This window comes from Balaenoptera ricei, chromosome 18 (genome assembly GCF_028023285.1).
Source record: "Balaenoptera ricei isolate mBalRic1 chromosome 18, mBalRic1.hap2, whole genome shotgun sequence".
NCBI lineage: Eukaryota > Metazoa > Chordata > Mammalia > Artiodactyla > Balaenopteridae > Balaenoptera > Balaenoptera ricei.
Window position 1 is genome coordinate 68,560,748 of NC_082656.1, and position 72,089 is coordinate 68,632,836.

A 72,089-nucleotide genomic window follows, 5' to 3' on the forward strand; every position below is an offset into this window, starting at 1 on the left:
TGCACCAAATTCCTTCCAGCTTCAGAGTCTTTGCCCACACTCTTCTGATTGGATGGAAGGTCCTTTCTCCTTTGCCCCATCGTCACTCCCTCCCCCAATCTGGTTATTTCTTGGCCCTAGTAGCTGCTTATTCAATTTGGATAGAAGGAAAAAACTAGAAAGTCAGGGATATGAAAAATGAGCCCAGCCTGGTTTTGCACCTAAGGAGGTCGCATCTGGACACTTGTTCAATTTCATCTAACCTAATCTCATTTCAAAGAGGAGAAATTCTTTTATATCAAGAAGCATATTGAGACACACGGCTAAGAAATTTAAGATGGAAAGAGTCCTTTGACTCATGGCCACAGTAATCTGTTGTGTGCGTTCTGCCCAGCTCAAGGGAACATAGTCAGGAGGTGGGTAGGAGCTAAAATCCAGCCACACTTGACTTTCCAAGCTACATGTCTGTGGGGACTGCATCAGCTGAAGATATGCCCTTCCTAATTTGCACAAAGTAGGGTAGGGGTTGGGGGCTTCCTTGATTCACATGCCAAAGATGTGGGTTTTCGGTGATGTTGGTGGTATCCAAACAAATGGAATAGCCTGAAAGCCAACCAGGGAGTAAAGGAACCAAGAAAACGCCAATGCTTGTGGCAGATCCATTAATCAACCATGGAGCAACTCAAACAGTTAACTGTGAGAGACAACAGAAGAGATCTAAATTCCTATTGAGTTCTGAGACGGCAATTAAGGACATCTAATAGAATCTGTAAGTGGTTCCTATCTGACTTTAAGATGTCTCTCAGAAGTCAAGAAGGATCAAACGGAGCCTCCAAACACAAATCCTGCTGTTTAACATTCCCAATAATCTCAGCGTTCACCCCTCAACAGCTTTCAGATACCACACCACTCGCTGCAAATTAAAATTAGAATCAATACAATGAATACTCAGTTTGTAAAACAATTCAAGGCTCTATTTCAGCCTGAAGTTTCATTTAAACTGTCGGAATAAAAAGAAAAGACAACCCTTTGTTCTCTCCATTTCACAATCCTGCAAAAGGCCTCAGCCAAAATAGCTCCTCTAATCTTTAAGTTTTAATTAGCTACCCACAATTCATAAAATATCAGGAATTGAAATGCTGATACCTCATTCTCCTGAGAAATGGCACACAATTAACCTCTTTTTTTCTGGTCAAAGGCAGAAATTGAGAAAGGGTAATGACAAAATTAATCTATTCTAGTGGCAAGGACTGCCACAGTGCTGGGAAACAGCCTCCGACCCTGCGTCAAAGGGGAAAGTCATCTGGAGCGTGTGGGGAATGGCAGACGCCTCGCCGATAGCCTTCCGGGCTCACGACAGGGTAGATCACAAAACCATATTGGGCCCCCAAGTCTTACCAAAATGTTAAACGATTCCCCAGTTAGTTGACCTAACCCCCCCCCTTTTTTTCCTCTGAAAACAGATACATACACAGGCTTTTAATAATATCTGAAGCTCTGGCTTTCTAGGAAGGTGGAAGAAAAGGCTGAGAAACAAATACACACCTTCCTGGCATGATCTCAAGATCAAATATATGCCCGGCAGTAAAGTCAGATGGAGTCACTGGTACTGAGTTTATGCCTTTCTAGAATAACTATTCCCCGAAAGAGTTAGACTCTGCTGTTTTTTCCTCCCAGATGGCAAATTACATGGTAAATATTTAAATAGGACTAGCCAAAACCATCTAAGTTTAGTGGAAAGTTCACGGAGACAAAATAGAGTGCCAAACCTCTCAACATATGCTCTCAATGAAGATATGAGGAGGTGAGGGGCAGGATGGAGGCTGTGGAGTCCATCTGCCTGCTTTCAAACCCCAGCATGGCGACTCACTTAGCTGTGTGATCTAGGGCAAGTTGCTTCACCTCTCTGAGCTTTTGTTATATATCTCTAAACTGGGGACCAAAACTTGTGTTGTGAGGATGAAACAGAGAGCCTGGCACTTCACAGTGCTTATCGAGGTTAGCTGCTACTATTGTTGATAGAGGAACCCAGATACCTTTAATGAGTACATAAAGAGAAAGATACTGTTTCATGTTCGGAACCCTTGGGTGATTCCAACTGCTGCTGTTTGGTTTTCAGGTAACAGCTTTATTGAGACATAATTCACATGGCATTCAATGAACCCACTGAAAGTGTCCATTTCCATGGTTTTTAGCACATTCACAGAGCTGTGCAACCATCACCACAATCAACTTTAGGACATTTTCTTTACTACACAAACCCCCATAGCCATTGGCTATCACTCCCCAATCCATCCTTTCCTCCTAGCCCTAAGAAAACACTAATCTACTTTCTGTCTCTATAGACTTGCCTATTTTGAATATGTCATATGAATTGAATCATATACAGTAAGTCCCCTACGTACGAACGAGTTCCATTCCGAGATCGAGTTCGTAAGTCCAACCTGTCCGTAAGTCCAACAAAGTTAGCCTAGGTACCCAACTAACACAATCGGCTATATAGTACTGTACTGCAATAGGTTTATAATACTTTTCACACAAATACTACATAAAAAATAAACACAAAAAATAAAGAAAACATTTTTAATCTTACAGTACAGTACCTTGAAAAGTACAGTAGTACAGTACAACAGCTGGCATACAGGAGCTGGCATTGAGTGAACAGGCAAGAAGAGTTACTGACTGGATGGGGGAGAGGAGGTGGGAGACGGTAGAACCGAAGGATCGTGAGCAATGGGAGATGGAGGGCAAGCTGCAATGTCACTCATGCCTGACTTTGATGGCATGGGTTCTGGTTCCTTGCTGGATTCAATTCTATCTACGACGCTCTTGAAAAAAGGATCCAGTGATGTCTGGGTAGTGGCTCTTTTTTTCTCATCACAGATGACACGGTAGCACTGGATTGCATTCTGAATGGCTGCTGCAACCTTCATGTACCGTTTTACGTTCGGGTCCTGTGCCTCAAAAACTAACAGTGACTCCTCAAATAAAGAAAATCCCTTTGCCATTTCCTGCATCGTGAATCTCTTCAGTTCTTCAGTTAATTCTTCTTCTTCTTCTTGTTTCTCTTCGTCCTTTCTCTAGGCCTCCAATTCCATCAGGTTTTCATTAGTAAGCTCCACGTTTGTATCTTTGAAAGTTCGCAACTCGAAGGTTCGTATATAGGGGACTTACTTTAATATGTAGTCTTTCTGTGAATGACTGCTTTCACTTGGCATGTTATCAAGGTTCATTCATGCGTATATCAGGATTTCATTTCTTTTTATGGCTGAATAATATTCTCTTGCATGGATATACTACATTCCGCTTACCCATTGCTATTATTCCTTGATAGAATAATTGTAAATTCAGTGCTAAATAATAAAAGCATAATAACACATAGTACCAACAATCACCCATAGAGAGGAGCTTTCTGTCTGGCAGGGTGTGTTGACACACATGATTTCATTTGAACAGGAGCGATTTTATCTGCAGCTCACAACAATCCTGGGTGGCAGGCATTGTTTTACATTTTATAGATGAGTCCAAAGAAATCAGACATCTTAGCAAAGATTATGTCCCCACGCAGTTACCAGCAGAGCTGGGACTCAGACCCAGACCTTCTGAACAGAGTCCCTGTTTTTCCTCACACAGCTAAGCTGCAGTGAGCGTCAACCTGTCCCACGGTGAGGGGTGTGTGAATGGTCCACAGCCCAGGATACACTTTTTGTGCCTTGGAGGGAGCAGAGAGGAGATGAAAGTTCTTCTCCATGAATTCTATTTGCCCCCCAAGTGCAGTCACCAGCGACCACATGGCCAGGGGTGGAGGATCTTAGCTTTCCAACTTCAAACTGAATGTATCACAGCTTCTACAGGGGTTGACCCATTCCTTGAGGAAGCAAAACAATGGTGCCTTTGTTAAGTGTTCCATCGTCATATCCGCCTGGCCAGGCCCGTATCTGAGGTTTTACAACTAGGCCATTTCTAAGCAGCCCCATCGTGAGCAGACACGTATTTGCCCTGACCTCATGGGGGAGGGATCAGTTCCTTCTTCTGTATTTACACCCCCAGTTGAACCCCCTAAGCTTTGCTGCAAACACGTACGATAGCCTACTCCTTCTTCTTTTGTAAATCTTCTCACCCATTTGCCTAGGCAGAAATGACCTCAAGTTATTTTAGTTTTCAGAAAATGTTCTAAAAACTTCACTTTTTAAAATCATCTTTCCTTTCCCCCAAACCCAAATCAAAGTCACTCGTTAACACTCACCGTTCATGGACCCAGCTCTAGTGCGTATGGATAGTGTGTACACAAAAGCTGGAAACCACTTTGGGAGAAGCAGAGAGCGAGGGAAAAAAGGGGGTTGGAATCCATCTGTGGATTTAAATTCAGCAAAATGAGCTGACCCCTCCCCCTTTATACCAGGACAAGATGATTTCCTTCCAGACTGTTCTATCCAGGAAAGACCCTCCGCTGCGAAACTCAAAACCAACTGTGACTGGGGCATAGAAGATTGCAACCTGTAACCAAGAACTACTGGTTGCTCACTTCTCTCGGAAGCCGTGGTGAGCCCAGCAAAGCTCCTCATAGGCGCTGCAAGTTCAGGGGGCTGTAACACCTTCAGGTGACTCAGTGATTAAAAGCATCACTGCACAAGGCGTGGAGGGCTGCCAGGGAACCGCTGCGTGTGTGGCCTTCTGTCTGCTCAAGATGAGAAGGGTGTGGGGCTGCAGGGAATCCTGGACCAGGGCCAGCTCTCAGCCGTCCTGGCTCAGCTCAGACCCTCGCTGGTGCCATTTGCCAGTGGCCTTGGGACGCTTCAGACATGTGGGCTCCGAGTCATGTGCATTGAGGTGGGATGGGGCAAGCTGAGCCAGCATCACTGTGCTGCCTGCTTTGTCGTCTCACCTTCGATGAAAAGAGAAAGATTTTGTTCCATTTTAAGCTCCTGTGCAGAGCTGGTTGTTTTCTCACCTCAAGAAATAATAGAGTCTTGGGACTTCCCTGGTGGCGCAGTGGTTAAGAATCCGCCTGCCAATGCAGGGGACGCGGATTCGAGCCCTGGTCCAGGAAGATCGCACATGCCGCGGAGCAACGAAGCCTGTGCGCCACAACTACTGAGCCTGCGCTCTAGAGACCACGAGCCACAACTACTGAGCCCGCGTGCCACAACTACTGAAGCCCACGTGCCTAGAGCCCGTGCTCCGCAACAAGAGAAGCCCACACACCGCAATGAAGAGTAGCCCCACTCACCACAACTAGAGAAAAAAGGCTGTGTGCAGCAACGAAGACCCAACGCAGCCAAAAAAAAAAAGGAAATAATAGAGTCTTTTCTTGGTTCATTCTCAGTGGTTGTTTCTGGAGAACCCCAGCAGGGCTTCATTATGGGTTGAACTGTATTCCCCCCACATGCATATGTTGAAGTCCTAACCCCAAGTATCTCAGAATGTGATCCTGTTGGAAATAGGGTTGTTGCAGATGTAGTAATGAGCTAAGTTAAAATGAGGTCATCAGAGTGGTCCCAATATGACTGGTGTCCTTATAAAAAGGAGAAATTTGGACACAGACACACACAAAGGGAGAACACTGTGTGAAGATGAAGGCAGAGATCAAGGTACTGCTTCTACACACAAAGGTGCCAGCAAAACACCAAAGCTAAACGAGAAGCACTGAACAGATTCTTTCTCAGAGCCCTTAGAAAGAGCCAACCCTGCCAACACCTTGACCTTGCACTTCTAGCCTCCAGAACCGTAAGACAATAGCCACCAAGTTTGTGGGCCATTGTTACGGCAGCCCCAGCAAACTAATACAGGCTTCTTTCCTCGGTTTTTGCAATTATTTCCCATCTCATCTTATATCCTCCCCTCATGTCACAGGGAGACCTACCTCTTTCATTCCAGCCTCACTCCCAGGGGAGGGAGTGCTCCCTTTGCCTTTGCAGGAGTTTGTGCCAAGGTGGCATGAGTTATGTTAAATGCTACTCTAGAGGCCTCCAAATGGTGGGAACGTGAAAAAGACGTTTCCTTTTAATAAACTCATCCCATTCATTTCTTTGTACTAAATTTTCAAGAAGGTGAGAATATTTTTATATGACACATACTTGACATGGTCATATAAAAAACACCTTCTTAGAGCTTAGTATGTACCAGGCTTTGTTTTGGTTACATATATTAGCAATTTAACGATCACAACAATCCTATCAGGGAGATACTATTATTTTTATCATCCCCATTTTATAGGTGAGGAAACTGAGGCAAGGAGAGATTAAATGATTTCCACAAGGTCAGTGGCAAAGCCAGAGTTCAAAGCCAGGCTGCAGTCTGGCACCGGAATCTATGCTCTGAACCACTGGGTCAGACTGCATCTCGCAAGCGGAATTTAATAGCATCAGTGCGGGGTTTTGAATATTGCCCGTCACTCTGGGTGTCAGCAATCCCTGCCATGGAGGGGTCCAGCCCAGTCCTGAGTGTGAGGTGACGGCACACTTCCATGCCACTTCCGGGGGGTTATTTCATTGCACAGAACTAGCAGAACTCGGAGCCACCAGCGGCTCTCCCACGCAGAACACAGCAACACTCAGCACCCTGAGGGCACAAATGTGTCCATGTCAGGGCCCCGCAGAACTATGGCAGGGCCCGTGAGGCCAAGCAGAAGACGAGAGGGGGCTTCCCTGGTGGCGCAGTGGTTGAGAATCTGCCTGCCAATGCAGGGGACACGGGTTCGAGCCCTGGTCTGGGAGGATCCCACATGTCACGGAGCAACAGGGCCCGTGAGCCACAATTACTGAGCCTGTGCATCTGGAGCCTGTGCTCCGCAACAAGAGAGGCCACGAAAGTGAGAGGCCCGCGCACCGCGATGAAGAGTGGCCCCCGCTTGCCACAACTAGAGAAAGCCCTCGCACAGAAACGAAAACCCAACACAGCCATAAATAAATAAAAATAAATAAATTAAAATAATAAAATTTAGAAGATGAGAAAAGCCTGGTAGACCAGAGTTCCAATGGTGGTGCCCAGCAATCTGAGATTTTTTGTGTGAAAATATGTGAAACACCCCCAAACAGGTAGGCAAGCTTCTTTCCAATTGCTGAGGTCTTCAACAAATAGTTGGGGCAAAAGTCTTTGAGTTGGGATAAAACTCTGAGTTATTACCAATATCGTGACCCTATTTGTACCCTCAGGTTGGTTTGGCATGGTGAATTGCAAATGAGCGCTAATAATCTACCAGTACTTTTAACTGGCACAGGTTAGCTTAGGTTGCCCTCTTCGATGGAAGATACCTCCTGTCACCCCACAGAGGCTCTATGGAAAACTGAAGTCAATCCAGCTCCTCATCAGGCATCCCAGAGAGGTGTTAGCTAGAAATATATAACCCTCAACTCCCGGGAAAAGTTGGGCTGTGCTTCCAAAATGGTGTCAAGAACCAGCTCAGAGCTAGTAAGTGACACAAAATCCTTCTACAGCGAGAGGAAGTGAGCCCTCTATTTAAGGCCCAGTGGACCAAAGTATGTGCACAGAAATGTGGCAGCTACCAAGGGCCAGCAGCAGATACAGTCTAGGATCCAAGGTTGACAGGTCTAACCCTCAACATAGCCAAGAACCAAAAGGCCTGGACCAGATGATTTCACATTGACATCGGACAGAATCACGTTCTGGTTGCTGCTAGGGCCTTGATGTCCATCAGCTGCTCTTGAAAGGGGACCTCCCAAGCACACCTACCGAAGGCCAACACCTGCACAGCCTCATAACTCACAAGAATGAATGAGCTCATAACTGGTGGATTAAGTAAAACGTTTCCATTACTGAGACATGTTTCTATTTGTGTTGGACTGTTTGTTTTCTTTATATCTCTCAGAACACAAAACCTTTATTTAGCTCTTAATCTCTGTTACATCTGGAAGGTTTTCTAAAACGTGTTTATCTAGAAAGTTATGTAAATCTTCCACTTAAGAATAGCAGTCAGAACATCTTAAGGAACTTGAAAGATGAGAGAATGTTATTGTTGTTGTTAAGACATTTATTGAATGTCAACCATGTAATGTGTGACTGTGATCCCACCTCATGGGTTTATGACCTGCATTAATGCGGGTTAGTGCCCTGGCGGATCCTGGTCCCAAAATGCTTCAACTTGTCTCTGTTAGGCTAAGACAACCCCATTCTCTTTCTGGAGCACTAACTCAGAGGTCCAGCTTCCTGCTCTCCTATGTTGAAGGAGGTTTAGAGCCCCTTTTTTTGTCCTTTTTTTAATAATGCAAGCGGAAAAAAAATTTTAATACATGAACAAAAAAGAAAACACTAAAAATCATCCAGAATTTTAAATTAACTACAAACCCTTTTTAGTCCTTCTGCAAGAGTTGCTTATTGACAAATCAATAGATGTCAAGAAGCATTTCTTGAGAACCCAAAACGTTTCTGGCACAGGGCTGGATGACATAAGGCATAGAAAAGGAACAGGAATCTCAGTCCAGACCCTCAAAATAGTTCATTCTCTTGTTAGTGAACATAATAAAAACAAGTATAGTCAGAGGCTATGACAGTGGAGATGAGCCACCACTGGGAGGATGAAAAGGGAGGTGTATTATCATTCATTGGATAAACATGCATTGAGCACCTACTGTGTGCTCTCTGCTTTGCACATGGATAGTTTTTCTCCGAGCAATTTACCAACTTGACCTAAGAAAACGCTTACAAGGGAGATGTTTCTATGCTGTGCGTACCTGTATTTCGTTCTTGCCTACTCAACAGCTGAAACTACTCAACAAATCAGGCCTTCATTTTGTAAAAGGAACAAAACCAAATTTTTCTGTTAATATTTGTTCCTAGCATAAGAGATCAGACCATTCAAATCCAGATACAGTTTATGGATTTAATATTAAAATCCCTTAGAGTTCGATTCAATTAGGGAATGTAAACATCATAGCTATGGGGTGAGATTATCAGGAATACTTTATAGGTTATTAAATATGGTTTAAAAGTTCAGCTCAGGTTTACAGTTGTTAGAGGAAAAAAGAAAAAGAAGAAAGGAAAGTGTGGTGTTATGTGAAAAGGAGAAGTAATGTGCATCTTTAGAAAACAGCTTTACAATTGTGTGCATAATGATACTGTTTGTGTAAAATGAGATGCAGACATACGTGCTTGTATATACAAAAATTATTTACTTAAGGATACACTAGAAGCTACTAATAGTGGTCTCTGCAGAGGGAACTAGGCACAGAGCTAAACCCGAGATGTACTTTCATTGTGTACCTCCTTTTTTGTTTCAATTCCTCACCACTGACTTCAGCAATCAATTCTTTAAAAAAACTAAATTTTTAAAAACATTTTCTCAAATTCCCAACTTTTAAATATGAGAATAGACTCTCTGAGTTGGGAGAGAGATTGAAAAAGAAGATAAGATGGGAAAGAAGAAAGGAAGAAGTTGTAGAATAGACGCTGTGCTCCGGAAGAGAAGGGAAGCAGAAAGAGAACAAACTTTTGTTCACCTTGTCCGCGTGTCTGAAGGACATTTTCCTTGGGACTGGGCGCCCCAGTTAGGAGACCACTAGAAAAGTGGAGTCAGCGATATATAGACTTTATGAAGATGAGAGAGACTATGGGAGGATGGATTTTGAAGAGAGCCACACGAATGTAAAGAGAATGGGGCTCTGCCCTGTCTTCACACTGGAAGGTATGCCAGAGGCAGATCTCTGGATTTTAGAAAATCACCAACCTCATCATTTGCCTTCACACAAGTAAATGTATATAACTATATGAAGATTCATCTCCTAGATAACTAACATCATGGACTACTGCTTACCTATCAAATTTCCTTCCAGGCAGTCATGAAACTTACTTGAAACAGACTGGCAGGATACAGGCCCCCCTCCCCCCTTTAACAGGGCACCTCATTAAAAAGGTCATTTAAGCACGTGCTTTACTATGTAAGCACTTGAAACAATAAGTCAGGTCTTCACAATGACCAAGAATTCTTGGGCACTCCAGCTTTACATTGTCCTGTTCCCTTTATTCAAAGCCATCAAGAATGGGATGGCAATTTTCTTTTCTGAACTCTCACCTCTTACACTTTCGTGCTTCTTGCATTCACCTCCCCATGTTTCAATTTGCCTGAAACGCTATTGAGTGTTTTTTTTTTTTCTTTTCTAACATTGCTCTGAGAAAAGCATTTAGAGGAAAAGAAAATTAGTTTACTTGCTAAGAAGTTAAATAAGGAAATCCAAGGTTTTAAAAGACTAGCTTAAAAAGAAAACAGAAACAAACAAGAAACTCTGAAATAAACCCAGAAAACATCAAAACACACCCATATCTATGTGCAAGATAAGCAGTGTTACCAAGTTTATAGTTAGTCTGTTCATAGTGGGAAAACAGTGATTTTGTCAGAGTATTTTATCTACAAAGGTCACCACATACCTTCAGACATCAATACTGAGATTGTCATGGATAAAATTATCTTTGATGCAGAGTCAATAACTTTCAGGAAAGGCTCATGGTTTCATTTATTATGAAGACTCTAAACAGCCGGTAATCCTCTGGGGGGCTGTCTTGGTCTACCTCAGGATGCAAAGTGCTTTTTAAAATTTTGAGGCAGGGACAGGTATTTCTTCTAGACACTTAGGGTTAAGAGATAAGAGCCATCCCAATGAGGCTACCACACTTTTTATGGTCTCTGCCAGCAATGTCCACACCTCATTCCACTCCACCCTCTTCCTTCCTGAACTCAGCAGCAACAATAACAACAAAGAAACCACATCTCAGTAGATTTCTTTTTTTAGTAGATTTTTTTTGAAATGCCTGAAGGGTAGCAGAATATGCCACCCAAAATATGCCACTTTGGTAAAAGGATTATTTTGAGCTAAAGGCAATCGAGAAGAAGCAGATACAAGAAAAGTTCTCTGCCCTCCCCCTATTTGCCTAAAAGCAGGACATAAATTTGTAAAGATGTCCCTCCTTCCCCCTCTACCAGGAAGGACAGAAGTTAATCCCCGGAGACAACTGTACACCCTGATCAGCCCACAACTGGCACCCAAAGAACCTATGTAATAAACTTTACTAACTAGTTTTATTTACCATTAGTTTCCCCGTATATTTACCTTCCTGCAGTTTGCCACCCTGGAAACTTAGCCTTCTTCTTTCATCTTTTACTTCTCTACAAATTCATTGTTCTTTTGTAAGAATGCCATATACGCCCAAGTTCTAGACACTCTTTTGAGTTACTCATCACTGGGTACTTCCATATGTATGCGCAATACACATGTTAATAATCTGTTTGTTTTTCTCTTGTTAATCTTTTTTCAATCTTATATACAGGTCCCCAGCCCAGAACCTAGGAGGGTAGTGGGGAAAAGTTTTTTCCTCCCCTACGTCCCAAGAGTTGGCTAGTAGTCCTCTTGAACACTGACAAATCTATTCAACAGCAATTCTCTAGGTTAACCAATCTCGGTCAGACAATTTTCTATCACAAAACTAGATCAAATATCTTATCACAATTCCTTTTTATCTAACAGAAATCTCTCCCACCTTCATCTAAACCCATTTCTTCTTCTGGCATCTCCCAGAAATTATATATCCCGGAAGAACAATAATTTGAAGACAGTAATCAAGTTACCCTCAGCTTTTCTATCTTGGCAAATCGAATTCATATCCTTTTATTGTTGTTTTTGAAAGAAATCTCCTCTTCCTTAATCATGTTTTTGTTCTTTGTTAACCCTTTCCTCTTAAACTGAGTTAATCAAAACTGAACAAAATGCTCTAACACAGATCTCAGTAACACAATGTATAAACGAACTACTTTATTATTATGGCTCATGTTCCATTTCAATACATCTCAGAATTATGCTGCCTTTTCAAACCGCACTACTATGTAACTTCTAAAAAGAAATTCATATTCAACTATGCCTCCCACCCGGAAGAGTTATTGACAAGTTTGGTGGGATTATGTACAAAGTGTGCTCATCAGAATGCCTGGCACATAGAGAGCACTCCAGAAATGGCAACTCTGGTCATTCTTTATACACTGGACTAGAGCGTCAGTGAAGTATGTAGGAGCAGGTGTTGCCCCAAATGTACTGTAGAATATATTTAGGTAGTGAATAGTCAAATATTTGCACACCCTGCTTTAAGACAACTCATTATATGAAATTTTCAACTTACGGAACTCATATGAGACCTGGATGTCTGTTATGAAGCGCCTTGCCCCTCAGCAAACTGTCCTGCTTCATTTCCCAGGCTGCGTGCTGGCCCTCTCCCAAACATTACACTCCAAAAGCTAGGGACTGCAAACAACCCTCCAAGATTTCCAGTTAGATAAGTGAGCTACGCTTAAACAAAGTAATCCTTTCTGACATCACCTATTAAGGATGACTGTGCAGGATTCATATATTCCTGGAATTGGAGGTAAATCCAACAGGAGTTATATTTCTGGCCAACATCAGATAAGTCTGAGATGTGACAAATAATATAGCATGAAACTAAACAACTATAAACCACTATATATGTAAATAAGTAGAAATATGACCTAAGACTAATAAAATGGGCATTAATGAACATACACATTGATTATACAAAAGGCCTCAATAAATTATTAAATGCTCATCTAGTATAATATTGTATATAACAATTGTAACAGCTTCATTATGTCCTAGTTCTGACCTAAAATGAATACAGTATCCGGAATAATTAAGAGATAAACAGTCATTTAGCAATATGCTTGCATGTCACCCTAGAAATTTGTCAGATGAGCCAGAGGTCCCAGGTTTCTTTCCAAAAGCTCACCAAGGAGACTTGAGCAGATGCCTTCCCCCTGCCACTCAGGATAAATGGCTTGAAGTAAGAGGAGGTATTCACAGCCTTTCTGCTGACAGTAGAGAGCTGGGTTGAGCATTAACTCTTATAAATGTTTAATGTTGATAGTGCTCTTTCCACTGAAAGCATTTCCTTTCTAAAGTAAAGGCTGACTCCACACTTTACTCTTCACCCTTTATACCCCTCTTGGTTATAAAGAGCTAGACATCCCCATCTTAATTATAAAGAGCTGTCCTGGAGCTGCCTGGCGTCAGAGGGCTCCTAGGAGACAATGCATGTTCCGTCTTTCTCAGCCTTCACTCCCGGAAACTGACAGCGTTTGACATCTATCAGAGCATGTCACAAGTCAGTGATAGGCAATAAACATGATCAGATTACATCTTTAGACTTTACATCTTAAGGTTAAAAAATTACATATATATGTATATGTGTAATTATTTTTTAAATAAAATATATGTATACATGTAATTTTTTAAAATAAAATATATATTTAATTTTTTAAAATGCTGCCTACCTTCTTCCTAATCATTCCTCCCACCCACAAAGTCAGCAAAACCCTTTACGAACACGGGTCCAGTGGAGGTCTGCCCAAACTATCCTCTTCCTCTTCCCCTTGCTACAAAAGAGATACCAGGGCCAAAATGGAGTCACTTGTGCTAGGCCCACCATCACCTAACTGAGACTTAATACCTAACCTAATTGCAGCTTCAGCCTCTCCTAGGAACATAATCTTCCAATCAGTCTGGCATTACCTGGTCAACAATAGTGAGGTGTTGGGGCCCAGGGCAGGCCACCCCAAAATATGTCTCAATGGCATATTGATTATTTTGAAGTTACTTAAGAAATGGCTGATGCTAGAGGGACTCTGACCCTCCTAACTCTCCCTGAAGCAGGAAAAAAATATCTCTCCTGTAAAAGGTGCCCTCCCTGCATCTGGAAGTAGAAGGACACCCTTATCACCAGAGAGAGGGAATTTGACCAAGAAGCCTATATGAACAAACCTTGTTACTTCTTTAATTTACTACCCCAAGCCCAAACTCCACTTAGGTTCTTCTCTAATCAAGTGCCCAAAGCCTAAGTTTCTTTGTCCTATCAATTCCTACAAATTTATTGTTTCTTTGTCTAAAAAATATAAAAGTCACCTGCTTTGGCCACTTCTTAGGTCCTGTTTCTATGGGACCTCCATGAGCATGTATTAAAACTTGTTTCTTTTTCTCCTATTAATGTGTCTTGTGCCGATCTTATTATTAGTCCAGCCACAAGAACTCAAGGGGGGTAGGGGGAAATTCCCACCCCCCCCAACAGAGGTAATCCGCCTGATAGACCCCTCTTGCGCCCCCAAAGGAAGGCGGTCTTGCCTGAAACAATCAGCTCTCTGCTAGAATCAGGGGTCCCCAACCCCCAGGCTGCAGACTGTTACTGGTCCACAACCAGTTAGGGACAGGGCTGACAGCAGGAGGTGAGCGGCGGGCCAGCAAGAGAAGCTTCCTCTGCCGCTCCCCATCGCTCACATTACCGCCTGAACCATCCCCCGCTCCCCTCCCTGTCCGTGGAAAAATTGTCTTCCACGAAACTGGTCCCTGGTGCCAAAAAGGTTGGGGACCACTGGCTGGAATAACTTCCTTGTCTTGCCTCCTTCTGCCTCTAAAAGTCTTTTGCACAGCTCCTCAGAGCCCCTTTATATTTCCTAGATGGGATGCCACTTGATTCCTGAACCTTTGAAAAAAGCCAATACGATCTTTAACATTTACTCAGTTAAAATTTGTTTTTTAACACCTCTTCAGACTTCTAACCAGGTGTGTGCCTCTAGCCTCCCCCCATACAAATGTCCCTATTCCTATAGCAAATACATGGTCTTGTTGTGTCTGCCCACGGGGTAGTCAGGCCTCAGGCTGCCTGAAATGAACAGTCACTCTCACTGCCGGCACCCACACCATTCCCCTCCCATTTAAACACATGGATGGGGCTTCCCTGGGGGTGCAGTGGTTAAGAATCCGCCTGCCGATACAGGGGACACGGGTTCGAGCCCTGGTCGGGGAAGATCCCACATGCCACGGAGCAACTACTGAGCCCGCACGCCACAACTACTGAGCCTGTGCTCTAGAGCCCGTGAGGCACAACTACCGAGCCCACGTGCTGCAACTACTAAAGCCCGCGCACCTAGAGCCCTGCTCCGCAACAAGAGAAGCCACCACAATAAGAAGCCTGCACACAGCAACAAAGAGTAGACCTCACTCGCCGCAACTAGAGAAAACCTGCGTGCAGCAACGAAAACCCAACGCAGCCAAAAATTAGTTAATTAATTAATTTTTTTAAAAAAACACGTGGATGGCTGGTTGCACTCCAGTTTGGTTTTTCCCTTGCCAAGAAATCTTCCTCAGAGGGCCCAATCAAGACCTTCTTGCCCATAGAGCCTTTTCTGATTCACCAGCAAAAGCTTTTATTTCCTCCTAAAACTACTCTCATTTTTATGCAAACATCCCAATAACTATTCACTTTTCATAACATTTAGGACGTGGCAGAAGTTAGATGCCTGACATATGTTTAATACTTGCGTTCCTACAAGGACTATTATGTGTAAAATGAAGATTCTAATAATAGGTAACTTCATAGGGTAGTTACAAAGATCACATAATGCCTGGCACATAGCGGGAGGCACAAAACTGAGGTCCAATTGACGAGTGAATTAATACCCTGAGGGCACACAAGGCTTCATAAATGTGAGCGGCCTTCCCTTTCAAACCAACAGAAACAGAATATATGCAAGATTTAATGCATAAATCCCACAAGTGACTGTCTCTCATCTGCTGACCAGCAACTCATCACCTCACTAAACTAAATCTTCCCTTTTCTAGTGACTCCAAAATAGACTGAAATTTCTTCCTTCTTTAATTCAATTCAATTAAATTTAAATTTAACTAAATTTAATTTAATCCTTCAATTTCTACCTCTGGGTGCTGGCTCAGCTCCCAGGAGCCAACACAATATATAATCAGGCCCCTGGGCTCCATTTTCTTTATTCCACAGCGCCTAGGTTAGCCTTGGGGTGGGTCCTACAGATAGCTACCAGAGTCGATGCCCCAACACATCCCACCACCAACACACACACTCACCATGAAAGCAAAAATTTTCAGAAAAATTAATTCCAAGCACGTGTCAAGGTTTTATTTCAGACTTGCAGGACAAAAGACTGCACAAGGTGAAAGCTTGTTCACAAAAACAGTCTTAGGAAAGGGCTCTTTTAAACACTGAAAGGCATGCCTAGATAAGTGGAACTCAAACTTTGCTTCATAATCCCCTGAAGACTTGTTAAAACACCTAAGGCTGGGCCCACCCCAGAGTTTCCCATTCAGTAGGTGTGAAGCACGGGCGAGAATGTGCATTTCCAAGTAGTTCCCAGGTGAAGCCGTGACTGCTGGTGGTCCTGGGACCACACTTTGCGAACCACTGATCTAGACTCTAATTAAAGTTGTTGCGATGCAAGACTAATTTTACAGACCTGTAAAGCTGCCATGCCTTTACCCACTCGATAAGTAACCCTGGCTATGCCACCCCCGGGGCCGCGCTTCGTGCGTTTCTAACCAAAAATACCTAGCTTCCCGGTTCCCTCCTCGGGCAAGGCCAGAGGGGGGACCATTTGATTAAACAGCAGGGTTTTGCTTTTCAAATTGGGATGCTTTGGGAATGAGATTTGGGATGAAGTTTTGTTTCTCGCCCTCCGACACAGACCTATTCCTTTCGCACCGCGACCAGCACGCTGCGCCCTCTCACCACCGGGCGTCCGCCCGGGATCCCGCACTTCCGGGTCTCGAGCAGGGCGTCTCTGCCCCCCACACCCCCCACCACGCTTCCCACTGCGCACGCGCAGCTGCGCCTCCGACTGAGGCGCCCCGGAAGTAGCCGAGAGGAGCGGCCACACTCCCAGGGGTGACTGAGAAGGACTGTGTCCACTTCTCGCTCGTCCTTCAAATCCCAGTTTTTACCTGGGGTGGAATTAATGAGCCAGGTTACTCTAAATAGGGGCTCCTACGAGAAATTCCAGTCGAAAAAGGAAGGTCCTGCCGAAACCCGGGATCGAACCAGGGACCTTTAGATCTTCAGTCTAACGCTCTCCCAACTGAGCTATTTCGGCGCCTGCTTTGTTGTGTTTAGAATAAACTATCACTGAACTCTTCGCGTCCGCCTCTTCCGTCTCTTCCTAGTAATCACAGCGTTTCTTCCTTGTCGTATTAAATGGTTATATGTTAAAAAAAAAAATTTTAAATGGTTATACGTATCAACATTCTTCTGCCTGCTTTTTACAAGCCGTGACTAAGTGCACTGTACGTTACTTACTTTTTTCAGTATAATCCAAACCTTTGGTTTAATCATCGACAGCAGGCGTCGTGAACGACCCGGTGTCCCCGCTGCGGGGCTCGGGGGGCGTTGGGCTGGCGCGCAGCTCGGCGGAGCGGGGTCAAAAGCAGCGATGGCGGCAGCGCGTCGGGGCGACGCCTGCGCGCCCCCAGCTCACCACTCCCCGCCCCCAGGGCTCCGCGGCCCCTGGGGGCGCGGGTTCGTCTTCCCCCAGCTGGTCCCCGCTAGCCCGGTGCAGGGTGGTCCCTCTGGCTTGCCCTCTGCCCAAGGAGTCGGCCCTTCCCGCTCTGATCTCTCACTTTTCACGATTAAGGTGGAGAAGAAGTGGACCAGGGCACGGAGGCAAGACTGCAGTCTCCTTGTGATCCTGGGTCCTCGAAACGCTCCCTTTCCCTCCACCACTTTGCACCGAGCCAGATAGGCACACCGTGAAAGCTTGGCGAGCTCACTGAGGACGACCATGCAATGTCAATACTACTTCCTACACCAGTTGGCGAATGTTTCTGAAGCACCAACTACCTGCCAAGCACAGACATTCTGCAACGTCCGAACATCCTATTGTCTGTTGTTGTTGCTGTTTTTCCCTCTCCAATTAAGTTGTAATTCTCTGAAGGCAGGGGTGTTAATCTCACCGCCCTTTCACCCAAGTAAGTGGAAGTTTCACAGCCAGTTTTGAGGGATGGATGCATGCATGCATACGAATATGAAAGAAAAAGAAAAAATTTTGAACATGGGAAGTGTTTGCAATCTCTAAGGTGTAGAGTCACTTTCTGAATTTCTTTGTTACGTCAAATCCAAACAGAAGAGCTTGAGATTTAAAAGAAGTCATTGGTTAAGGAAGGAAAAGGGACCAAAGAGAGCTTGGGGATGAACAGAGTTCTGTGTAGACTTGGGGGCAGGGGGGTTGGAGTGGAAGAAGAAACTTGGAGCAGCTACCTTGTGCGGGTCAAACATAAAGAGATGGGGAAAAGGGGCTTTTACAGCCTTTCTTGTGTGTCGTGAATGTAGCTACCTTTCACATTCTCAAAATACCGCCGGCAAGGCTTGAACCTGGGTGACTAGGAAAGTTAAGTTTTGATGGGATTTGGGGTGAGGAAAAGGTCCAGGGTCTGAAGGGAAATGGAAGGAAGAGGACTGGAGAGATAAGAGAAGGAAGAGCACAACCAATAAACTTCATGTTTCAGAATTTAATGTAAGATCCTTCAGCAAATTACAAGATAAGAGAATCTACATTGTAATAGTGACCATTCATTGACTAAAGGTGGATTTCAGAATCTAAGTGTTATGACGTATGTGATGAATTAACTGGGTGATCACACAGCCCAGTTTGCCCAGGACAGTCCCTGTTTACCTCCCAGAATCCTGTCATGGTAGCACCCCTTTCACTCTAAAAAGTATCCTAGAACGAAGGGAAAATCAATGATGTGATCACCCAACTTATAAACTATGAAAAAGAGTCACAGCTTGGGGCTACATAATGAGCTCTACCAGTTTCACCACAAGAGAAAAGATTTTTAACAATCAACTCAATATTTGTCATTGGCGTTTTACAAAGGGGACTGAAAGTTTCCAGGACTTAGTGTCATAGTGTCCGTTCTGTGCAGGAAAGCAACCTGGGACGCTGCAGTGCCTTCACAGGGGGCTGCAGAATATTTTAGATTTTTGAGGGAAACGCAGTGATACTGGACATCTGTGGGACACTGCACAAACTGCTAGGTAGTTCATAGTTTCAGCAATAGATCACTCTGCAGTTCTTTCAGTGATGTCATCTCTTTGCAAAGCTAGGTTTTCAGCAGTTGTGATAAAAAGCAAGGGCATGTGAAAATAAATGTGTAACAGGAAATGAGAGTAGTGGTGTCCAATCTGCTTCCAAGTTTGGAGAAACTGTGCACTCCCCAACAGGTACACACAGCCCCTTGGTAAGTAATGTTGGTTGTTTAAGAATGAAATAAAAATATACCTTTCTTTTCTTTTATGTGTATAAGTTTTTCCAAACAAAGTCATTGGACATGAATACTTAATAAATTGTTTGGGCCTGAGTACTTCATGAAAGGAACTGTTCAGTATTTCTTTTGGCCTGGGAGCATTGGAAAAACTTACTGAGACACTGAGAGCATTATGAAGAGAGAAGGTTTGGAAAGCTCTAGCTTAGCACCTTAGTGTTGATAGCAGGAATGAAAATTATTACTGAGTTTGGGAGAAAATCTTCTTTGTTCAGCAAGATTACAGAGGCAAGAAGAGCCATCAGAACTTCCACAGAGACCAAATGCCAAGGGCTAAAGTGAAGTGAAAAATCTATGAACACACTCACAGTTGGAAGGAACAGATGATAAAGAAATTGGCATTCAAATCAGGGAAAGGTAGAAACTAACACACCATTGTAAAGCAATTATACTCCAATAAAGATGTTAAAAAAAAAAAACTAAAAAAAAAAAAAAATCAGGGAAAGGATGTTGAAGAAGGACTCCATGTTGAAAAGAAGCTTTGGCTGCTGTCCTGTCTTCCAAAGTAGTCCAAGGGTTCTGACCAACTCCAGTCTAATTACCTATGATAACCACAAAGACTAATTATGAGAGCTAACTAGAAAATCTAAGAATAACAAAACTGAAGAGAACATGTTGTATGTAGTTGTAGTAACTAATAGATTTTTGAACAGCTATCAATTGATAATCTATCCTGAACTTTGCTCCTGGGACCCCACAGTCCAAAAAAGTAGCACTTATTTTTATTTGCCTCTGATTTCAATCAGTATTTCTCAGAAGTGTTAAAAAGGTGGGAATATATCAAAAGGACATAGGAGCCAGTTTAAAGGGGCTCTTACTGGCCAAATCTAGGATAATCCCAGTATCAAAATGAATAAGAAAAGTAATAGATTATTTACCCCTTGAATAAAATAAAAATCCATGAGTACAATAATGGAGGGAGAATGAGATTGAGGGTTCTGGCTTACAGGTGATAACTGTCATCAACTGATAAATGTGGAAGGAGCGGTAACATTGGAAATAGCCATTTTCCAAGCATCATAGTAAAGACTGGTTCGGTCAAGAATCATCAGTGGATGCTAAGTATGAGGGGAAGGTTGTATGATGAGGAGGATCATTGCGTGGTCTGAAAGTATCTCTCCACAGATTGCTTAATAGTTGCAAGGGGGAAATTGAAACTGTACAGTGGGGAAGCTGGACAAATCCTTGATCTGGTCATCAAGATGAACCTCACCAATGAAGGACACTGAGACATCATGGGCCTCCTAATGTGATTCCTTCAAAAGGACACAACTTGGCACTTATATAGTGGTCCAGCCAGAGATGCATAACCTGAATCTAGTCAAGAAGCAACATTAAACAAATCGCAAAATAAAGGCATTCTAGTAAATGACTGTTCTGTATTCTTCAAAACTGTTAAGGTCCTGAAAGCAATGAAGAGCTGGGCCACTGTTGCAGATGGAAGGAGTCTACAGAGACATGACAACTGAAAGTAATATGTGATCCTGGACTGGTTTCTATTCGGGAGGGGAAATGTTTTAAAGGATACTATTAGGACAATTAAAGAAATTGGAACACGGGCTGTAGATTACATAAAAGTGTCATATCAGTGTTAAATTCCCTGCAGTTAGCAACCGTAGTTAGAAAATATCCTTGTTTTAAGAAATACATACCGAAGTATTCAGGGATAAAGAGATATCATATCTGTAATTTACCTTCAAATGGTTCAGAAAAATAAAATAATAATATGTGTGCAAATACACACAGAGAGAAACAGACACACACAGAGAGGACGTGAAAATGTAAATGGGGAAAAATATAAAAGTTGATGAATCTGGGTAAAACATACTTGGGACTTGTCTGTACCATTCTGTAACTTTTATGAAAATTGGAAACTTAGAATTAAAAAAATTTTTTTAAGTTTGTTGCTCTTCTGGGACCAGACAATTTCAGTTAGAATCATGGTAATGCTAGATATGGAAGAGAACATGGGGTTTATTTTGCCTGATCCACAAATTTTACATGTCAGGAAACTGAGGCCTAGAGATGCTATAAGCAACTTGCTTAAGGTTACTGTCTTAGTTGGCTCGGGCTGCCATAGCAAAGTACCATAGACATTGCGAGGGTGGGGTGAGGCACGTTAACAACAGAAATCTATTTTCTCGAAGTCTGGAGGCTGGAAAGTCCAAGATCAAGGTGCCTGCCGATTAGGTTCCTCATGAGAGTTCTCTTCCTGGCTTGCAGATGGCTGTCTTCTCACTGTGTGCTCACACGGACTTTCCTTGGTGCACGCGCTCGGAGATCTTTCTCTCTCTCTCTCTTTATCTTCCTCTTCTTATAAAGCCACCAATCCTATCTGGTTAGGTCTCTACCCTTATAACCTCCTGAACCTTAACCTTTACCTCCTAAAAGCCCTCTCTCCAAATTCAGTCACAATGGCAGCTAGGGCTTCAACATGAACTGGAGGAGGAACACAATTCCGTCCACACCAGTTACACAATTAATCTGGTGCAGAACGGACTACTGGTCCATAAAGCATATTCTGTAACTTCCACCAAATGCTCTTAATGTTTTTAAAACAAAGACCCCATTTCAGTGAAAAATTGGCATGAGTCTAAATCTGAACCTGGAATCTGGGGTTAGGGCTCAGCTTTTCTTGTAGATGCTTTTTTATGGGCATGTTTATGCCTTTTGAAGTTCTCTGTGTATAGAAATAATTTCTTTCTTGATGGATAGAAAGTGATTTCTCCAAAACATATATATTAAAGTTATAACTTAAGGGAGAAGTATAAAAAAGTTAATAAAAAAAAAAGTTAATAGATTGTAAATATCATCCGTATGCTGAATTGATCCAGAAGAAGTTAATTTATTTAAAGCCATTAAACCACAAGTCGATAAAGACCTTATTGGTTTTTGTTTTGGCTGAATCACAGACATCAATATTAAGCCTCCGGGTATACTTACAAGGCCAGAAACAATTAAGTAAATTATACTCAAGAACAACCTACAGAGCTTTTCCTATGTGCTAATCCAATCCTCCCACATCCATCAAGCAAATGCCTAACTAACCATGTGGATTTTGAACAATGCCCTAAAGGCCAGAGAACTTGGACTCTAGAGCTTGAGTTTCAGAGGCTTGGGTGTTCTTTAAATACCTGTCGGCTTAATTGCTTGTCTCTCGTTTTTGATGAACTGGGCCAGCCTCCCAACTGCATCCCTGCTCTGTCTCCCCACCCTACCCCTATCCAGCGATTAAGGGGTAAGGCCTGGTTATTCACCCAAAGAAATAAGGCAGAATAAACTTAAGTCAGGACTTTCCTAAATCCCTTGTTAATTAAAAAAAAAAAAAAAAAAGCCAGAAACAAGAAATAAATCAGTCTCTTCCTCTGCCCCACTGAAGATGCACAAGATGGTGTTAAATGACCAGAAAAGGAGGCCACAGAAAAGGAGGCCACAGAGGCACCTGTGCTATTTGGTCCTATGGCCCTCCAACCTCCCAGGCACCTCGCACTCTTGACTCTCCCCTGCTTTCATCCACTTCTCTAGTCCTGTTTGTTGTATCCTTATACCCCCAACTCGGTGTCCCAGCATTGGCCACTTCCTGACGCATCTCACTCGGGACCCTTGGCGACAAGTCAGCTCTTCTCTACCCTTCTCCCCTGTCTTCCTTGCACACACAGGCCGGAGTTTCTCTGCAGGAGGTTTGTGGGTAGGAGGGATGCAGTAAGAGGGAGAGCTGAGCTTTGGGGCTTCCTGTGCTCAGGATCCCCAGTGGGAGGCAGAAGCCTCCTGGGACATGTCTCCTCTGTCCTGCAGGTGGAGCTGTCAGGGCACGTTTCCAGGGCTCTCCTAGGTCACAGGGACAGTAAGCAGGGCCCTGACCCCAGATTCTCCCACTCAACTATCCAGCCCCTTTCCATCATTAGCAATCGGAAAATTGACTACACCCAGTTTTCCCCAACTACACAAGGTTGCATAGGATTCAGAAGGGGCTGCAGCTCCACGTGTTCTCCCATAGATGGTCCAGTGTCCAGAGCTTCCCTGAGGGGCGGGAAGGAACCCATCGCACCACAGACAGAAGCGTCCTGTTCAGACTGTTAAGCTATTGCCCTTTAATAATGACTGGATGATTGGAAAAGGAAGAATGCTTTGACTTGGGAGTGACTGAGTCTCCCCTGCTTGCCCCGTAAGGAATGTGAGAAGTAAAGTCAAAGTGTTTTTTTCTTGTCTCCACAAGAAATAAACACTGCCATGCAATCACATTGGTGCTTATGTAATAGTTACAAAATGACCTCATTTTGATCACCTGGGACAGCAGCCTCTATCCTATGTGTGAGTCGATAAAATCCAGAGAGGCTAATGATTCCCAGTGTCACACAGTCATTCGGTGACAGAGGTGGGACCAGAACTCTCTTCTGAGCCCCCAGGCCAGGGCGGTCACAATGCACCATGCTTGTCCCTATATTCGACCAGCTTTATTGAAATACGGCAGTTCTTTTAAATCTATGGTCCACATGCACTTTGGGGATGTTAGGTTTTGAGGCAAATTGTCTTCTTGACCTTAGAGCGGAATCTTGCTACTTACACTAACCTGGCCCATTCCCCCAGCACAGGAAGAAACCTGATGCCAATGTTACTCTGAGAATCTTGAGGCCTAAGTGCTTTCAATTCACTGTCTCCTGATAAAACTCTGGGTTCAGAAAAGGGCCTGCTAGGAATCGTTTATACGTCAGTGTAAATAGAAGTCCTTCAGCCAGTTTTTATGGGCCTCCTAGTCCTATAATACAACGTGCATAGAATCACCTATGAAGGCTTCTTGCCAAAAACTGTTTGACCTGAAACTACTCAGGCTTCTAGGTAGACCTAACTTCCAGTTTATAAGAAATTCAGAAAATGGCGAAATAAGTTAGATGACACCATGAAAAAATAACTAGACAAATCTAGAGTATGAGACATTCTGACCTGCTGTCTTTAACATACCAATGTTATGAAAAACAAAATAAAAAAGATGGGGATAGAGCTCTATATTTAAGAGACTAACCGAAAGTAATGTGTGGACCTTATTGGAGCCTGGTACAGGGAAAACAAAACAAAACAAAACAAAGAAAAAAAAACCTATAAAGAGAATTTTGGGGATGTAGAGGGGAAAAAAAATCTGTTTTCCCTTTACCCATTATTTTAGGTTCCCTGGATGGAAAATTATTCTAACAAAAGACAGATTAACAAGAGAAAAACAAACAGAAGTTTATTAACCTGTGCATTGCATATACTCATGGAAGTACCCAGTGATGAGTAACTCAAAAAGGTGGTTGGAACTGGGGCTTATATCTTACAAAAGAACAAGAAATTTGTAGAGAAGTAACAAGACAAAAGAGAAACACCAAGTTTCTAAGGTAGAAAATTGTGGGAAGGTAAATATATAGGGAAACTAATGGATAAGGGGAACTTATCTTAATAGATAAGACTGGTTAGTGGACTTCCCCGGTGCCGCAGTGGTTAAGAATCCGCCTGCCAGTGCAGGGGACACGGGTTTGAGCCCTGGTCTGGGACGATCCCACAGGCCGCGGAGCAACTAAGCCCGTGCGCCACAACTACTGAGCCCGTGTGCCGCAACTACAGAAGCCTGTGTGCCTAGGGCCCGTGCTCCGCAACAAAAGAAGCCACTGCAATGAGAGGCCCATACACTGCAACGAAGAGTAGCCCCCGCTCACAGCAACTAGAGAAAGCCCATGTGCAGCAACGAAGACCCAACACAGCCAAAAATAAATTTAAAAAACAAATAAAAAAAAAAACTGGTTAGTAAAGTTTGTTACATAGATTCCTCTGGTGCCATTTGTGGGCTGATCAGGGTGTACAGTTGTCTCTGGGGATTAACTTCTGTCCTTCCTGGTAGGGAGGGAAGGGGGAACATCTTTACAACTTTATGTCCTGCTTTTAAGCAAATAGAGAGAGGGCAGAGAGCTTTTCTTGTATGTTTATCTTCCCAACTGCCTTCAGCTCAAGACATCTTATGCCAAAGTGGCATGTTTTGGTGGCATATTCTACTAGCTTTCAGGGAAATATAGAGAAATTTTAATATGTATATTAGGAAATGACTGTTAATTTTCTTAAGTATGAAAATGGTATTGTCATTATGCAGGAGAATGCTAAGGTTTTAGGAGATTTATGCTGAAGTATTTAGGGTTGAAGTGTCATGATGTCTACACCTTTCTTTTAAATGTCTCAAACACACACATATATGGATAAAATCAAATAGCAAAATGTTAACAATTGTTGAATCTAGGTGGAGAAATATATCTTCCAATTTTTCTGTATGTTTTAAATTTTTCATAATAAAACTTTGAAAAAAGATAAATATTAGTCTTATCTTACAGATCCTAGAAATTTCTGAATTTTAATGCACTTTTTACCAAAGACTGAAGAACTCTCTTCCTTATTAATGAGATCTTAGGCACCTGAATGTAACTAGAAATACATTTTGTAAGAACGGAGAGGCTTTTCCCCAAATCCGTAATTAGTCTAAGTAGCCCCTTAGTCCATCTAATGCTGAGGTTTGTCCTATACATTCCAGGACCATATTTTTGGAATCACCAAATCAGGACATGTGGTCTAACAAAGGATTTTTTTTCTTACTTCTGCTTTTACACACATGAAAGCCTTACAAAGTCATAAAAATCAAAACATCTGTGGATATAATTTTGTTTGTTTAATATATAATGAATTACCTTTCTTGAAAAATCACACAATTAAGTAAATTCATGCTGTTTCAAGAAGATTCGTAACACAGTTCCATACCTCGTGGTCAACTCATTTGTGATTTAGAGCAAAATTTTTCTTTAACTTCACAAGGTCAATTTCCTAATCTATCGTGACACATGTTGGGGATAAAAATGTCTTCCTTGTCTTTTATTCTTTTTTCTTTATAAATTTATTTATTTATTTATTTTTGGCTGCATTGGGTCTTCGTTGCTGCACGTGGGATTTCTCTAGTTGCGGCGAGCGGGGCCTGCTCTTTGTTGCGGTGCACAGGCTTCTCATTGAAGTGGCTTCTCTTGTTGCGGAGCACGGGCTCTAGGTGCACGGGCTTCAGTAGTTGTGGCACACAGGGTCAGTAGTTGTGGCGCACGGGCTTAGTTGCTCCATGGCATGTGAGATCTTCCCGGACCAGGCCTTGAACCCGTGTCCCCTGCATTGGCAGGCGGACTCCCAACCACTGCGCCACCAGCGAAGTCCCAAAACTCGTCTTTTTAAGAGTGTGTCCATTTGAACGTAATGAGTTTGGCTATAAACACAACAGTATTAGAAAAACCAGCTAGTAAAGTGGAGAAAAGATCAAAGAAGAATTATTCAAAGATAGAAGTTTCTACAATGAAGAACCAAAGTGAGGATTAAAGATCAGTCCTTCTAACGACAAAACATAAGTGAAATCAGCAAGCCCAAGACTTGCAAAACTGTTTTACCGCTTTCTTAAAGTGTGAGGTTCCAGGAAAAAGTGAGCTTTATGTAGTCAGTGGTGTGTGGAAAAGCAAGGGGTTCTGCCTGGAGTGGGGATGTGTGTGTGGAGAGAGAGGCAGAGAGAAACCAGGAGAGACAAAGTGACACTGACAAAGAGCCTGCTCCTTTAAAACCCTCACAAATGAATAGAGATGCTGCAGGTCCAAGTCCTGGGATACAGAGATGCTTACACTTCCAGGAGCAACAAGTCTAGTGGGGCACACAAACCTGTAAACAGATGAATCAACCAAGTAAAGTGTGATAGTAACATAGAGGGCAGAACCTCATCATCTGCAGGTGAGTAGCTGACATTTAGGTGGGGTTTTGAGGGTTGATCAGGAGTTCTTCAGACCAAGAGGAAGTTGCATTCTGGCAGCATGGACAGCTGTGTGGAGGCACAGGGCCTGGAAGGGCCGGGCATCCTAAGAAGGCCAACGTGGTCGTATGTGAGGGCAGCTGTGGATGGAGCTGAAAGGCAGGAGTGGCCTCGGTATAAGCCACTCTTTGGAGATTCGCGCATTGGGCAACAGGGAACCCAAACATCTTTTCTACGTCAGGGAGCGGTTTGATTTATAAAAATACAAGTCTGGGGAAGTATGAAGGAAAGGTCTGAGTGGAGAGGGTCTGGAAGCAGGGACACCAGCAAGGAGGGTGTCATTCTAAGTACTAAGGCAGTGGTGGTGAGTAAGAGCTGAAGAAGAGATGCCAGATTTCAGAGCTGGTTAAGGAGGAATCTGCAGGATTTAGTGACTAGACATGGGTGGCGAGAAAGAGTCAACGATGGCATCAAAGTTGCTGGCTTTGGAAAAGGTCGATGATGACATCTTCTTTCAAGACTGAGAATACAGGAAGCACAACTTGGGGCTGTGGAAGTGAGTTCTACGGTGTAGCCGAGAAAGCTGAGGCATCTTCTGGACTCCAGGTGGGGGGGTCCAGGATGCAACAGGCACTCTGAGCCTAGAACCCAGGCAAAAAAGGGAGGTGCTGGGAAACGAAATGTGGCACTCGTGGTCATCCGTGAGGATGAGGAAACAGGAATGACTGAGAGGGCACGTGAGCCAGGAGGCCGGGGAGTATGGGAACGTCATCGCACGGGGCAGTGCTGCTCAACTGGGGGTGTTTTGGGTCCCTAAGGGACATCTGGCAAACTCTGTAGACACTTTTGGTTGTCACAACTGGGGGAGAGGGGACAGGCCAGGAAGTTGTTAAACCTCCTTCAGTGCACAGGACAGCTCCACAACCAAGGGAATAGACAGGAGAATAAGAAGCCAGCAAGACAAAGAGGGGAATCTAAATGGTGAGTGAAATGGGAGAGGAATGTTGCTGAAGGCAAAGGAAGAAAGCTTTTTTTGTTGTTTTGTTTTTTAAAATTTTATTTATTTATTTATGGCTGTGTTGGGTCTTCGTTTCTGTGCGAGGGCTTTCTCTAGTTGTGGCAAGCGGGGGCCACCCTTCATCGCGGTGCGCGGGCCTCTCACTGTCGCGGCCTCTCTTGTTGCAGAGCACAGGCTCCAGACGCGCAGGCTCAGTAATTGTGGCTCACGGGCCTAGTTGCTCCGCGGCATGTGGGATCTTCCCAGACCAGGGCTCGAACCCGTGTCCCTTGCATTGGCAGGCAGATTCTCAACCACTGCGCCACCAGGGAAGCCCCATGTTAACTATTTTTAAGTGTACAATTCTGTGGCATTAAGTGCATTCAGTGTTGTGCAACCATCACCATTATCCACTTTCAGAACTTTTTCATCATCCCAAACAGTCTGTACCCATTAAACAAAAACTCCCCACTTTCCCCCTCTCCCCCAGGCCCTGGTAAACCTCTATTATCCTTCCTGTGTCTATGAATTTGCCTACTCTAGGTACTTCATACAAGTGGAATCATACCATTCCACTGTTTGTATAGACCACATCTTATTTATCCATTCATCTGTAGATGTACATACAGGTTCTTTACACCTTCTGGCTATAGTGAATAATGCTGCAATGAACATTGGTGTACAAGTATACCTGTTTGAGATCCGGCTTTCAATTCTTTGGGATATATACCTAGGCGTAGAATTGCTGGATCATATGATAATTCTATGTTTAAATTTTGGAGGCCCTATCAAACTGTTTTCAAACTGGAGATCAGAAGCTCAGAAAAGAGATCCTGGCATAGAGATAAGGAATTGAAATTGGAAAAAAAAGATGGTAATGAAAGCGATGAGAGTAGATGACATTTCTCAGGAGGGTTTCTGAGGCTGGCGACTATAGGGAGAATTCTTGCAGCGGAGGTGGAAAGGAAGTCAGATGGCAGCGAGTTGAGTATAGAGCAGGGAGGAAAGGGCAGCTTTCAGAGGGCTCTTGGACACCAAAAGCTTTCAACTTAGCCGATTTCTTTTCTAAGGTTGTTCTTTTATTTTTTTAATTTTAAGACAATTTTTTTAGAGTTTTAGGTTTATCACAAAATTGAGGGAGGTACAGAGATTTCTCATATACTCCCTGTCCCTACATATGCGCAGTCTCCCTACTTATCAACAACATTCACCAGAATGGCGCTTTTTTTTTTTTTTTTTTTTTTTACCAAGGATGAATCCAAATTGACATACCATAATCACCCCAAGGACATAGTTTATCTTAGGGTTCACTCTTGGTGTTATATTTACATTCTGTGGGTTTGGATAAATGTAAATTGACATATGGACACCATCATATTATCATACAGGGTATTTTCACTGCCTGAAAGATCACAAAAATATGTGCAAGAACAAATGACACAGAACAAGTGTTTTTATTTTGTCAGCTACCCTCAATGACCAAACTCCATCAAAGACTATTTGCTCTCAGTTGGTCCCATTTTCTGCCTGTAACTTCCTACAGTTGCCTCCCTGAGATCTTACCCCCGCTCCCTTCGGCCCTCTCCATTTTCTCTAGAGCTACAGGCTACCTCCAAGAAGCATTTCTTCCCTACACACCTAAGACCAGGGGACCATCATTTCAGTCGATCTCACTCAACTCTAGTCCCTGGGCCTCACACTGAGCCCAGCTCTGGCTCAATCTATTTCGACACATAGCAGAATTCTGCAATTACAGTGTTCGGCCTCAGTTTATGTTTCACTCCTGTTTGGCAAATTCCCTTACTAATTTTCAATCTGCTTACTACACTTTTCCCAGTCTCCACATGCCCCAGGCCCTTATGCCACTCCTATCGCCCTCCTTCAACCACCTCTGAGTTAATAACCTTGCTTCCTACTCCACAGAGAAAACAAGGCACCAGTCACACACTGAGGCCGGAAAGCTGGGCATAGTCTTTGACCCTTTTCCTTTTCTGAATGTAATATCCAATCAGTTACCTTTTCAAATCATCTTAAAGTCTTTAGGGAAGAGAGGAACTAAAAATACATGATAATCAAGTATTTAAAAAAAATTTTTACAGCAAAACAAAAACATACATTACTTTTAAAAAAGCTACATTATACATTAATACATTAAAGTATTGATAATTTTATAAATAAAATCATTTTAAACAGTAAATACATGACAAAATTTCTCTGATACAAGATTACTTACATAGTTCAATGACTAATTTTGAAAATATAAAAACTACATCCTTCTTTTAAAAAATATTTAACTTAATTGTACAAAATTATCAAATAAAGTTAAAAAGTGCTAGATATGCTTCCATTTGTTTCATTTTTAAAGCAACTGTAGCACATCAGACCTTAAAAAGATAAATTAGGGCAAAAGGCTCATCCTATACTGCCTAAAAAACTTCAGAGACTGTCTAGGCAGTGGGAAAGGATGGGAAGCTGAGTTCACTGCCAGCGAAGGCTGTCATCTGCCCAGAGCTATTACCTGTCCTTGTTTTCAGAACCAGGAGATTTCCTCCTTCCTGGCCCACACCTACAGAAGAGTCTTTCTATGCTTACTGGTCCCTAATTTTTAGGAGAAAAGGTTTCTGAGAGAATTTTGATATTTAAATCCTATGCTAATACTGAACCTCTTCTAAAGACTGAGGCATTTTACATTTGAATTTTATACAAAAAGTCATAATCTAATTCCAAATGAAAAGAGGACACTTCATTTGGTCGCTTGATTTCATATCACTTGTTGAGGTAGGATAAGTTTCTTCTTTCTCTGAAAACTGTCCCGGCTATACAAACGGTGGTTGTACTGGAAAGGGTTCTAATGCCTTTTCTGCATTCTTCCAGTTGTGAAAATTCTCTCTGTACCACTCAACTGATAAAACAAAAAGACAAAAATAAAAAACTAAACATCAGTTAACCAATATTTACTGAGTTCCTGCTAAGTAAGAAAAGCCTTGCCCATCAGCTAATGTGTAGGCAAGGATTGCCTAATGACGAAAACAATTTGATTTTGAACTAACCAACGATGTTAATCAGAAGATATTTCATCACCTGAAAACGTAGATTTAAAAATCAACAATTTTTTTCTTTTTAACTTCAAAAGTCCTTCAATACTGAATTTGCTGGTACAAGTATTAAAACATTCTAATTTTAGGGAATTCAGGGGGAAAGGGAGATAAGTCACTTGTACTGGTTTTAAAGTCATAGGAAAAAAAGTGTAGTATTTTGTTCATGTAAACATCATAATACTACATGATAGGCACAGTGAGATGATGTCAACTTCCTTTTGTTAATATGTAAAATTATTTTATGTTGCTATTCTATTAATAAAGTTTTTTTAGTTGAAAAATAATAAATTATCTTTGAATTTGCTTTTTTTTTTTTTGGCTGTGCTGTGTGCGCAGCTTACAAAATCTTAGTTTCCTGACCGGGGCCCACAGCAGTGAAAGCACGGAGTCCTAACCACTGGACCACCAGGGAAGTCCCTGAATTTGTTTTTTAAAATTCAACACAAATATTTTGTATGTCAAGCTCTGAACCGAGACATTTTCCTACACTTGGGTATCTTTTCCCTTGAGTACATTTCTAAACAGAATTTAACATATATGCACAGACTATATATACACTTATTTTAATGGCTATTTCTGCACATACTAAATTTGCTTCCTACTTGTTTGTTTCAGTATAAAAAGACTCAAGACGCTCAAAGATGGCAACTGTCTCTATTTCACCAAATCTCAGATGCCTGATCTTAAGATGGACCATTACTTTACATATTAGTAAGAAAGAAAAAAAGTTGAAATCATAATATAAGACACTAGTGATTGTAAAACACATACCTCTCAAGGATGTGAAAAAATGTGCATCTGAGAATCAATGAAATAGGTATCTGATAAATGCTAGTAAGACAAAGGAAGCCTAATCAGAAGTTAGTCTATGAAATTCAAGATACTTAATTACTAATGTTAGAAATACATTAAATGTAAAAATTTGAAAAGCGAAAGTGATTCATTGCAACACTGTTTGTAGTGTCCTAAAATAAATTACTGTGCCTTAAAATTTTTCTGATTCTCCCCCTCCCCGCAAATGATCAATTCATAACATACTTGTTTTCTGTATTCCTTCTTTCCAAGGCACTTTAGGTCTCCATCCTAAGCCATGTATTTTTTCTGATTTCATTGGATATCTCATGTCATTGGTAGGTCTTGGAAAACAAAACAGATTTAAAATGATACTGTGGATATATATTTACAAATGTATTTATTTATTTATTTTTGGCCCTGCTGCACAGCCTGCGGGATCTTCGTTCCCAGACTAGGGATTGAACTCAGGCCCTCGGCAGTGAAAGCGTGGAGTCCTAACCACTGGACCACCAGGAAATTCCCTATTTACAAATTTAAATACTAAGAGAAATAATGTGTGTCCATAATTCAAATTTTCTCTCAAAAAATTTTCCCTGATGACACACTTATATATTTGTAAAATAAAGTATATGTTAAAAATCATCTGTAATCCAGAAGCCTAACCCTCTCTGTGTCTTATCCTTTTCTCATTTCAACCACAATCTAGGTATGAATGCAATGTCTCATACCTAAATGTTTGATGAATGAATGAATAAATACACATAAACTTGTTAGGACTTATGTTCCATGCCCTGGGTCTGGTAGTTTATATACATTATAAATTAAATTTTAAAATACTTCCATAAGCAAGATATTATTATCCCTATTTCACACTCAAGGAAATCTCAGACTTGGAAAGGGTCAATAGCTTTCTTTAAGTCACACAGCTAATAATAATGCTACAGTTTATTGTTATGACATTTATAATCAGGAAAAAACATTTTAGCAGAAAACTCAAAAAAGATAAACTTTTCTGGGTAAGTCCATACATTTTATAATCTTATAAGTACCTAAGATTTCACAACCTTTCCCCAATGTTTTAACTTGTTACTCACCTATCATTAACATAATCAACCCAGTTTTCCATTTCAGACTCTGAATTGGTCTCTTTGATCTGTCAAAATGGAGAAGACTTTCGAGTCAAATTATAAAGTGAGACCAGAGAATAAAATGGTATTCAACAACTGATTCAAAAGACAAGAAAAACAACCTCCTCCAAGTGGGGAAGACAGCTAAGACGAATAGCATTTTACTAACACTTTCCATACTTTATAACCTGAATTCCATCTGAAGCTCTGAGAGAATACACATTATATAAACTATAGGAGAAAATGAATTTTTTTGGCTTTTGGTTATTACTCAGTGTGATATTGCGATTTAAAATAAGAAATATATATTTGGTGTTCATCCCTGCTCCTGGCACAGAGTTCCTAAAACCTTTGGAATTTCCTGGTGATGAGAGATAAAGGTGTCATAAGTTCCTTTCAACCACACCAGAGTTCAGGTTAACACGTGATTTTTGGAAAGCACCTAAGGATGAAGACTGCTTGCCAAGGGAACCAACCATGTGATTGGAGAGATGGAACTCAGCCTCCCTGCCCCCACCTCCAGGGAGGGGAAGGGGACCAGAAGTGGAACAAATTATCAGTGGCCATGATTTAATCAATCATGCCTACTTCATGAAGCCTCCATAAAAACCCAAGAGGAGAGCTTCCAGGCTGCTGAACACACGGAGGTGCTGGGAAGGTGGCACACCCGGAGAGGGCAGGAAGATCCACGCCCTTTCCCTCATATCTTGCCCTATGCATCTCCTCCATCCTTTGTAATAAACCGGTAATCTAGTGGGTAAACTGTTTTCCTGAGTTCTGTGAGCCCCTCAGACTTATACCTTGTCGATCAAAAGCACAGGTGACAGCCAGGTCTCGGGATTGACATGTGAAGTGAGGGCAGTCTTGTGAGACTGAGCCCTTAACCTGTGGGATCTGACACCATCACCAGACAGGTAATGTCAGAACTGAGTTAAATTGTAGGACACCGAGCTGGTGTCTGAGAATTGCTGGGCGTGGAAAACTCACACGTTTGGAGGACAGAGTGTTCTGTGAGTAGTGTAAAGGAAAACAAGTTTTTTCCATTCGTTCAGTCGCTCTTTTTACTGAATCCTGAGATTTATAATTGATGCTCACTAGTACATAAAAACACTCATAACTATTATCTATATATCAGTGTTCCTTGATTCTAGGACACACAATTTAACATTCGATTTTCTGAAATTGAGTATGTCTTATAATGGGTATGTACATTTAATGCTGTGGAATTTTTTTCCTGTAAAGCTGTGACTAAATGAGTGATGCAGTTTCAAATAATGACCCATCTCAGCACACATATGGAATTATGAAGTTCCTTTTTTTACTGGTTCACTTTTCAAATGAGTAAACTGTAAATTGTTGATTTTGACAAAATTAGTGATTACTGTCACTAATTTAGTGACAATTTTGAAAATACTACCCTTTTATAATATATACATACCAGTTGTATTAGTTCTTTGGCAAGCTGGAGAACTGACATTTCAAAATTGGTTCCAATGTTATAAATTTCACCTGGTTTTCCCTTTTTGAGGACAGTGAGAAATGCTTCTACTACATCAGTAGCATAAAGGAAGTTTCTTGTTTGAAGCCCTGATCCATGAATGCAGCTAAAAAGATGAAATGAAAGGGAATCATAAAGTGTAAAAAAAAGTAAGCTCTCCCAAACCAGGATAAGGCAATGATTGGGTACAATTCCAGAGAAGGCAATTCCCATGAAGATCCTAGACATCTCTTACTGAAAATACAAATTCTCATGACTTCCAGATTTTATCCATAATTCTTAACTGACCTCCAAACCCCCTGTGGGTGCTCAGTAGGAAAGTGGCAAACATGTTAAGTGACCCCTGCAAAAATATTTATTCATCAATTTTATACCTTAAGTTCACTTTGAAGACTATCTACAGTTCAGTTAAATCTTTTGAAAAAGTAAAATTATATAAAGATGGATGACAAATTTTAATGCTATAACTCAAAGTTTTAGGATGGATTATTTAAGAATGAAAATTATCTTAGTAATCAAATTATAAAGATGAATTATATATTATAATTATTTTTAAAACTATTACACTGACTGTAGAAGGAATTCTTAAATTTGTTGGGACATTAAATCCTAAGGCCTCCAACTCTAACACTTTATGATTTTCAAGAAAGACTGACACTAAATACTCTAGCATACCAGAAAAACATGGGTACAAAGGTAAATAACATACCATTTCCTGTTGTGTTGAAGTAAAGATATAAATTTTGGAATAACCTAAAAGAATATTTAAATTATCATTTCAGACTTTGGAAATTCATTCATTAATATAAACCTGAATTCATCATAAGATTAAAAGATTATTATTGTTAAGAAATACACTTATGGGCAAATTCTAATTCTTATCAGGAGTTCAAGAAACACTTAGTGTAATTTTGATAAGTAAAAGAACTGTAAGATCGTTTCCTATTTCACAAATACCAGTTATCTGCTAGATAAAAATGAAGATAGAATGATATAGTGAAAAAGTTCAGAAAAAATCTTCCTGAACAGTTTGCTCTCACTGCAAGCTCACTTTTGTGTTGATTTTATACGAGCAGGAATCATATACTTTTTACTTTACATACAGTACCTGTTCAATAAGTGCTTGTGAAATTAATAAAAAGTAATTCCAGTGCCACTGGATTCAAAGAAAATTTGTTAAACATGGTAAGATAAGAAATTATTAAATTTATAATAAGTCTGTTAAAAAATTAAGCCAAATATATATTAATATCAGCAGATCATGATATGGCCCTTTCCTCTGGGCAGACAGATCAAGGCAACCAGCGGCTGAGAAGTGAGAAAACCCAGCTCTAAATTGAGGCAGTGAGATATATGTATAACTGATTCACTCTGCTGTACACCTGAAACGAACACAACATTGTATATCAACTATACTCGAACAAAAATTTTAATAAATAAATTTAGGCAATGAGACTAGTAGTTACTTAACATTGGGCTTAATGATACAGAATCAACCTCACACATTTTCAGCCTTTTAACTACATTTCTTTATTTGCTAAACTACTTTCTGGACGACATTCAGGCCTGCAACAATACAGAGGAGTTGGGGGACAGCTAATCAGCTGCCTTTAAGACAAGTTTATGTACAAGCTTCCTGCATCACTCTCTAACTAGCGTCTACGTTTCTGTACAGCCTGACATATGGTCTGACTGCATACTAGGAAAGAGTCTTCACTGGTGTGACAGCAGTGATGGGAGTACTCTATAGTGTTTTAGAATCCTGCAAAGTACAAGGCATTTTCACATACATCATCTCACTGGACCCTTCAAAATCCTTCCTAAGTATTATCATTACCCGTCAATTTAAAGACAATGCTCAAAGGACCTAAGGTCATCCCAGCTGGTGGGTATCAAGTTGAGACTTAAACTCAAGTTTTCAAACTCTAAACATGATGAGATTTGTATGTGGCCTATAAAGCATTTATAATTACGGTTAATTGCAACATAAATTATTTTGGACAAATAACTGAAGAGAGATTATTTTAAATAATGAGAAGTCGCAATCACTAAAACACATCAGGAATTCAAAAGTAAAATGTACCTTTTCTGGATATTGATGTGGTCCATAAACATTACTGCTTCGTGTGATGACAACTGGAAACTTGAAGAGAGTTCGACATTAAGGTAATGGAAAGGTCCAATAATAATGATTATCTAAAGATAAGCAGTTCTAACATATGGGCACTTTTGACTGAATAATTCCACACACCTTAAGGACAGAAGCAAAGGGATTTTTTTTCTAATGTAAGGTTCCTGAAAAGACAGGAGAGGACGGGATTCAGATAAAGGCCGAGGTTCCAAAAGGAAGAAGAGGAATAGTCTCTTCACTGGGACAAGGGAAGGATGAATACAGATGGAGGCAGGTTTGTAGGTCTGATAGCAGGAAATTAAGGACATTTCTACCTGATTATTTCAGAGACCACCTGAGATGCTACACTTCAAGCTGGCTTTCTCTGCTGGACCAACCCTTACAAACAAAAAGAGCGTCCGTGGAGGGAAAAGACCAATGCTACTGGAACACAAAAGGCTAGAGAAGCTGAAGCAATTCCTTGGTTCGCCTTTCTGACCCAGTCCCTAATAACTCTGGAAGATCAGTGGGAAGCCAAGTGCAGGGGTTCCAGGTGATGATTCGTAGTGGGCAAGGCTCCTGCACGGACACTGACACAGCCACTGGGGTAAATCTATCTCCCTTTCACGAGGGGCCGAGAGGAGCAGCGGCAGGTAAGGGAACCTGCCCTCCCTCTGTCTTCCTTCACTCAGAGGACTCCTGGGAATCAGGACATTCCAACAGGGCTTTTCACTCTAGCTGTAACACCCTACCTATTAGTGAAGTAGAAAAAAATATATACATAAATTATTCCTTTAAATGATGAACTGGATAAGAAGTAGGTCCCTGCTTTGTCCACACAATATAGGAAATCAGTTTTTAAAATTCCTTAATATATAACTTTTCTTAATCTATGTCTGCCATCCTGAAAATGAAATGCTGCTAATGCTAACTTGGAGTTTTAACACCTAAGTCCAAAGAAAAATGATTCTAGAGTTTCTGAAATCAGTTCTTACCCTGTATCGTTCCCAGTAAGACTGTACAAAACACTCAGCAGCTGCTTTAGATGATGCATAAGGATTTGTAGGTTGTTTGGGAGAAGATTCATCAAATTCCTAATTGTAAAAAGACATATTAAAAAAATAAGTATTATGTATACTTCCTAAGTAGAAAAATCGGAGAACATATTACAAACTTGAAATGTAAATCAGTACATTTAAAAAACATTTATTGAGGATGTCCCTGGTGGTGCAGTGGTTAAGAATCCTGCCAATGCAGGGGACACGGGTTCGATCCCTGGTCCAGGAAGATCCCACATGTCGTGGAGCAACTAAGCCAGTGAGCCATGACTACTGAGCCTGCGCTCTAGATCCCGCAAGCCACAACTACTGAGCCCATGCGCCACAACTACTGAGGCCCACGCACCTAGAGCCCATGCTCCGCAACAAGAGAAGCCATCGCAGTGAGAAGCCCACGTACCGCAAGGAAGAGTAGCCCCCACTCGCCACAACTAGAGAAAGCCTGCAGAGCAACAAAGACCCAATGCAGCCAAAAAAAAAAAAAATTTATTGAAACCCAGCTATGTGCCTGGCATTTTTCTAAGCACTTTACATGTAGTAACTTCTTTAAAGTTCACAACAACCCTGTAAGGCAGGCAGACAGAACAGCAAGTGCAAAGGCCCTGAGACAGACTGTGTCCAATGGAACTACAAGAAGGCTAGTGTGAGGGAAGAGAAATGTAAGATGAGGTCTGAAAGCTAGAGGCCAGAGCATGTGGAACCTTGAAGGCCACTGTCAAAACACTGATGGGTTTTGATGAGAGTAATATCATGATCTGACTTATATTTTAAAAAGCATTCTGGCTACTGTGTCAGATCTGATGTAGGCTGACAGGAGTACAAGGAAGAAGCTTACCTGATAAAAATTGCAAAGAGAGTTTGCAAATGGTTGTTCCTCAGAAGTGGGGTTGGGCACTGAGGAGAAGTGGTCAGGGTCTGCTTTTTCTCATTATAAGTCTTTTCAAACTACTTGGTTTTTTTCCCACTATGTACGTGTTTTGGTAAATAAATGCATTTAAAAAATAAAACAGAACAAAATGAGGTCATTGTAAACACTGACGATGAAAAATACAGACTGGAGAATGGAGCCTCTCTTTGCATAAAAAGTATAATGTTTACAAATGATTAACAAAGGAGAACAGATTCCAGTTTCTACAACAATTTCACACTCACTCCTTGACAGTACAATATGCTTTTCTGAGCAGAAGAGAAGGGAGACAGGCCTTATGCTGCAGTGTAACTTACACATGCTTTGGCCCATGGGAATGACATTCATGATGTAAGACTGGGTGATCAGGGAAAAGCTGCTGCTTGCTTGCAAAATATGTCGGTCATATTACATATATAAATCTGTACCAGACTAGGCTGTGGTTCCCCATTTGGGGTGGTATTATTTGATTTGAACAGAAGACACAACGGAATAATACTCTGGGGAGTCCCACAAGTGTGTATAATCAGAAGATGAAAAAAGTCCAGAGTAGGTTTTCATAAGACAGGTTTCAATGGTGGTATGGGGTAAGTAGGTGAAACAGTCATTTTCTTTCTTTTTTTTATAACATCTGTTTTATTTACTTATTTAATTTATTTATTTTTGGCTGTGTTGGGTCTTTGTTGCTGCGCACGGGCTTTCTCTAGTTGTGGCGAGCGGGGGCTACTCTTCCTTGCGGTGAGCAGGCGTCTCATTGCAGTGGCTTCTCTTGTTGCGGAGCACGGGCTCTAGGTGTGCAGGCTTCAGTAGTTGTGGTGCAGGGCTTCCCTAGTGGCTCAGTGGTTAAGAATCTGCCTGCTAATGCAGGGGACATGGGTTCGAGCCCTGGTCTGGGAAGGTCCCACATGACGCGGAGCAACTAAGTCCGTGCACCACAGTTACTGAGCCTGTGCTCTAGAGCCCGTGAGCCACAACTACTGAGCCCACGTGCTGCAACTACTGAAGCCCACACGCCTAGAGCCCGTGCTCTGCAACAAGAGAAGCCACCGCAATGAGAAGCCCGCGCACTGCAACGAAGAGTAGCCCCCGCTCGCCACAACTAGAGAAAGCCCGCGTGCAGCAACGAAGACCCAATGCAGCCAAAAATAAATAAATAAATAAATATTAAAAATTAAAAAAAAAAATTGTTGTGGCGCATGGGCTCAGTAGTTGTGGCGCACGGGCTTAGTTGCTCTGTGGGATGTGGGATCTTCCCGGACCAGGGCTCGAACCCGTGTCCCCTGCATTGGCAGGAGGACTCCTAACCACTGCGCCACCAGGGAAGTCCGAAACAGGCATTTTCTAAGCTCACCTTATCAAGACTGCCTCCATAGACCTCATCTGTGCTGACATAAATAAATTTCTCCACTCTGGCTTCATGAGCAGCGCTTACCAAAACGTGAGTGCCATAAACATTAACATACGTAAACTCAAAGGCACGGACAAACGAAAGATCTAAAAAAAAGAAGAAAAAGCTAGAACAATTCCACTCAAGGGACAAAGCAAATACTAAACAATAGACTCAGGCTTAAGGAAAGCTCTATTCACTTTTCTTCATTCACCACAACTGCAACGGTGTTAAAAATAACATAAGGTGCATTGCTATTTATAATTTCTTTAAGCCCAAATTACATAGTACGTGTGAATTCTTAGAACCTAGAAAACTATCAGTGCTATATTTGCAGGAAACACTTTTTTTTTAAATTCAGAAAAGAAATGATACATCTAAAATTTTAAATGCTCTTACATTTTAAAAAATTTTGGAACAACTAAAAGGTAGGAGGGTTTACTTTGCTGGTATCAAGAATTATTATACAGTTACAGTAATTACAGTGTGGTAATGGCATAAGGATAGACAAAGACCAATGGAACAGAACAGGAGCCCAGAAACGGAACCATGCATATATGGGTACTTCATCTCCAACAAAGGTGGCAATGGGGAAAGGTTGATTCTTTCAATAAATGGTGCTGGGTCAAGCTGATATTCATATGGGGAAAAAATCTGAATGTAGAAGGCAAAACAATAACTTTTATGAAAAGAATGTAAGAGAATATCTCCATGACCGTGGAGGTAGGAAAAGAGTTCTTACACAGAACACAAAGAGCACTAACCATAAAGGAAAAGGTTGATAAACTGGACTACACTGAAATGAAGAATTTCAAATGATCCAAAGATATCATTAAGAAAGTGAAAAGGCAGGGAAATTCCTGGCAGTCTGGTGGTTAGGACTTAGCACTCTCACTGTCAAGGGCCTGGGTTCAATCCCTGGTTGGGGAACTCAGATCGCACAACGCAGCTGAGGTGAGGTGAGGTGAGGTGAGGTGAGTTGAGGTGAGGTGAGATGAGATGAGATAAAATAAAATAGAAAGGAAGTGAAAAGGCAAATCACAGATTGGAAAAAAGATAGTGGCAAAAGGTTTGAATTCAGAATATATAAAGGACTTATAAAAATCTGTTAGGAAAAAACTGACAACCCACTTGAAAATGGTAAACAGACTTACACAGAAACTTTCTAAAAAGATATACAAATAGGAAAGGGAGGAGGATAATCCAGTAAACAAATGCAAAGGTTTTTAACATCATTAATAATCAGGGAAAAATATAATAAAACCACCAAAGACTGACAACAGGAAGTACTGGTAAGCATCTCATAAATTGTTGGAAGGGAAACCACTTTATCATTAACCAAGTAGAAGGATCTGTTCTACCAGATATGAAAACACTACATTAGTCAATATACTGTGTAATCAGCACAGGCACAGACAGACAAATGGGGAGTTGAGAAACAGATACTCATATAGATACTTGATACATGACAGCGCAGTGGAAACTGGTGAACTTTCCCATAAGTGGTAGAGGTCCAATTGGTATTCAAATAGAAAAAAATGAAATTGGATTCTTATCTCATACTGCATATAAAAATGAGTTTCAGACGGATTACAAATCTAAATGTGAAAGGCAAAACTATAAAGCTTTTCAAAGATAACACAGAAGAATATCTTCATGACCTTGGGGTAAAAGAGAATTTCTTAAGACCCAAAAAGCATTAACCATACCATAAAAGATATATAAATTCATTAAGAATTTATATAAGAACATCTATTCATCAAAACACACTAGCAAAAAGATGAAAAAATAAGCCACAGAGTAGGAGAAGATATATATAATACACATAACAAAGGACTAGTATCCAGTGTGTGTGTGCATATATATATATATACACACACACACACATATATACACACACACATATATATAGTCCAACAAATCAATGAGAATTGATTTAAAAATTTTAAAATGGGCAAAAGATTTCAACAGCATTTCACAAAAGAAGAAACTGAAATTATTAATAAACATATAAAAAGTACACAGCTTCATCAGTAATCAGGGAAACACAAATTAAAACCACAATCAGATGCCACTCTACACACTACTCAGATTGACAAAAATGGAAAAGACTGACAAAACTAAGCTTTGGTGAGATCTAGAATAACAGAAGGTCTCATATACTCCTGCAGGAGAAGAAACTGGTATAACTGCTTTGGAATATAGTTGGAAATTATCTCCATGTTGAAGTGTGCAGATCTTACAATTCCAGTTATATATTGAGAGAAATGTGTATTTATGTGTACCAAGATGCACGTGTAAGAATGCTCATGGTAGTATTGTTCAAAATTGCTCCAACGTGCGAACAATCCAAATGTCCATCAAGAGTAAAACAGACACAGGAGTTGTGGTATATGCTTAGAATGGAATATTGTATGTCACTGACAAGGAACAAATTATACCTACACCCAAATGCATGGATGAATCTACAAGGATGAAAAAGCAAGACCAAAACATGCTATTTTATACGCATTTTTATAAAATCTAAAAAGGGGCAAAACTAACCTACACTGTTTAGAGATAAATACAGAGACAGTAAAACTGCAGAGAACACCAAGGGAAATTATAACTTAAAAATCAGGTAATAAGGCAGTAGTAATACTACTACTAAAGAGGGTTCAGCAACATTCTTTTGTTTAGGTGATGGCTACATGAGTATTCACATTATCATTACTCATTTAACCTTACTTCTAAATTCTTCTGAATATATATTACATTTCACAATATAAAATGTTAGACAAATTATTAGAAGATATCTTAGGACAAAACAGTACAGATAATAATATAATGTTCAACTGTGTATCTACCACCCACCTTAAGAAAAACAACATAAAATTACAGCTGAAGGCCCATTTCCCCAGAAGTAATCACTATTCTGGATTTGGCTAAACTCAGTTTTAAGATAACAGTCAAGGTTACATTTTACCCTACACTAACACAAGGGATCTGAATAGCGCCAAGTATCTAGAGGACAGAGTGACTACAGGCTTTTCTGGTAAAACATGGTATATGTTCTTTCGCATACATTAAGTACCTACTTGTTCAACCCCATTACTGGACCTTCATTTTGGCTAGTTAGCCACTGGAAAAAAAACATTTGCCCATCATAACCGTAACATAAAACAACGCTTACCTACATGTGTTTGTGCAGCAAAATGTAGTACTATGTCTATTTTCTCTGTTTCAAAAAGTAGTTTCACGAAGTGAGAATCACATATGTCACCCTATATAAAAACACAAACATGAAAAAACTAAGCTTCATTGAGCACTCCCAACCATAAAAACCATTTGACTTCATGAACAAAAAAATGATAAGAAAAAAGATTAATCCCCCCCAACCCAGGTATAAAAGAGAATATCTTGAAAAGTCAACTGAGGGGTCAAATACAGTAATGAGGTATTTCTTCAGCATCCTAGGATACAAGATATTCAATTCAAAATATGTTTTTGCAAATAAGTGTCTACAACAGTATTTTTTTGAGCACCAACTACTTCTGTGGACTGTGCTAGCTTTTTTTCTTAACATTCTTGCCAACCTAAGGTAACTATGTTAACAGGAAAAAATATAAACATACTTTTAAAAGTTTGAGATAACCACTATTGAAATATATTCAAAGTAAGTATAACAACTGGAATGATGGATTTCACCACAACTAAGTAAACTTACGAGTATTTTTAATGTCATATGTACATTTAGTTCTAAAAATACGTATTCTCAACAATTCTTCAGTGACTAAAGGAGACACTTTCAGATAGAAGAAAAAAATTATGAAATGTTTGCTTAGTATATTCTTTAAGATTTGTGGTTAAAAAGAGAGTTTATAGAATCACTTTAAAAAACATAAATCATAAGGTAGTTTCATTTGACATTAAAATTTCCCTTTCTGAATTAGTGACCAGGCTACCTGGCTTATATTTTGGACTAGCATGGGCTTGTACGGTGGGGTTTTTGACTACTGACTGGCCTGAGTAATACCCTACTTTATACCATCTCTTTAAATACCAGCAAGGCCTTATGAAGAAGGCTAGTGAGGACCTAAAAATCACACACCATGGAATTTCAGTCAGCTACTCGTAGATCTGCCAAGGCACCAAAAATAACAGGTAGCTTTATATGCAGTATCAGTCTACAAGTAATATCCTCTATAGCACACGGTACTTCTGGAAATTAAAAAGGTCTTTAATAAGCATGCTTCCAAGCCCATACTACTCAAGTTTACAAAGTAGAAAGATATAATGTCTAAATGACTAAAGAGGCACAGTATAAAATAATTATATAATTATAAGAATACTTCCATACCTGTATAAATTTGTAATTTTGTTTATTAGAAATGGTTTCAAGATTCTTCAGGCTTGCACAGTAATCCAGCTTAAAATAAGTAAGGAAGGGGGAAAAAACAACACAAAAAGTGATAATAGCTTTTCCTATAAAATATCAATTCATTTAAAATACTATAGATTTCTGACCATAACACAAAAACATTTCTTCTTAAAGTGTTTGCTCTCAGTGTTTTAAGAAGTTTCTGATATCTTAAAAGTAAAAAACAAACAAAAATATGTAATTTTGTTACCTTTTCAAAATATAAAAAAATTAATTTTTATAAGCCCCTCCTTTAAAAAATTTTCCTACCCAGATTTGCCTTCAGCCACTGGGGGCTGTAAGAGTTCACCATTCCTTACTGAAAAGGAATTAGTGATTGAATACAATTACACCTGTGTTACACATATTGTATCTCATTATGCTTTTTCCTGTGTTAACTGTTGGTAAATCAGTGTATACAGATGGAGGAAAAAATTACTGTCTATGATATTATGGCAGGCAAAAATTATTAAGACTTAACAGATTATTTTTTGTCTCTCTCTATATATTTTTTATTATTATGTTTTATAAAATTAAGGTAACTAATTGTATCTTGTGTTTAAAGTCAACAACACAGTGATTACCAATCATGGCTTTCAGAATCTCCAGGGAACTTCCAATTATTACAGAAAAATTCTCAAAACTAAATTAATTGACGTGAACTTTAGTTTTTAAAATAAATATATAATTTTCAGGAGGTGGCAGTTATAAAATCATATAATAAAATAATCAGAGTATCTCAATGCCAAAAAAGGTTAACAATCACAAGATTACACTAAATACTGAATTCAGAGTGAAGATTTTCTTTCAGTAAAATACTGCACTTAAAACCTTTACATTATGGGCTATCATAACAAATTTAAAAGTTTCAAGACTTTATGTAAGATTTAAAACTGTATGTATGAACACATGACTATATAGGCTCCTAAGCTGCTAAAATGACTAAATAAAAAACTAAAATATCAGCGGGACAGGATTCTAATACTTTTTAAAAAATATAAGTAAGTTTCAGCACACAGGGCTCTTTTTTTTTTTTTTTAAACACAGAGCTCATTTTTATAAAACTTACCTTGTCTAGATTTATGATCATATAGTTTGGATAATCTTCTACTAAGGAGACAATCACATGTGATGCGCTATAGAGAAAAGTGTATCTTGTTAGCAGAAAATTTAACCTTTTCCTTAAATTCTCAAACGTTATCCTAAGTTGCTGAGTATTAGGAACTATTCAAAGATACCTTCAAATTATTGCAAGATAACAGAAATGATGTAACTATGCTGAATATACACACATCCACACTTTTCATTAATCTTCTCAACAGTATTGATATACAAAGTCTTACACTCCCTTTACACTATGGTGAAGAGTGAATTTACTGGTCCTGGGTATAAGAAAATAATTAACCAAATGATGCTGTCCTTGCATACTTTGAGCGTGGGAGTAAAGCAGTATCATAAATACAATGGGTGGTGTTCACTGCAGATGGACTTAAACGACGATGTGCCTTTTCAGAGACTGCAGGTGTAACTATGTAAAAATTAAGCTGTTATAAGCATAGGAGTTGTCCATGTTCACAGTAGCCTATTGCAATTGCTATTTCTTGGTATAGGAATTTGGTGGTGTAAAGTGGTAAACCTAGGTTTCCAAGGCTAAGAACTGCTGAAACCATCCTGAGGTTAGTGGCACAGTGGGTTTCAGAGGACCCTGAAGCGGAGCCAGAGGCATCTCTCAGTGAGATGATGCACCAGATTTTTATCATATACACCAAAACGTTGGGCTCCTAGGAACAAATTATGAATTCAGAGTTTGTACTTGACAGCCCTTTCACAGAACTTTCTAGGACGTACCTTTCCTGGACCAGCACTGTACCACCCTTTTATGCCCATGCTCCCCTTTTCATTAAATGAAACTTGCCTGGTACCCTCCTCCAAGTCACTGTCAGATTGGAAGAGATGATCTAATATACTAACGGGGGGGGTGGTTAGCATTCTTCCAGGTGTTGAGGGAACCCCAGTCTCTGCCCTCACTCGGTTTACATCCTAGGGTTGGGATGCAGGCAATAAGCAAGTAAACACAAATATGCGATATAGTTTCAGGTAGTGATAAGTGTGTTAGTTGGGAGAGGGTCTATTTTAGATAGGGTGGTCAGCTAAGGCCGGGAGGAGGTGACCTCTGCGTAAACATCTGAACTGAGTGATGCAAACAGCCTAAGCAAAGGGGGAGCAAGTGCAAAGGCCTCAAAATAGGGGAAACTAGCCTCCTGGGTTCCAGGAACTGCAAGAGGCCCAGAAAAGCAAGAGGTGGAACGACAGGAGATCCGGTTCGAGCTTTGACACCTGAGAGTCTTCTAGACATGGTAAAGAGTTTGCATTTTATTCTAAGTCCGACAGGAATCTTTGGAGTGAAATTACGCACTTATTTACTTAATAAACACTGACTTGTGCGTGAGAACAGGCTTTAAGGGAACAAGAGTGGAAGCAGTGTGACCAATCAGGAGGCTACAGTAGCAGTCTAGGCAAAAGCAGACATTAACAGGGGCTAGGGGAGAACAGGGGAGGAGGGTGAGAAGTGGTCTCTTTGGAAGGAGTGAGCGAAGACTTGCTGATTAAATATGGGTGTGAGAGGGAAAGAGGCTTCAAACGACTAGTACAGGTCAAAACACCGACAGAGGATTTTTTTAAGTCTGCTGAATAAATGAGACCCTTATCATAATCCCAAAACCGGTTCATGGAGCCTATACGTCCAAGGCCTGTGTATCGTGGGCCCTGGGCTCGGGTTGGGGCAGTTGGTGAGAAGCTTACTGCAAAGGGGTCGCACTCAGAAGAGTGACAGGTACCTCTCGGGCCAGGTAGAAAGGTGGACAGTACCACAGCACTTTTGCTTCGTTTGGGAGGCGCTTAAAAGAAGTCGTTTCAAAGGAGCCACGCACGTCTTCGCAGGCCGGGAAGTGGAGAGAAGGTGGGATGATCCCAGTCGTGCGTTAAGACCCTCCCCCTGTCAATCAGATCCCCAAAGCTGATCCCAAGTTGCCAAGGGCAAGCAGAGGCGCAGGGAAAGGTTGGGGTTTCTGGGGAGCTACTACTCTGCCAGCGGCGCCGTTACCTACATGAAACCAGCACCCCCGGTCACCAGGACCCGCTTCGCAAAGCCGTCGGGAGGACGCAAGGGCTCGGGCCGTCCCGCAGCCGACATCTCCCAGCTCAGCAGGGACTGGAACCGTAAAACGCCAGGTTTGTAGATCGTAGGGAAGTTCCACCGCGACTTTTTGCGACGCGTCTCCCTCCCGTGACACGTTAACGGGGCAGGCAGCGGCCGCTTCCGGAGCTCGGGCTGACTTGTCCCCGCCCACTGAGGGCTGGGCGGGGCCTCCGGGCGTGCGGGCCGCGCAGCGCCACTGCGCAGGCGCAGCTCTTCTCTGCCAACACCTCGGAGGATTGGAGTGACTGGGGTAGCTGGGAAAGTAGGGTCTTAAAGGTTCCGGGGCAAATGACACCACCGTGGATTAGGCTTTACTTAGCTACACGTGTGGTCGGAGTTAGTAATGATGACCTTCTTTTCATTCTTGAACTACAGCGATCTCCACAGATTACTCACCGGTTGAGCTGAGAACTCCAGTTCTCTTAGTTCTCTTCTTTCGAACCGTGGAGATGGGAGGTTGGAATTGCAAAATGGCCTTTTACTTTGTCGTCGGCACCATTTACAGACAGTGCGGGCCGCTTGCAGTCGTGGTAAAGATGTTCCCTAGATCCTATCCTTAGAGCTCTTCCTACTGTTCTCCCTCTTACTCACCCTGCCTCAGCCTCCCTGCCCTCCTTTGGTCTTCCTTGCATTTCCCAGGCATGCTTCTTCTCTTGGGCTTGGGTGCCCTTTCCTCAGATGTCTGCCTAGTTTTTACCCTCAGGTCTCAGCTTGAATGCCACCCTAGTGGAGAGTCCCTCCTTGATCACTCCAGTTAAAATAGCAAGCTGTACCCGAGCCCTGCCGAGCCACTTTACCCTTCTTTATTTTTCTCCATAGCCATCTTCAACATTTATGTTGAATTGCTCATTGTTACTGTTCCATGAAGGTAGGGCCTTTGTTTTGTTTCCTGCTATAATCCCAAGGCTTCAGGACCAGGCCTGGCACCGAATAAACCATCAGTAAATACTGTTTATTCAGATAGATAAATATCTTGGTTTTTTGTTTTTGTTTTCCACATAATGTGCTGGTAAAGTCTAAGAAGAATGGGAATACCCAGTATATGTGGATGTGTCATTTGTTACAACTGTTTTTGGGGGCCAAGTGGTAACATACATGAAAAGTTCAAATGTACACACCACTCTATGATCCCCAAATTTCATGATGTAAAATATAGATAATTGCAGAAAAACATAAGTATGTTCATTGCTATAATGAAAAACTGGATACAATCTAAATGCCTACTAGTATTGTCTCACTTCTTCAATGCAGTGGGCTGATATATAGCTTTTAAAAAGAATGTACCAACATGGAATGAGGACCAAAATATATTGTAGTGAATACTTACGGTTCTATCTGACCAGACTTCCCTACCCTTTATCATCTCCCCAAGTTGACCCACCCAGGCAGACCACAGGATGTGCATCTGACTCACCATAGGCTAACTGAATCCTCTTCCTGGGATTTGGAATTGGACTAAGGTTTTAGCGTAGTCTGGTTGCTCTTCTTGAACTCTGAGGACCTATAAAAATTTGCAACTTGTTGGTGGCTATACTCATTCAAATGAAACAAGGAATCAAGAAGCCTGTCTTCAGTGAGAGAGAAAAACAAAGTTGATTATGAAGAGAAGAAGAAATAGTCACAGTATTCAAGGCCAATGTTCAGATTTTTTTCAGGACCAATTTTATTCCTGTCCTTGGTTTGCAAACACCACATAATTTGTAAATGCACGTCTTAAAGGATCCACCCTAAACTATTAACAAGGAGTTACCTTTGGGTATCCGTATGAGCAGGGAAAGAAGGAAATGAGGACTTCAATTTTTACATCATACTTTTTTTCCCCGTACTTTTTTGACTGTGAATTTTTTTCTAAGCTGCATGAATTACTTTTATAATTAAAAATAAATAAAATATTTTAATAAATAAAAATCTCATATATTAATATCTCCAGTTTATTCCTGGTCATCCAGATATAAAAAACTCTGGGTATATATGAAATGTTCCCTCAAGATTTCTTTTTCTAAATGATGAGGTCTGTTGTGAGAACTTGATTACATGTAATAAAAGCTTGTTGTCAAATGAAAATCATTTATATACATTTATTCATGAAATGATTTTTGAGCTTCTACTCTCATCAAGACAGACATAGTCTCTGACCAGCTGGAGCTTACAATATAGTAAGGGATTCAGATAAATCAATAGACATTTACAAAATAGTGTGGTAACTGCCCTGGTAGGGCAGTAAGGGATTCTGGTACCAGGGGTATCTAACACAGATTTGAGGGTTTGAGAAAGGCTTCTTACCGTGCCTTGGGAAAGTAAAATAGGAAAAGGAGATGAAGTGGAGGCTGAAGGGTAGGATATGTGAAGTATTCCAGCAGGAGGGATCTGCAAGTGCTATAGGCCCAGAGGGGAGAACTTAGCGTGTGTTTAGCAAACTGACAGTGGCTCAGTAAGGATGGACATCAACTGTTGAGAGATGCCAATTCGAGAGACTTGAAAGTCATATTCTAAAGGGTTTGGGTTATGTCCTAAGGCAACTGAGAGACTTTGAAGGAAAGTGATACAGTCATACTGCGCTTCCTAAAGCTTTCTGTGGTACTAGGCTAGAGATAGACTGTGTGAAACCAGTTGGAGAGAATTGACTGTTGTCGGGTTAGTTGCCATAGGCCAAGTAAATAATGGTAAGATGGTGGCCTGCATAAAATAGTGGCTGGCACTTCCTAACCTAACCGTCCAGAAGAGGCGCTAATAAACTTCTGTTTCATTGAATTGATTGGATGTAGAGGTATGAGAGGTGGCGATAAGGGGGGGGGGGGCGGTGTCGCTATAATTCTCAGCTGTCTGGCCTGTTGGACGATGGCATAGCTCAAGAAGACAGGAAACCTAGGAGGAAAAAGTCGGTTGAAGGTGCCGAGAGGCCAGGCATTAAATGGACAGGGGCAGTTACGTGCTTTTGAGACATTAAATTGGAAACGTCCAGTACGCTACATGGGCACGTAGGGCTTTCTTTGCTGGAGTATTCCTCGCCTCACCAGAAACATTGCTGTTGTGTGTTTCTTAGCTCTTTTCGAATCCCACGCACGCCTGGAAACCTTTCGGGCCCGTTCCGCGCGCCCGCGCATGCGCAATAGCACCACACGCGCGCGCGGAGGAGAGGAGGGCAATAATTTTTCCGTAACCTGAAGCAACATCTTCCTGAGTCTCCATAAAAAAGGCGGGAACTAGCCAAAAGGCCGGGGAGTGATGGGACTTGCATATCTGCAGTCCCGCCCATTTCAGCCTCTGATTGGTGGGTATCCTTGGCTCGTGGTGGAGGGGCCCCCTCATTGGCTGTTAGACTCCCGGGGACGGGCCCGCGACGCCGGTCCCTCTCCCCTCACCTCCCCATCTCAAGCTGTAGACGTGGGGCCGCGGCCACAGGCGGTGAGGGGCGGGGGTGTGGGTGCCGAGCAGGAGGCGGGGATGGGGGGGCTGCGGCTGCTGGCGGTGGCCCTCACCTGCTGCTGGTGGCCACCCGGCAGCCAGGGTAAGACGCTGCGAGGCAGTTTCAGCAGCGCCGCGGCCCGAGACGCTCACGGCCAGAGCATCGGCCACTTCGAGTTCCACGGTAGGTGCGGGGGCGGGGAGAGGGATGAAGGCTCGTGGGCCCATCCCGCGGCCCCTCCCTCCCCGCCTCGCGTGGGGAGCCGGGAGCCGGCGGCGGCGAGGCTGGGGACTTCACCCAGCTCACCTGCGCTTCCTGCGTGGCCGGCAGCCGCCCCCATCGCAGCTTCCCGGAATCGTGGCATGCGTTTATGGCCAGCCCCTGTGTTGCTGCTCCCCAGATCCTTGTCCGCACCTCCCCCGGTTAGTGGCTGTATTCTGCACCTAAAAGACCGTTTCCCCAATCCTCCCCGTACTAACGAATGTGCTGATGACTCTTCCTGCTGCCAGTTTCGAGATCCTTCGCTCAAAGAAGCATCCTTTGCTCGCTCCGTTCTCAGCCTGATTGTATACACTAAGGCACCGTAATTCGTGAAGTCCCAGAACTTAGATTTACTGGGTTTTGTTCTTTTTGTTTTAAGATCAGTTTGCTAAAACCTACTTGGCAGCAAAGAGGTTTTGGAACCACCCACCCCTCCCCCCCAAGCACCTGATAATCTAGTTGTCACAATTGCTGGGACAGTTTGGTTACCTCCCTACGAAAAGAGTAGCTTTACTGTGGACCACGAGGCCTAGAATTAACTTGACAGAAATGCGTGCAAGTGTATCCTGGAAGCTTCATAATTTGTATCCTCTGTGGCCCTTCTGAAATGAGATTGCATTCCCTTCTGGTCTCCCTCAAAAATCCATAATTCTTCAATGAATGAATCTGCATTCATTCTAATTTTTGCTTTATTTATTTGCATCCTCAAAATTTGAATGTTTTTCTTGGTATATACTGCTAGTACTCTTAATTTGACTACTACTATATTTCAAATAATTATTTGCTTTGATGAGGTTAGGATCCTTTCATAGAGTCTTTAGCATTAAAAGATGCAAGATCAGAATACTGTCCTAGAGAGGATTCTTAGGAGAAGATAATAAAAACAGGAAGCTAATTGGTTGGGAAAGAAATTTAAAGTATTGAATTACAGAATTGTTGGTGTGAAGGGAAGGGAAACTTTATTATTTTTAATCTGAAGTTTTAAAAATAACTGAGAAAAGGAGATGCAATCCATTTAACAAAATCTATTGTGGAGTAGACCTTGGGTGAAGGAAGAAGAAACTTGAGAGTTTTATTATTTTTTTAGGTAACATTTTCAGTTACTTAATCAACTGGCTGTAACTATACTTTGACTATTGACAGTGATAGTAATGTCACTACAATAAATGGTACAGTCTGGACAGTACCAGAAAATCTGGCATGTATGGAAGCTGTGACATGGCTTGTTACTCGTGACTCCCAGACAGGCTTAGACAACCCTGATGTTTCATGGTGATTACCTGATAAACATAAGGGAGAAACATGTAGTAAATCCAGATTTCTCAGGTCAGATTGAGGAATAGAGTGTTCCAAGTATATTAACATACACACTTTCTCTCTTTTGTGTGTGTGTATTTTACTATTACCAATTTTCAGTGAATTCAAATTCAGGAAAATAGTAATAGAGCATACAGTACTGAAATATGAACTCTAATTCAGAATGTGATTTAAGATGTTAATAGGGCCTTAGAGTCACTTTTAAGGCTGTTGATAATTTATAACGTAATTCGTTTATATCAGAGACTTAGACAGTTTTTGATACATACTATAACTTTAAATTTATTTAAAATGTTTAGTCAAAGTGATAATAGTAAAAACAACAGAAACAGGAGAATAAAAAGATCTTCAGATGAAAAAACAGTCCCGTTTCCCTTCTCCTCACCCAGAGTCGCTTTCCCTAGAGGCAACTACTTTTTGCTATTTCTCTCCTGGGCCTTAAATGTAGTTGCTGTGTGCAACAAGCCTCATTCTGTAGTTGTCTTACAACATATATTGTTCTGAAAATTCCTTTGTAAAAGTCACAGATGTCAAATTTTGTATCAGGTCTACCCCAAAACCCATTTATTTAACCTTTCTTGCTATAAGATGTTTTTGTTTTTTATACTAAAAGAATAATTAAATATTAACAGCCATGTTATATTAAAAAACAAAAGAAACTTTGGCAGGAAATTTCTATGGATAGTTTATAGGCAAGCGTTAAAGATGTGGAGTGGTTGTAAAATGAGGCAAAATTCTATCACAGTGAATGTCTACATACAGAAGTGGCTGTTTATTCAGTGAAAAACCATGCGTTATCAGCTGAAGTATAAGGAAACACCACACATTGTTTTGGATAATTAATGTGAATAATCTCTTGACTTGCATCTGAATGGGATGGTCATTCTAATGTGACCTACCTAGCTAAAATGAGATTTAAGACAAACTGTGCTCTTTTAATTCCCATTTTGATAAATAGAGGTATTGAATTGTCCTACCGTCTCAGTTCCATACAAGACCAACTAGTTGATAATTTTTGTTCTAATATCCAGGTGACCATGCTCTTCTCTGTGTCAGAATCAATGACATAGCAGTAGCCATTGGAAAGGAAGCTAAACTCTACCTGTTCCAAGCCCAGGAATGGCTAAAGCTGCAGGAAAGCGGTCACGGTTATAGTTGTAGTGAAAAATTATCCAAAGCTCAGTTGACAAGTGAGTATATCCTTTTTTCTTTGATCATTATGTATATTTTTTTCTTCCTTAATGTCGGGAGTATAATATTTACCTATCAAGATGTTTCATGGCACAGCACATATCACACTCTGTTGAGTACATTTTAAGCTAAAGTTTAAGGAAACTAATCTTTTCCTTGATCAAAAGATAGAATGCCTTTTTCCCCTCTTACTCAAAATATTTGAAAAAATATCCAGATAATTTATAAAGGTGTACTTTCCTACATTCAGACTTCTCAAAGGTCACATAATTCATACCAATATGGCAGATATATTTTGACCAAGTGGCAGCATGGAGTGAATGATAACATTTGTTGAATGCTTATTATCTGATAGCACTGAGCTAAACACTAAGCTTGCATTATCTCAGTTAATTGTATAATTTAGCCCAAGTGATGCTGTTTTGCAACATGTTATTGGGACTCAGGACCAAGTCATATGGTGACACAATGTGTCATTTTAGAATATACCAGCCCCACATCATTTGTAAACCTCTAGGTTTGCCTCTGGAGAGGCTCTACTTTTATTATTCTAGTTGCCTGAATTCTTGAGCTCTTCCATTCTCATCAACACTGTCCCATGCATTAGGGTGTTTGCCATCCAGAGTGAGTGCAGATCTTTTTAATATAGAAATGAAGAGCATATGCCATGCTACCCATTTTACCCCTTGGAAGTTAACTGGTTGTTAGTTAGGAATATGAGACATCCATAAGAAAAAAATAGGAATTATCCCTCTCCCCTTTCCCCCCTGTATTTCCCCTACTGTGTTCTGCACAATGGTGGGTCTCTGACTCTTCTTTCAGTCTAGTCAGTAAAGCACTGCCATTTCTAAACATCCAGTCTTCTTAGTCTTAGCAGCTGTCTGGTTCCCTCATAGCCTGAGTAGGGATAAGAGTACAAGTCCCCAGTCATTGCCACCCATTGTGGGGATCTTTTGTCTAGGTTTGTGAGATGACATTGACAGTATGCTGAAGATTCCTGAATGACTGGATTCAGAATGACTGGATTCAGATATCAAAGAGACACTTATATAGTTATTTACCTCAACCCTGAATTTTAGAACTTATCTGGGAAATTCCTACAAATGCTCATTATCAATTCTCTTTTCCTTTCTACACCAATTTAATCATCTAGGTGTTCCACATATGTGTGAAAAGTTCTAGCCTTCTGTCCCCAGTTCTCGTAATGTCAACCACCTTGCCCATCCAAACCTGGCCCTCTTCCAGTGTTCCCTGTTTCAGGAACTGGCACCACCATCTATCTAGGGAATAAGCTAGAAACCAAGGAGTCTTCCAACACTGCCCTCTTTGACCTCTCCATCCCCTTCTTGTTTCGTAAGTTACCTCTCAGTATCTCTTGAATTCATCTACTTTTCTTCATCTCTACCCCCACCATGTTATTCCAGGCTGCCGTAATCTCTCGCCTGTACTATTGCAGTAGCTCCTACCTGGCCACTGCAGCTATGCTGGTCCCCCTCTGGAATCAGAGTGATTTTTCTGAATAGCAGGTTTGATCATGTCACATTCACATCCTCACCACGCCCTTCAGTACTTCAGTGGGTTCCTACTGCTCTAGGACAAAGATGGCCCTCCTTAATCGGATCAGCAAAGCCATCCGCGTCTGGCTGTTGCTTACCCCCGACCCCAGCTTCATCTCACAGCATTGCCTCCTTCAGCCTCATTTTATTAGTAGCGCAGGTGTTCTTTCGGTGCCACCCTGGGCCTTTGCACAGGCTTTTCCTCTGCTTTTTCTTCCTTCCCCTCTTTGGCTCCTCCATCCACTAAGTTAACACTTGAGTTTTTATAGCCTGTTGTCTTCCTCCACAGCATTTATTTTAGTTACAAGTTTACATTTTATTTATTTGTTATAAAATCAATCAGTGAGAGCAGCAGGGCTCTTTTGGTCTGTTCATTCATTCATTCATTCACAGCACTTCCAGTACTATGCTAGGCACTAGTGATAAATCAAGGGACCAAAATACTGACACTCTCACAGTCCTTAAGGCTGCTGAGGGTATAAGTTAGATCACTGTGAATAAATGTGAAACTGCTATTGTGATAAGGACTATGAATGTTAGTTACATGGTACTATGAGTGAGAATTTATGATACACTAGTGCTCAGTTAAGCATTGACTAAGTATTGGTAGGATGAATTGTCATGGAGCTTAGTGCTTGAGGGGTTTTTGGTTAGTAGGTCATTTGCTTTGTACTTCGCACCTCAAAGTCTTTTTCTTTCTCTATTAAAAACTTATCAGGGACTTCCCTGGTGGTCCAGTGGTAAAGAATCCACCTTCCAATGCAGGGGACGTGGGTTCGATCCCTGGTCGGGGAACCTAGATCCCACATGCCACGGGGCAACTAAGCCCGCACGCCACAACTACTGAGCCCGAGCGCCTCAACTAGAGGCTCGCGTGCCTCAACTATAGAGCCCATGTGCTCTTGAGGCCGCGCACCACAACTAGAGAGAGAAAACCCACAGGCCACAACTAGATAGAAGCCTGCACACAGCAACTAAAGATCCCACATGCGTCAAGGAAGATCCCAAGTGCCGCAACTAAGACCCGGCGCAGCCAAATAAAATAAAGTGAAATTAAATGAAATAGTAACTTATCAGACAGTTTAAAGCTTTGAGCTATAGGAATCGATTTGTTTTCTTATATTACATGATCAGTATTGTACCATATACTATATACACTTGCAAAAACATAATTTTTTTATCAGTCAAATACCTTCAGTCACAGAACTTACGTATATAGAGAGACTTGCTGCATTGCAAAGACAGCTAAACTGAGAATCACTGCTAGTAACTTGTAATAAGATCTTGTTATCTTGGAGCTGCACTTTACCTATCTGTATAACAAGGAAGTTGGACTAGTTTTTTCTAAGCTTCCTAAAAGTCCTAAAATGCTGTGATTCTAATTATTACTCTTTAGGTGGAGTTACATATGTAGAGAGCTATAATTTATAAAACCTCTTGCTGTTGTTTCTTTTTCTGTTTTCCCTTCCTCTTCCCTACTCTTAAGTGCAAGGGTATTCTTTGGAATTGTTGGAACGGAAGATCTCAGGAAACTGGAATTTTTGAGGAATGAAGATTGTTTTGTTAAATTTGGAGGTCTGAAATAAATTAAGTACTAATGACATATGTATCACTTTCTACATACGTAATCAGTTCTTTTTCCCTTAACAAAAGCCAAGTCTTAACAAAATCTGTATTCTCCAACTTCTTTATATTATTTTCATATTTATAGTATATTGTTATTTAGAAGCTTTGATGCATTGAAACAAAAAGCATATCCTTAAATTCATGACAGTGTAGTAGTATCACGTATCTGAAAATAATTCCTTGTAGAAATAATTCTCATTTCCTGACCATTAATGAGTCTTTTAAGAATTAATAGCCTTTCACCTACTTGGTGATGAGCTCATTAACTATGCCTAACTCCTATGTAAAACCTTATTGCTGCTGTAAACTATGAGAAGGTTAGTAGATTTGAAAACTCGCAGAGTTGAGTGTTGCTTGTGATTATACATTCTCCCAAATTAATGTTTGAGAAATTATTTTTCAGTCTTACTTTTTGCTTTTTTCTCTTTCAGTAATGTCATAAAACATCAGATTTTTTTAAATGATAAAAACTATTTTGTAGGTTTTTAAAGCAAACAAAGAAGATATTTAAATGCACAGAAAATGATGAGTTTATATGCAAAAATATTTGCTGTCAGATTATAAGAATTAAATGTAACTTTGTATATAAAACATTTTCAGTATTATCTTTTTACATCATATGCATATATTTCCTCTTGTACATTTGGTATATTGTATAAATCGCTTAAAGGTGTTAGTATTTTATTATTCCGGGTAATTTTGTTAACAGTATTCATTTCCTTTTATAATATTATTGGGCGATTAGCCTTTCAACACCATTCTCTGCAATTCAAGTTTTGTTAATATTTGAGGTACTCATTGCATCAGCATACAATAAGTGTGCTGTGCTGTAGTCTTTTGTTTCAAAAACAATGAACATGCAGTTTTGTCAAGAGGCTTATTTCCTAGGCATACTGAAAAAGGCAGCAAGACAAAAACTAAGGCCAATATCACTTTATGAAGCACACTTTTGTTTTTATTTGATGTAGATCTACATAATTTAAAATGAAACATCAAAAAGTGTATTGGTGAAAATATAATGGTTAAATTTTTATATTGTTTTATCTAAGAGAAAAAGTGCAAGTGATAAAACCTCAACACAGCAAAGCCTTTATATAATGAAGTCCAGATTACATAATTTCGAGCTGCACATTTCAAAAGCCTTATTTCTGAGCTGCTATTGATCATATATTGAATTCTTACTAAAGGTCATCAATTTAACAGAAACTAGAGAAACTAGAGTCTTTGCTACTTTTTTCTAGAAGCTGTGCAGTAAGAAAAACAGTATAAATGTCAGCTAAATTAAGATGTCCAAAAAAACAATGCTGTGGTATTCTTAACAAAATCATCTTGTCCAGTTTAACTACTATTAATGAAATTCCCAAATGTAAAGTTTAAGTCATCAAAATTTGAATCCTGACAAGATAAATCTGTATCTCATTTATAAAGACAACATATAAATAGTATTTCTCCAACTTTTTATTAGGAAAATTTTCAATTATACTTACAAGTTGAAAGCATAGTACAACCAACATCTGTATATCCTTGGCTTAGATTTAATAATTTTATCAATAATATTTTGTTACATTTGCTTTATGTTTGTATGTGTGTGATTTTTGTTTTTAACTGAAATGAAAATAAGCTGTTGGTGCCTTGAACAGTTCACCGTATTTCAGCATACATCTTATAAGAGTAAGGACATTCTTCTCCATAACCATTACCATTACCATAACAATACCATTACTGCATCTAAGAAAATGAATAATTTCATAATAACCTCTAAAATCTCTTCCATATACAAATTACCACAGTTATCTCAAGAAATGTATTTTATTTATTAAGAAGTTTCATTGTTTCAGTTGAGGAAAAGATCAAGACTAACTGGATGCAGTGGGGGCAATCTAGACTTGGGAATTGCACCCAACATAATCATATATTTTAAGAATACTTTATATAGAATCAGACTCTTCACACAGGATCTTCATATACTGTCTCATTTGTTCCTCACAAGAACTCTGAGTCAGATAGGGCAAGTATCTTAAGTTTACTACTGAAGAAAGAAATTTAGAGAGGTTAAGTAATGTATATGATTAGTAAGACTTGCTTCTCTAACTCTTCCATTGTCTTTATTACACATAGTGTTTGAGACGCCACTCTCCTGCAACACTCATGGTAGTAGTGAGTTTCTCTTAGGTCAGAATCATAGTTTTAGATCGAGAAGGGATCTTAGACATCATTTAGTGTTTCTCAAAGGGGGTGCTACTGGCATTTTGGGCAGAACAGGTCTTTGTCATGTAAGCTTGGATTGTATGAAGTTTAGCACAGCCCCGCTTCAAGTATCTTGAAGTTGAGAACAATTGCTATGACAACAGAACTGTCCCTACACATATTCAAATGCCCTGCAGAGGAATAGCATTACCCTGGATTGAGAACCACTTATTGGTATAATCACCTTATTTTAATGAAAGGAAAAGGACAATTAACCTTTATTCAGCAACTACTATAAGACAGATACCATGTTAAGTGACTCATATAACTTAATCCTTGCATCAGCTCTTTGCTGTATTATCTTCATTTTACAGATGAAGAAAGTGAGTGTCATTGCTTATGTAACTTGCCCAAAGTCATATAGAAGGTAAGCATTGGAGCCAGGATTCAAGCGCAGGTCTGTGTGAGGCCAACATTCATGAGTTCCCACCCCAGCCCAACACACTATATAGATCTGACCCGGTATAACAACTCATATTCCTGTAACTTCTATCTTTCTACTTTTAGTAACTTTTTAAAGAATAGCCAATCAGGAAGAGATTTTGGAAAATCTTTTGAAGGTGTTTGTCAGTCATAATTTTTAGATATAATAATTTCCAAAGTTGAATGCTCCATTTTAGATTTAACTCACGTAATTTTCAGAAATGTTACTGTGATGGTTACACAGCACTGTGCATATACTTAATACAGAACTGTACACTTAAAAATGGTTAAAATGGTAACTTTTGTATTGTGTACGTTTTACCACCACAACAAAAAAATTTTTAGTGTTGCTAACTCGCTTGAAAATTTTGAAAATACTTAAAATTGAAATTCAGAGTTTCAGTGAAACTATTCTAGTCATTTGTGGTATTTCATAGAACTTTTATAGTGATTCCTTTGGTTGGTTAAAATACATTATTTTTACCTGCTTTATGACTTACAGAACTTATTCCAATACTACATCAGGGCTTGGACTACTGAGACAATAAGAACTAAACAAAAGAATTCTAATTTCAAATTGATTATGTGACTAAAACAATGAATACATTTGAGAATTTTGCTTTGAAAGTGCTATTTTTTTCTCTTTAAAGTAGCCATGAATCAGACTGAACATAATCTGACAGTGTCTCAGATTCCATATCCACAAACGTGGCACGTGTTCTATGCAGACAAGTATACATGCAAAGAGGACAATGAGAATTCTCAGGTGGAAGATATCCCATTTGAAATGATGTTACTAAACCCGGATGCTGAAGGGAATCCATTTGATCATTTCAGTGCTGGAGAATCTGGTAAGAATATGTATTTAAATATATGTCCTAAATACGGAAAAAGATTTATGCACAAGTATCTTCATGTTGTGTTTTTAGAATACTGAAAATTAAAAACAACTTGTGTCCAACAGTAGACAAATGGTTAAAAAAATCTTCTTATAGAATTGTAACAGCTGTACTATTAAGTTTTAAAGCAGAACTGGAAATTTTGTATTGTATGGTTTCAAGTGTGTTAAAAAATGCGGAGAAAAAAAAAATGCGGAGAATAAACAGAAAGAAGTACAAGAATATTAACAGATTGTTTCCATATTTTGGGTGGTAGAATTATGGATAGTTTTTAGTTTCTACATTCTAAATCTTTTTGTTTTTATGATAAGCTAGCTTTATTTTTATAAACAGAAAAATGTTAAGAAACTGAGCAGTCTAAATTAGTAACCCAATGATTAAGTGAGATAGAAACTCCACTACTTTGTATAGCTGTCCTTCACTAGGTTGTTTGAACATATATAGGGGTTGCCTTCATTGGAGATTGCAACCATTTTTTAAATGATCAAAATTGATAAAACTTTCCAAAATCAAATCTACTCCCATAAAATATTTCATCAAAATTTTAGGTTGACAAAATTTTATGTTCTGCCCTACTGAAGTGAATTCCTAGCCCAAGCGAAATGAATGACTTCTTGTGATTAATGGTGGACATGCTGTAAAGTATTATGGATTTGTAAATTAACATGTCAGAATGAAAACTAAAATCTCTAGACCATCTGTCAAAGAAAAGGGTTAGGTGTTTACCTCTTCATGAGTTCATTACCCACTTGGAAGAGTCAATCTGCTTAGAGAAAAATTCAGTCCCTTTGCATTACATTTGCCATCAAGGTGGGTGGGTGGAGGTAGGCCAGGAGTTGAGGCCACATTAGACTAAACCAGTTGCTAAGCTCAAAGTGTAAATTGCCACAGCTAGAAGAGCAACTCAAGGAGCTTGTGTTATAAACAATAAGTCACAAGTAACTTAATGTATAAAGAAAGAAACTTTTAAAAAAATATCCTTTAGTTTGGGGGCTTCCCTGGTGGCACAGTGGTTGGGAATCTGCCTGCCAATGCAGGGGACACGGGTTCGAGCCCTGGGCTGGGAAGATCCCACATGCCGCGGAGCAACTGGGCCCGTGAGCCACAACTACTGAGCCTGCGCGTCTGGAGCCTGTGCTCCGCAACAAGAGAGGCCACGATAGTGAGAGGCCTGCGCACCGCGATGAAGAGTGGCCCCCACTTGCCACAACTAGAGAAAGCCCTCGCACGGTAACGAAGACCCAACACAGCCATAAATTAAAAAATAAATAAATTTAAAAATTAAAAAAATATATATCCTTTAGTTTGAGAAAATACTTACATAGTGACAGAATGGGGTCCTAAACATTTAAAAATAATTCATTCTAAAAGTCTTTTCTGTGAAGGAAATGACATAATTGTTTTTGAATGCAAATGAATGTAAAGGTTAAATTTCACTTGATACTATTTTGGATCAATGTAGATCACTATTGAAAGTTAATTCTGTCCTACCATTTCTTTTATCTTAGTAAGAGATATTGACACTTATTTTACATAGTTTGGAAAGGCATTGATGAAACCCAGGTCTAGTGATAGCATTGGATGGGTGGTTGGATTAACTTGCTTTTAAGGTTTCTTTTAACTATAAGGCTTCATTATTTCATATGACACTTATCTTTAGGACTGGTCAGGCTTCGGCAGGAAGTAATGCTCTTCTGTAGTCACTGTACATGCAAACCCTACTGCCCCTAGTGGAGTCCGCATCTAGTAGCCCTTCCCCCTCCTGCCTTCAGACAGGAGGGTGGAGACTCAAGAGGTTGTTTTATTTATTGTATGGATCCATGAGACTCACTGGATCCTGATATTCTTTTTCTTGCCTCCTTATATAGGCTCTCATTTCTGGACTCTTTTCTCATTCCCAGTTTGATATCTGAACTTTGACCGTAGGCCATAAAGTAATGACATTTGTGCCCTGTGCCGTGCTTGGACTACTGAATGTCAGTCATCCTTACCCTGGCTCATCCTGAACCTTGCCCATATCTTCTAGTGTTTTTTTCAACACCCTGAATTATGGCTACCTTTTTCTTTAGGGTTCCCACTAACCACTGTGACTCAGTTCTTAGTCCTGACTCCTTTTGACCTATCTTCTCCTGTGACTGATTTTGATTTGATACTTACAGTATGTCTAAAATCTGTCTTTCTTATACTAGAATGGGGAGAGTTACTTTGGTCATGTCACCAAGAGTATTTAAATGAGGGAAAAAATTTCACTATAATATGGATTTTCATTAAGCATGGGATTCTGTGCAAGGCTAGTCTGTGGGGATTGATTATTTAAAAGTGCCGTAAGTACTCAAAAGTATTCATTGCTAGATGGCTGGCATAATTTCCAAGGATCACATCATTTTATTATTTAAATGCCTTAAAATATGATTAATTCTACATTGAAGTCTAAATCGGTGGTTCTCAACCTGTCACTGTGTATGCATATGGAGAGCTTTGGAAAAAATACAGATGTTCACCCCCAAAGACTGAGAGATAGACTTGGTTTTGGAGTGGAAGCCAGGCATTTGTAGTTGGTCAAGCTCTGAAGTTGATTCTAATGTGCAGAACCACTTAGCTAAAAGTCCATATTCCACATTATTTTGGTAATGTGTTGGTTTCAACGTAGAGCCTTAAGAGTGATTCTTCCTATTCTGTAGCCTCAGGTATAGAATTTGTTTCCAGGGAATAAATTCCCAGTTAGTTCATTTTAGAAACTTTTCCTCATTTAACTAATTTTCTGCCCTGAGTAGAGAAAATTGATTTGCTATGCTTTTTACTGAGAATTGACTGCTAAAACATGTATCTTAGAGGTTTGAATTAGAATAACCTGGTGCAAAAAGCTACAATTAATGTTATATGTTACTCTGGTTAAATCTTACAGTTTGTTTTCTTTCAAACCAACTATGTATTTTATATCTACGAGACTTAGTTCTATATTTTACAGAATTAGGGTTTTTTGTTTTTTGGGTTTTTTTTTGAATGTAGACTAAGGCAAGTTTGATGCTACTTGACAAAATACTACATAGGAATATCATGCTTCAAGGTAGAATAAAATAAAACTACCTCTTAAAAAATTAGAATCTTTGTTAACTATATTTGTGATTGGTAGAGACCAAAAGAAGAAGTACTCAGAATCCTGAGAATTAAAGCATTTTTGTCTAAAGTAGACTGGTTTTCATTGGAATGGTATTACAGGCTCTGTCACACCTGCCATCTCACTGTTCTTAAGATTCCAGATATGTTTATTATTTTCTCTTGTTCCCTTTTCTCCTCCGTTATCCTGAAAGATAATGGGTTGGATCTTACCTTTGGCTCTGTAATTTAAAGTAACAGAAAACTCTAATGCAAGTGGTATAGACAATAAAGAAATTAATTCTCTTACATAACAATAATTTCTGAGGCTTCTTCAGGGTAGTTTATTTAACATTATCCTACCCTGTTATCCTCTGACTGTCAGCTTTGTCACCTCCCTCATATTCACAGTTAACTGCAGCAGTCTGGGCCGTACATCTAGGCAATGGCAAAATTCAATGTCTCTTTTTTAAGAGCAAGGAAACCTTTCCCAGAAGCTCCCTTATCACATTTCATTGGCCAGAACTCAACACATGACCTTGTTGTCTAACATCATAAGAGAAATGTAAGTGAAGGTATCAGAAGGGTGATAAGGGTAAACCAACATGTCGAAGTAAAGGGTTAGGTTTACCTCTTTGGGAAAGGGGAATATTGGAATTTCTCTAATTGGTTTAGACTAATCAGGATTTATCTTGAGACCCTTGAGGGTAGGATGGACATTGGGGCATCACAGGTAGGTGAGAGTGTTCCAGGGGCTGCCCCATGACCCATTGACTCTCTCTTCTTACCCTCTTTTCTCCCATCTCCCACCCGTTTTAAAATTAGATTTTAATTTCAAGGTGAACATAGATTACTTTCCTGTGAAGGATGGTGGCAGAACAAAAGTAAAGTTGATTGAAGAGAAAAAAAAAACTGACTTTTTTTCCTAGAGGTGGTTTATTTAAAAGAACACTTGAGTGCAGACCCAGAGTTTTATCTTTAAAGCATCAGGGTCAAGGTAAGAATAATTTATGCAAAATGCAATGAGCAAAGTGTAGGACAAATGTCCTAGTTCAAGTTATTTAATATATTATCTCAATGAAATAATTTTTTGGTTACCGTGTTAGCTTTTTATGGAAGATACATTTAATCTTGAATAATCCTAAAACATTTTTTACTAGTGACATGTGTCTTATTTTCAAAAGTCCCTTCCTCCTATATTATTCTGGTTCTCAATGAATAGTCTGGGATTTTCTTTTCATGGTGCATTTCTAACCTAATACAGTCTGAAAACTTATCTTGTAATGAATATTTTGTAAAGTATTATAAATAAATAAAAATTTAAATAGAATGCCGTATTTAATTCTTTATACTAAGAAGAAAAGGTAAAAACAGATTCCGAACACAAGATAGCGTACTTTTACTGACACACAGTTATAATACGTTTAGCTTATTTTCTGCCTTGTTCCATTACTATAACAATCCCAGGTTTATTGTCCCATTATTTCTAAAGCTAGAATACGTCTCTATATCAGGAATTTTAAAAGAAAATATGCCCATTCAGTTATTTGATATTCTCTTCCTGAAGTCTAAACATACTTTCTCACCTAGACTAGAGAAGTGGACAATCACCGTTTATGTACGTAGAGCAAGAGAGACACCCAGTGGCTGAAATACTTCTCTCTCTCTCTCTCTCTCTTTTTCTCCTAACAATGCCAAAAACATGATTGAGATTGAACTGTTTATTGAGTATTTTTCCTACTATTTGTATCTTCTGGATGACTTTTCTAAAATTATTTTCCATACAATGTAAATATTCCCTTCTCTGCCTATTGTTTGGAGTTTATCCCGCATGGGAAACTGGAGCAGGTTCAGGGATCACAGTTGGAATGGAAGTGAGTACAGTTTAGACTGTTCATCCACATATTTAGTAGAGACAGCTGTAGCCACTGTCACGATATCCAGTGTTATTTAGATAGAATATAAAAGCCCTAATATTAGGGACTAGGTTTAGATGGAACCAAGTAAATGTAAGCCATTAAACTCAAAGCTGGCCCCTGGTTTGTTATAAAATTTTCTGAAATTTCTGAAAAATGAAGATACAGTCAAAAGATTCCAGGTAACACAGAAAAAGGGGTGTTTATCTTGAGGATGCGTGAAGGCTACTGAAAAGCTGCTGGTAGAAACTGGAGGCTGCTTAATGACTGGGACCGTTTTTAATATAAAATCTGCACATTCATATGCTCCATTCTTGTCTTTACCAACCAGCTCCCTCTGCTCATTCAGAATTTCTGCTTACCCAGAATTTTCATTTGATCAGGGCCTGGTTTGACTCCTTTGGCCTGCTCCATCATCAACTCTTTTCAACTCCGGTTTCTATTGCCTCATCCTTTCTATGTTTTGTGGTTTGATGTCCCAAGAGAACATGATCGGCTTCGTATCTTTGAGAACCAAGTGATGCTGCTGGCCAGTGACTAGCCTTTGGTTCGGTAGCCACTTGGTCAGGTGTTTTAGTTTCAGTCACCTGTGGAGTGGAGTCCCATGTTCTCCATAGGTTTTCCTCTTTGACTGAGCTGAATGCCATTTACTTCAGAAGGAGGCCTGGTCGTGACAGGTATTTTGACACTTTGTCCAAATGGGAATGTAAGGTCATGATACATTCCAGAGCTTGGTTCTTAGGCTTTAGCTGTATCAGAATCACTGAAGGACTTATTAAAACCAGAATGCTGGGTCCCACTCCCTGAATCTCTGATTCAGTAGATATGGGATGAGTCCCAAGAATCTGCCTTTCTAACTACTTCCCTAGTGATGGTGCTGCTGGCACAGGGCTCACACTTTGAGAATCATTGTCAGGGTATATAAAACTCTTATTGACTGACTAAATCTATTTTTAAACGTCTTATAAAAGAAATCCACTTTGGGGGAAAAAAGCATATCTAACTGAATGCTGAAATCATTGTTTTAATTTACTGTTTCGACCAAAACTATGATCTTGTGGTTAAGTCTTTGGGCTTATTCCCTGACCAATATGACTTCTTATAGATTGACTTCAGTTTAATCTGCGTTCTTATAGTTAAGACTGTATCCTAAAGTAGAAAATTATTTGTTTCAACAATCTTCCTTTTTTTTCTCTTACAAAAAGTAAATGCTATGACTTCAATTAGAAAACAAGTTCTGGAAATATACCGATGGGAAGATTTGAAAGCAACCCAACACTATAACTGGCTTGTTCCTTTCTTCTCTTCACAGGGTTACATGAGTTCTTTTTCCTCCTAGTCCTAGTGTACTTTGTGATTGCTTGCATTTATGCGCAATCATTGTGGCAGGCTATTAAGAAAGGAGGACCCATGCACGTGGTTTTAAAGGTTCTGACAACTGCATTGCTGTTACAAGCTGGTTCAGCTTTCGCTAATTACATTCATTTCTCCAGGTAACTCAAAACCATTAAAACTGTGTTCATCATTACGTCTAATTAGTCCTAATTAGTCCACCAAAATTATGCTTGCTTTGATTATGAATGATTTTTTTCACATTTGTAATTGATGCTAATATTCTCCTCTTCAACTCTTCAGTTACTCCAAAGATGGAATAGGGGTACCTTTTATGGGAAGTTTGGCAGAATGTGAGTATCTTACTGAGCATTGTTTTAAAACATAAACTTGCTATCTGTTCTTGTATGTTTTCCTTTTTTGTCATAATACAGTTTTTTTATCCAAGGTTGGTTAGATTCAGCTCAACTGGAAAAAAGATTATACATTTAGTTTCCACATATCCTATTTAGTTTCTTCTTAGTAATAGGTAATGTGTATAGCTCTTCATTGTCTTTAGAGCATATTTATATGCATTCTCTCTTTTTTTTTTTCATGTGGACCATTTTTAAAGTCTATATTGAATTTGTCACGATATTGCTTCTGTTTTATGTTTTGGTTTTTTGGCTGCAAAGCATGCAGGATCCTAGCTCCCCGACCAGGGATCAAACCCGCACCCCCTGCACTGGAAGGCCAAGTCTTAATCACTGGACCGCCAGGGGATTCCCACATTCTCTCATTTTTATCCTCAATAAAAACTCAGTGAAGTAGATATGCTTATCCCTATTTTGCAGATAAAGAATCTGGGCTCAGTGACAGGAAGTACATTCCCAAATGTCAGTCCGCTAGTGAATGGTAGAGCCAAGATTTAGACCCAATTTTCTGACCACAAAGCTAAAGTTTTTTTTTTTCCCTTTTTCATCCCTTTTTTGACTTTTTGTCTCTATTTCTAACCCAGAGCCATAGAGTATACCTATAATTGAGCTGACCTCTCAGCTTTGTTCTTTAATTTATAAGAGGAACTTCTGTGAAGTAGTTTTTCAATTAAATATGATGGTGAAAAACTAAAAGTTCCCATAATCATGACTTTTTAAAGGGAACTTTAGAGGGGCATCATGTCATATGCCATTCTCAATCCTGAAAAACAAGTTAAGATTTGCTCTAAAAAAGCAGATTCTGAATACGAAACCATTCTAGGATTTACTTTCCTTATATTTCCATATTTCTCTTCTAGTCTCCTCACTCTTTAATAGGGTATCTTATGGTAATCTCTATAATCATCTCAGGACCCACTTATCCTGATCTTGCTGCCTATTTTAAGATTCTAAAACTTCTAGAATCTTTCCTTTTCCTTGTGAGGAGGATGTATACTGTTTACCTCTTGGGCATGAACAAGAGTTGCTTCTCCTTTTTTGACATTACTAGAACCCTGGTTTCAACCCCTGTTTTCTCTTAGATGACTCAGGATGTTTAACAGAATCCTAGAGTTTTAAAGCTGGACAGAGCATAGAAATAATTTCGCGTATGCATTTTAGATGAAGAAATTGTGGTCCAAAGAGGCAAAGCACACAGAGGCCCATCAGTAGCAAAGCTGTTACTAAAATCAAGGACTTTTGAAGTTTTGTGAGTGTCTACTGTATACAAAACAGTGTTTTAGGCTCTCTGGCATCTTCATGGTAAGTTAGAAGCAAAAGTCTTTTTAAAAAAACTGCAATAAATCAATGTTGATCATTTTTGGTAGTTCTGACAACAGGTTTGGTTAATGAAGATTTTAATCAAATTCCACAGAATGGGGTTTTTGTGTCATCTGTGTATTTTATCTACATTAGTTATTTTTCAAGAACAGATAAGCAGTGCCTACCTACCCTCACAGTTATGGTATTATATCAATATGTGCATTACTTAGTATGTAAAGAAATGAGCCAGAAAATCAACGTTCCCTCCTCCCCAGTGTTTGCTTTTGCTAGTTAGCAACTTATGTAGAGATATTCCTTTGGCTAACTTCTTTAAGTAACTGAATATGTATTTGTGAAATGTTTAATAAAAATAATTAGCATCACAGTCATTTAAAATCTATGGTGTAAGAAAACTGTGCTTGTTCTGAAAGGCCATGACATTTTATATCATTAAAGTGTAGTGACAGTTCATTATTAGAATTCGCTATTACAAGTATATAAGCATAAATGTAAAGTATCCGGTTTTAATTTGGGTGGCAGAGCTGGAGAAAAATATGTCAAAATAAAGCTGAAAAGGTCTATTATTAATAGGTTTTTGGCTTGTAACTTTTAATATAAGTTTGATACTACAGCTAGTTTTATCTGTTTCTCTAAGAATATCTTTATATAAAAGAAATAAAAGTCATAGACATCAAAGTTATAAATGGCAATTTGAAGAAAGTTTTATTTTGTTGAATTGTGATCACACGTTTATTCCAAAATCCACATCAAAATACACTCTGATGAAAAAGTAATAATTTTTTAAAAACTCAATAAATAGAATTTCTAAAATGAATGCACATGGCAGTTGAAGTATTATTGCTTGTTATTTTCTTGTAGCACTGAACTGGGTGCAGGCGCTTTCTTTGCGTCTTTTCTACCGCAGCCAGCTTCCCCTGCAGTGTAAGTGATGGCCACCGGGTGGCACATCACACTAATGCATGGAGCGCTTCATTTGTCTTCAGGACTCTGACGCTAGGGCCAACATAATTGGATGTTATAGCAGCTCTGCGTTTTATTGTCATGCTATTTCTTATTAATAGGTTTAGAAAATACTCTTCACATTATATATAGGTCAGCCACCAAAAAAAAATTAACAACCCAGAAGTATTCTCCACATTGCAGAAGTTATATTTAAAATTTGTTTCTTTTCATAAGCACTGAGTTATAGATTGTAATTAGAAAAACTAAGAAGAATAAGAAACACAAAGAGATTTAAAGTTGGCCTTAATAAAGATATGATATGGACACATATACATTTTTTAAAAATAGGAGTATTGCCATTGTTTTAACTATTTTTAGAAACGTTTACAAATTTAATGGCAAAATTTTAATTCTTTAGAATTATTATACATGAATATCTCTTACTGAATTTCATCAGTTTCTTTTTTAAAATGCCTGTCTTTTGTGGTTAATAAAATAATTATATTCTCAATGCAAAAAGGATAAAATGTGGGAATTCCATGGTGGTTCAGTGGTTAGGACTCCATGCTTTTACTGCTGAGGATGCAGGTTCAATCCCTGGTCGGGGAACTAAGATCCCACAAGCTGCGCAGCGTGGCCAAAAAAAGGATAAAATTCTTTGTATTGTGAAAACTCAGTTGCCTTTGGTTTTCATTTCCCATTAGTTTTTGACATCGCTTCCCAAATTCAAATGTTATACTTACTTCTGAGTCTATGCATGGGTTGGACTATAGTCAGAATGAAGAAGTCTCAGAGCAGACCTCTCCAGTGGGATTCTACTCCTGCGTCCACTGGCATTGCTGTATTCATTGTCATAACACAGGTTAGTACTGATACTAAATGTTTTCTGCTTTGCAATATTGAGAAATGCAAATTTGAACATATCTCATGTCAAGAAACCTGGGACCCATGAGGAATTTGTGTCATTTTAAAGTGTGAATTTAAAGAGTGATAGATCATAAATGAAGTAAGTGAGAAAGAGAAAGACAAATACCATATGATATCACTTATATGTGGAATCTAAAGTAAGACACAAATAAATTTATCTACAAAACAGAAACAGACTCTCAGACATAGAAAACAAATTTATGGTTACCAAAGGGGAAAGAGGGAGAGGGAGGGATAAATTAGGACTCTGGGATTAGCAGATGCACACTACTATATATAAAATAGATAAACAAGGTCCTACTGTATAGCACTGAGAACTATATTCAATATCCTGTAATAAACCATAATGGAAAAGAATCTGAAAAAAAATATGTATATATATGTGTAACTGAATCACTTTGTTGTACATCAGAGACTAACACAACATTGTAAATCACCTATACTTCAATTTTTAAAAAATGGGAAAAAAAAGTGATAGATAAATAACGTGTTAATTTTCTGAGTGCTGGTATATGTATATTGTAGAATTTCATTGTAATTTACCTGAATCTGAGCTTCCTATCAGATTATTTCAGTGCAGGATATTTAATATTCAGTTAGATTCTCATTTCCTAATTAAGAGCTTTCTTTCATATTTTCTAACACTTAGTAAGTACTCAATATTAAATGAGTCAGTTAATGAATTTGAGATTCATTCATTAGCCAGAATCTACTTTATACATGAAAGAATTTAAGTGAATATCAGATTTAAGGAAAAACAAAATGTAGAATAAAAAAAGAATAGAATCTTGTTTTTGAAAACAAATGCAAAAACAAACTTAGTCTTTTAGAAGAGTCCTCTATGCCTTTTTTTTGTTTTTCTCTATAGTGACCTATAGACATTATTCTAGGATCTCCATATGCCTATGTGCAATGGATTTATAAAAATTAAGAAGAAAGATATAAACATAAAAATTAGTATTGAGTTTGTGACCATCATTAGCTATAGATGAAAATGAAATATACATCTGGGCTCTGTAAAGGACATCATAATCTAAGTTTTAATGCATTAAATAAATTGAAAAACTCACTAGTGAAGGGTAAGGCCTGTGCTCATCTACCTCTAGTACTTATTTTAGTACCTTAGGTGCTGAGTGAAGGTTTATTGAATTTATATGATTGATTTAGAAAGAGACCATATCACAGATATTGATATTTAAAAAGGAGATAATGCCAGGAAGGGAGGGCTAGTGAGAAAGAACTGAATTAGAGGTGATTAAAATAAGGGTAAGTTCTACCAACTTAATGTTTTTGATCCAGGATTTATGGAGAGTAGTGTTAATATCAAGTTAAATTCTCATTTCTCGATAACTGTTTTAAAAATTGAATTTTCATTATTTCATTGCAATTTAAATTCATTATCATAAACAAATACAAATTGAGATTATAACACTACCCTAGAGTTTATGTGAGCATTTGTGAAGAATGTATTAGACACGGCCCTGACTCTCAACAGCAGCCAGACTAGGTGGACGAGACAGGCAGCAAGAGATCACGTAAATGTGTACAGTGTATTCCACAGGTCATGCATTAGCATACGTATGTGAAAATATGGGAGTATGAACATGTAAAAATGTGAATCATGGGAAATAGTAGTTTATTATAATTTTTTGCTTTATTGGGTTATAATTGAAAAATAGAAATTGTATAGATTTAAGATATACAACTTGATGTTTTGATATATTTATACATTATGAAATGA

The 72,089-nt window shown here is 39.8% G+C and overlaps 2 protein-coding genes and 1 non-coding gene across 4 annotated transcripts in view; 1 reads left to right on the forward strand and 2 right to left on the reverse strand.

Annotated features, from left to right (window-relative positions):
* Window positions 1-16,809: 16,809 nt before the first annotated feature.
* Window positions 16,810-16,882, reverse strand: TRNAF-GAA (transfer RNA phenylalanine (anticodon GAA)). Its single transcript has one exon. It is a non-coding gene; the product is annotated as a tRNA-Phe (tRNA).
* Window positions 16,883-30,100: 13,218 nt separating this feature from the next.
* On the reverse strand, window positions 30,101-47,591 carry TGDS (TDP-glucose 4,6-dehydratase). The gene is made up of 12 exons (XM_059902580.1): window positions 47,382-47,591; window positions 45,344-45,410; window positions 44,215-44,283; window positions 43,048-43,138; window positions 39,840-39,982; window positions 37,519-37,617; window positions 36,497-36,556; window positions 35,123-35,166; window positions 34,354-34,519; window positions 32,883-32,941; window positions 32,032-32,129; window positions 30,101-30,797 (listed from the first exon to the last, which is right to left on the reverse strand). The coding sequence occupies exons 1-12, from the start codon at window positions 47,465-47,467 to the stop codon at window positions 30,712-30,714; spliced, it is 1,068 nt and encodes a 355-aa protein (XP_059758563.1). The 5' UTR covers window positions 47,468-47,591; the 3' UTR covers window positions 30,101-30,711.
* Window positions 47,592-50,907: 3,316 nt separating this feature from the next.
* The window catches only part of GPR180 (G protein-coupled receptor 180), a 25,825-nt gene continuing 4,643 nt past the window's right edge, over window positions 50,908-72,089 (forward strand). The window contains exons 1-6 of one of the 2 annotated variants that reach the window (XM_059902802.1): window positions 50,908-51,062; window positions 53,489-53,647; window positions 60,151-60,351; window positions 66,724-66,904; window positions 67,047-67,096; window positions 70,126-70,283. In XM_059902802.1, the coding sequence (XP_059758785.1) occupies window positions 50,918-51,062; window positions 53,489-53,647; window positions 60,151-60,351; window positions 66,724-66,904; window positions 67,047-67,096; window positions 70,126-70,283 (894 nt within the window). In that variant the 5' untranslated portion in view covers window positions 50,908-50,917. The remainder of the gene's footprint in view (window positions 51,063-53,488; window positions 53,648-60,150; window positions 60,352-66,723; window positions 66,905-67,046; window positions 67,097-70,125; window positions 70,284-72,089) is intronic. The other variant, XM_059902803.1, reaches the window with a different exon arrangement.

Coding starts and splice junctions, on each gene's coding strand:
- TGDS (XM_059902580.1), bottom strand. CDS start 47,467: ATGTCGGCTGCGGGACGGCCCGAGCCCTTGCGTCCTCCCGACGGCTTT. Junction 43,139..44,214: donor AAAATTACAAATTTATACAG/GTATGGAAGTAT, acceptor GTTTTTATATAG/GGTGACATATGTGATTCTCA. Junction 39,983..43,047: donor TGCTGCACAAACACATGTAG/GTAAGCGTTGTT, acceptor TCTTTTTTTTAG/ATCTTTCGTTTGTCCGTGCC.